Source organism: Perognathus longimembris, chromosome 25, assembly GCF_023159225.1.
Source record: "Perognathus longimembris pacificus isolate PPM17 chromosome 25, ASM2315922v1, whole genome shotgun sequence".
In the NCBI taxonomy this organism is placed as follows: domain Eukaryota; kingdom Metazoa; phylum Chordata; class Mammalia; order Rodentia; family Heteromyidae; genus Perognathus; species Perognathus longimembris.
Window position 1 is genome coordinate 18,022,000 of NC_063185.1, and position 60,948 is coordinate 18,082,947.

General features: G+C 47.3%; 3 protein-coding genes across 3 annotated transcripts; all 3 read right to left on the minus strand.

The window, feature by feature from the left end:
• Positions 1–1,614: 1,614 nt before the first annotated feature.
• On the minus strand, positions 1,615–7,264 carry Timd4 (T cell immunoglobulin and mucin domain containing 4). The gene is made up of 4 exons (XM_048334146.1): positions 7,207–7,264; positions 4,726–5,067; positions 3,323–3,381; positions 1,615–1,746 (listed from the first exon to the last, which is right to left on the minus strand). Exons 1-4 carry the CDS (start codon positions 7,262–7,264, stop codon positions 1,615–1,617), a joined length of 591 nt encoding a protein of 196 aa, XP_048190103.1.
• Positions 7,265–25,604: 18,340 nt separating this feature from the next.
• Havcr1 (hepatitis A virus cellular receptor 1) lies at positions 25,605–39,710 on the minus strand. Its single transcript, XM_048334147.1, has 8 exons — positions 39,700–39,710; positions 39,179–39,230; positions 35,414–35,758; positions 32,435–32,626; positions 31,055–31,195; positions 28,190–28,248; positions 27,190–27,298; positions 25,605–25,612 (listed from the first exon to the last, which is right to left on the minus strand). The coding sequence occupies exons 1-8, from the start codon at positions 39,703–39,705 to the stop codon at positions 25,605–25,607; spliced, it is 912 nt and encodes a 303-aa protein (XP_048190104.1). The 5' UTR covers positions 39,706–39,710.
• An 11,269-nt stretch (positions 39,711–50,979) lies between these two features.
• On the minus strand, positions 50,980–60,662 carry Havcr2 (hepatitis A virus cellular receptor 2). The gene is made up of 7 exons (XM_048334270.1): positions 60,620–60,662; positions 59,123–59,461; positions 58,190–58,255; positions 55,102–55,145; positions 54,047–54,173; positions 53,278–53,314; positions 50,980–51,146 (listed from the first exon to the last, which is right to left on the minus strand). Exons 1-7 carry the CDS (start codon positions 60,660–60,662, stop codon positions 50,993–50,995), a joined length of 810 nt encoding a protein of 269 aa, XP_048190227.1. The 3' UTR covers positions 50,980–50,992.
• Positions 60,663–60,948: the final 286 nt, after the last annotated feature.

Consider the following 60,948-nt stretch of genomic DNA (forward strand, 5'->3'; position numbering starts at 1 on the left):
GCCCCTCCCTCCAGGGCTAACTTCCAGGCCTCCGTGAGGGAGATCTGCACAAGGTTAGTGGATGACTGTTTTCTGAAAAATACATATACAGAAAGACACTAAATTCTCACCTAATCAGAACAAGGGGTAAAAGCAATCTATGCTCTTAGGAGGGTAAAAAAAAATGAACAAATGATCACATCAAGGGTAGGAAGAACTTGGGAAATCAGATACTCTGTGGGTGAACAGATAAATAGTCTCAAGGACAATTTTGTGACTGCTATTTAATTGCACAGTACACACTAGGACTTTCAAGCTAGCATTTCTACTTCTTAATTCCCAGTCTACCTAAAGGAGCCTTTTATATGCTTAAGGAAACCTGTGTACTCAGAGACGTTCATGTAGTGCTATTGAGAATACAGAAATATCCAATAGGTGGTTGATACAACAAGCACCATAATATGGAATATTGTCCAGCAACCTAACAGAGAAATGAAGACCTCTACATGGACTGAAAACAAATGTGGTCCCACACATAATATTAAATGAAGAAAGCCAAATATAAAAGCCACATCTAGTATGATGGCTGAAAGAAGGAAGGGAGGGAGGGAGGGAGGGAGGGAGGAAGGAAGGAAGGAAAATAAACAAGCAGCTGAGCTCAAATGGCTCATACCTGTTATCCTAGCTACTCAGGAAGCTGAGATCTGAGGTTCACAGTTCAAAGCTAGCCAGGGAAAGGAAAGTCCAAGAGATTCTTATTGGAGATAAGATTGTTATCTCTAATTTTTTTTTCCAGTCCTGGGCCTTGGACTCAGGGCCTGAGCACTGTCCCTGGCTTCTTCTTGCTCAAGGCTAGCACTCTGCCACCTGAGCCACAGCGCCCCTTCTGGCCTTTTCTATATATGTGGTGCTGAGGAATCGAACCCAGAGCTTCATGTATACGAGGCAAGCGCTCTTGCCACTAGGCCATCAATCCCAGTCCAAGAATCTCCAATTCTTAACCACCATAAAGCAGGAAGTGGAGATGTGGTTCAAGCGGTAGCGGTCTAGCCCTCATTCAAGCCCCTGTACACACACACACACACACACACACACACACACACCACACCACACACACACAATCACAAACAAAAACAGGTGTTTCTCTGTGTATACCCACACTGAAGGGAATAGGAAAAAAGATCTAACACACCCATCTTCAACTAATAACAGACAGTTGCATTTCAAATATGTTTACGTGCGTCTAACCAAAGTGCATTCGAGTACTTTGTGTGTGCCTGAAAAGAAGTCGACAATCGACGGCAAAACAAATCGGTGGCTTGCCCGCAGCCAGTGTCCCCTTCCCCCCCGGCTCCCGGGACAAGGTGCCCTAGGACCACGGTGGGAACCCAAGTCGCTGAATCCCAAGACCCAGGCCGATGGTTCCCACGGCCAGAGCCCAGCCAGTGAGTGGAGCGCCGCGCCCTTACCTCCCGGCCGCGGGGTCCACGCGTCGGCCCTTCCCCTCTGCAGCGCGGAGGAGGACGCGGACGGGACAGCCCAGCCGCCAGACCCTTTGGAGACACACAGACAAGACGCACAGAGAGCACTCGCTCCTGCGGGCTCTCAGCCTGCCCCGGGGAGGCCAGCAGACCCTCACTCCCCGGCCTGAGAGGCGTGGAAGGAGCCCGCGGGACCCACCTTTAGAGGTGGGCATGGCAGAGTCTTCTGGAAAGGCCTCCGGGCCTCCGGAGGAGTTGGTGGCGGGCGGGAGAGACGTTCCTGACTCTGGAAGAGAAAGAAAGGCGGATGACAAGCGGCTAACATGGCAGCGTTGACGGGTTTGGGGGGGGGGTGTAGTAGAATTGAGGGCTATTTTTTTTTTAATCATCATTGTGCTTTCTAGTTTTCCTCAAGTTTTAGAATCAAGGGAAAGAAACCATGTGTGTTCGAGGATGAGGCTTTTAAAAACCCCTACATACACAATATATTTCGAGTTCAGGGATGTTGGTGACTACCCAGACTGCAATAGGATTTGCCAATGGGATATTGCAAGGCTGTTTGAATTATCCAGGCCTCCTGGAGGCGGCTGAGCAGCTGCAGGAAAACAGGCTCGTGGTTCTTTTCGATGTTCTGACTCTGAATTAAAGGTGAAAGTCTAGTGGAGGGAGGGAAGGTTTTCCACAAGCCCCTCCCCAAAGCAATAGAGCCCACCAACCTAAGAGGAATAAGATTCCGGGCCAAGAAAGATTCAGAAAGGAGCTGGGCGTCAGTGGCTCACGCCTATAGTCCCGGCTACTCAGGAGGCTGAGATCTGAGGATCCCGGTTCAAAGCCAGCCCAGGCAGGAAAGTCTGTGAGACACTCCTCTCCAAGGAACCACCCCACAACCAGAGCCGTGGCTCAACGCGGTAGGGCAGCTAGCCTTGACCACAAAGCTCAGGGACAGCACGTAAGCCCTGAGTTCAAGCCCCATGACTGACCACAGGGGGAAAACAAATCAGAACAAGAAAAGAAAAACAAAACAAACCAAGAAGGACTAAGCGTGGCCATGGTTCAGCACCCAGGGCTATTCCAAGGCAGCTGGAGGCCTGTCCTCAAGTCAGCTCACTGGCCGGGGAGCTGAGCCTAACCCAGAATGACCTTCCCTGTGCTTCAGTAAGCAACTCCTCCCGGACTCCTGCGAGGTCAAGTGGAAAGCCCCAGATGCTGACTCCTCACAACCACCAAGGAAAAGAAACAGGAAAAAGAACGCATCAAACCAACTAAACAAACTCTCTCACACACACACACACACTCACACACACACACACGCACACACACCAGCAGCAGCAGCAGCTACTTCTCCTCGGACACCCCATCGCTCGGAAGCACCCCGTTGTGAAGAAACCCAAGCCACTCCGAGCCACTCAGGAGGCTGAGATCGGAAGACGGCAGTTCAAAGCCAGCCCCAGACGGGAAGGTCCCAGGGGTTGGTTCTCTTATGGCCAATGAACCACCAGCAAAGCCAGAAGTGGCGGCAGCTGTGGCTCAAAGAGAGCTCTGGGGACAGCGCCCAGGCCCTGAGCGCCCAGCCCTGACAGGCTGGCCCAGGCCAGCCCCACCACCGACCCCAGAACCCCAATCCGGCGCTCACCCGCAGGGAGGGTTCCGGGCTCGGTGCTGCGGGCCCATGGGGCCACGGTCCCCACCGTGGGGAGCACGGAGGTGGCCCAGGCCGCGGGCCCGGGCGCGGTGGTGGCCGCGGTTGGAGGCCCCTCCGTGGGGGTCAGGGTGGTGGCCAGGCCTGCAGTGGTGGCGGTGGTGGCGGTGGTGGCGGTGGTGATGGTGGTGATGGTGGTGATGGTGGTGGTGGTGGTGGTGGCGGTGGTGGTGGCGGTGGTGGTCGGGCTGGTGGTTGTCGTTGGCACCTTGGGTTTCAGGGCTGAAACCGAGAGACCAGGTGAGCGGCTTGGAGCAGAGAGCTGGGGAGGAGGAGAGCCAGGCGCCCCGCCTCCACAACCTCTAACGTGGGGTTCCCGGGTTCAGCCGGCACAGTTGAGTCCACCCCGCCCCCCAACCTGGCCAGACTATGACAGAGCCCCCAGGCTTTAATGAAGCACAAAGACACCTTTCTATCCCTCTAATTGCAAGCGCATTTAGAAATGCCCGTATAGCCTATGGTGGCCAGCAAGCGCTCTGCAAACACCTACTTACGCCAGGCAAGCCAAGCTAAAAGCTTCCCCTGGCGTCATGGAGTTCCAACAGACCACACTTCCCTCAGGAGCAACTCCAGCCCTGTGCCTCCTCTCAAAGCTGCTAGGAGGGACTGGTGTGTCGGGTGGACTTACGTCCACTTGCACGCTCACGAGTCCTCTGGTGCAAAGCAGCCACGCCCATGCTCTCTGATAATAGAGCCGAGCGGAGACGTGAGCAAAGAAGAAGGCGGCACCCAGCAGGGCCGGGAAGGTGGCTCAGTGGTAGGGCGCTTGCCTGGCGTGCAGGAAGCCCTGGGTTCGGTTCCCCAGACTCGCAGAAACACAAAGGGCTGGAAGGGGCGCTGTGGCTCAAGTGGTAGAGTGCTGGGCTTGAGCACAAAGAAGCCAGGGACGGTGCTCAGGCCCTGAGTTCAAGCCCCAGGACTGGCCAATAATAATAATAATAATAATAATAATAATAATAATAATATAGCCAGGCCCAGCTTCCTAAGCCCCTCCCTCTGTGAGGAAGAGCGTCCGGTGGTGTTAGGCAGGTGCCGATCGCAGCTCCGCTCATGAGAAGCCCCCCCCCCCTTCAGACCAGCGCCGAAGAGAACTGTGGTTCACATCCTTCACCCAGGGGTGCAGGACCGTACCCCGGGCCAATCTAGTCCTCCAGAATCTCCCCCTTATTCCAACATGGGTAGCAAGAGTTCCTGCTAGGAACAGCAGACAAAGCCTGCAGTCTGCTCGGGGTTGCATTCCAAATGCCGTGCCTGGATGTCCCCGCACCTCGTGCCAAGAAGTCACTTGCTGACCCACAGAAGATTCGATTCGCTTCCTAGAGCCTTCTGTGCCCTCAGTACTTCTAAATCAACCAATAGGGGGTGGGGGGGACATCCATGATCGTTCAAATACAGAATGAGACACACACTGGCACGGGGGTGCACGCCTGCCGTCTCAGCTACTGCGGAGGCAGGAGGAGGAGGACCGAGGTTCAGGGCTAAGCCAGGCAAAAGCACAGACCTCCCCCCCCTCCCAGGTGAGCGGCCCGGCTCCCCTCCCTCCTCCCCCGCCTTCCCGGCGCTCACGTCTGTGGAGCAGCAGGCGGATGTTTCTCTTCACGTCGTTGAACCAGCCGGGCACCTCGATGCGGCAGCAGTACTCGCCGCCGTCCTCGGGCTCGGCGTGGCTGATGGTCAGGGAGACCTGGCCCCGCTCGATGTCCCCCAGGAGCGCGTACTTGGCCGACGACCTGGAGAGCACCCTGGCCCCGTCCGTGTGGAGGAGCTCCTGGGAGCACTTGGACTTGGGGCAGGGGCCTTTCCCCCAGCACATGCTGTTGCGGCTCTGGGACCAGGAGGAGTAGAGGCAGGGCAGGGTGACCGGCTGACCCACCCGGCCCGCCACGAGGCTGACTGCGGCCGCAGGGGCTGCGGGGGGGGGGGGGGGGAGAGAAGGAGACGTGGAAGTCAGGTGCGTGAACGCCTCTCACAGGCTGACTCCAGAGGGCACCCTTCAACACGCCCTTCAGAGTCTGCCTGCCAGAATTCGAATCCATATCCCTTCCTCCCCGCCATGTGGTCCAAGCCAGAGGCGAAGCTGGCTCGAGTCTCTAGATGAACTCTTTTCCGCAACAGGGCCGCTTGGCGGATTACAGCATGCTGATCTCGAATATTAGTCAATAAAGCCTCAAGCGGAAAAAGTCTCCACCCTGTAATCCACTTCTTCTTTGTTTGTTTGTTTTTTTTGGCCAGTCCTGGGGCCTGGACTCAGGGCCTGAGCACTGTCCCTGGCTTCTTTTTGCTCAAGGCTAGCACTCTGCCACTTGAACCACAGTGCCGCTTCTGGACGTTTTCTGTATATGTGGTGCTGGGGAATCGAACCCAGGGCCTCATGTATAGGAGGCAAGCACTCTTGCCACTAGGCCATATCCCCAGCCAATCCACTTCTTCTATGTCATCCAAACCCATCCAAAACCAACACAGCCCAGGCGTGATGGCTCCAGCCTAGAATCTCAGCTTCTTGAGAGGCAGAGATCGGAGGATGGAGGTTTGAGGTCAGCCCAGGCAAAAGAGGGAGGTAGCAGGTTATCTTGGCATCCATGTATAAAAATAAACCAATGAAACATGCTGCGATCCTTTTCGAAGGGGAAGGGTGTAAGGAGTGTTGGGGGAGGGGAGGTGTGGACAGAGGGTATATTGTATGCCTACGTGGTAATGTCACAATGAAACTCCCCTTGTGTACAATTCACGGCTGCTAGTAAAACCAAAAGAACAGTTTGCCAGGTACAACCTCCCCCGAGCAAGGCCGAGGACCCCCAAAGGATGCAGACTGTGTCCTGCCACAAATAATCCACAGGTCACAAATGAATCATGTGGACCCAGATACCCGAATAATTAAACACTTCACTGACACCTCAAGTTCCCAGGCAACATAAAGACCAGTAAGGACAGTAAGAGCCAGACTCTAAGCCAGGCACCGGTGCCTCACGCCTATAATCCTAGCTGATGCTGAGACCTGAAGATTGTGGTTCAAAGCCAGCTTGAGGGGCAAAGTCCGTGAGACTCTTATCTCCAATTAACCCCCAGGAAACCAGAAGTGGTGCTGTGGCTCAAAATAGCCTTGAGCAAAAGAGCTCAGGGTCAGAGTCTAGACCATGAGTTCAAGCCCCATGACTGGCAAAAAGGAAAAAAATGCACGTACCACATCCAAAAAAATTCAAGTATGAAGGGCTAGGGGCAACTCTCAACCTATAGGTTATTTCTTGGTGTGGGGGGGGGTGTCTGCCTATAAGGATTCAGGAAATGAAGCCCCCAGCCTTCCCTAATGGAGCCTGCAGAGAATCAAGGGCCATTAGGCAGTGCCTCGTTTTAGCATCCTAGAGAGTAGATGTCCTCATCCACGACTCTCACACACGGAAAAGAAAGAGCAATTCACACAGACCCCCCAGTGTTGATAGCAGTTACCAGGAAGAGCCCCGACTTTGTGTATACCCCAGAACATCTTCCCTGGCCCACACTGAACACACATGGATCACACAAAACCCGGACACAATATGCAGAAAACGACTATCTCCTCAGCCAGGCACGGCAGCCTGGTATATAATCCCAGCACTTAGGAAGCCGAGGCAGAAGACCTGCCTGGAGACAAAGCCTGGTCCTGTCTCAAACCAACCAACCACCATTCACCTGGAAGCCCCAGCCCCAGCAAAACAAAAGACACCAAAAAAGCAATTACACACTCCTGAAAATAAAAGAATGGAAATTATAATAAGGGTTCTTAGCAGAATAAATTACCCTACCTGCGTGCTATAGAAAACATGCAAGTGGGATTTCTTGCCCCTATTTTTCTGATACCTTGTGCCTATATCTTTTCTGAAACTGTCTTTTCCAATATCAGCACACAGTATTATCCCCACACCCTTAAAAACCCAAGTCGGCCTCTGGATAAGTCCCTGTGTAAAACAGGCAGGGAATACCCTCCACTTGGAGGGGTGGAAGAATGTTCTAGAAACCATTACACTGTCATACTCCCCAACAGGGAGCCCACAGAAAGCGTCAGGCACTTACTCAGAGAAAGCCCCCCGAGTCCCGTCAGCAGCCAGAGGACGAGGGGCGCTGTGGCCATTTTGACAGGAGTCTGTCTGTCTGTCCGTCCAGCGCCCTAGTTTTATACCACACTTTACTGCTGACAGGGTGGGATATTATCATTTCAGTTCCCTTTTCTTCGCCTCTTTATCTTCCTTTTCCCCCATTCTGAGTGGCCGCCCTCAACTTGGGATGGAGGACAAAAATGTGCTGAACCCTCCTTTCTCTAGTGGGGAGGGGGGCCCCCCCAAAACGCGTGTGGTGATACTGTGGGCTGCCACCTCCTTCTCTGTCCACGCCATCACTGTGCCCAGGGTGTCCCACGTGTGCATGAATAAGGGGCAGGGGGCTCCCCGATGTGTACATCTGTAACCCGTGCCAGTCACCCTCGCTCCTGTGTGACAAGACGCGATGGACTGTCATCACGGCGTTCGTCATGGTGGCCAAAGGAACACTGAATGGAGATGGAGCCCCCTTCAGGCTTCTCCCTTCTCCTGACTTCCACCCTTCCACCTGCCCACACGGCGGAAAAGGAAGCCCCAAACACCACCAGCCGGCAGGGCCCGAGGAGAGGATTTCATAGCTCTTTGTAGACCCCACAGTCAAGGAAGCCAATCAGTGCCCACCACCCAGTTGTGTTGTGAGAATTCTTCATCCTTCCCATTTATGGGGTGCCTAATGACATGCCAGGTACTCTGGCTAGCACCAATTTATAAATGTGCGAGTAATCAGATGGGGAGTTGTGTGCAAGTAACTCAAGTGTGGTATTATGTGCGCGAGAGAATTCAACAATGCAATTCCATAGAAAAAATGAACTCACCGTCCAACAAAATAAATACCCAGGAAGCTGGTATGGAGGATGAAGCCAAGGAGAAGGAAGCAGATTCATATCCAATGATACTAGGAACATTGAGGGGAGGGGAATGGGTTGGGAGGGATGGGGGGGCGGGAATGAGGAAGGGGGTAACATCGATCAAGGTGCATCCTACTTATAAACAGGTTTGTTGACTGGTAACTCATTTGTACAACCACTTAGAGATAATACAAAAATATATCATTACAAAAAGAAATCTCTGGAGACCAAAGAAAGTAAAAGCCTGCTGCGTAACAGAATGAAAATGGAGGGCTGGGAATATGGCCTAGCGGCAAGAGCGCCTGCCTCGTATACATGAAGCCCTGGGTTCGATTCTCCAGCACCACATATACAGAAAATGGCCAGAGGTGGCGCTGTGGCTCAAGTGGTAGAGTGCTAGCCTTGAGCAAAAAGAAGCCAGGGACAGTGCTCAGGCCGAGTCCAAGCCCCAGGACTGGCCAAAAAAATAAATAAATAAATTTTTTAAAAAGAATGAAAATAGAATCTAGATTTTCTGAAAAGCGGTACTCTGTAATGACAGATAGATAGTATTAAAATCTCATGCCTTCCTTTTCTTTCACTCACTCATGCATCCATTGACTGTTGCAAGGCTGAAAAAAAATTACAGTCCAGAAACCAAATCCACTCCAATACCGTTTTATGGCAACACCTTCATGTCCATTTTTAGAAGCTACAGTGGTAGGATTAACAAATTATAATACATCCCCCATGGTTCACAAAGCCAAAAATATGTATTATCTGGTCTTAACAGCAATAAGATCGTCCAAACCTTTGGAATTGGTGCTTTGTCCCAGGCTTCTTGCTGAAACTCTTGAGGTTGCTCTTACACCAGTCATTCTCGTTCTCAATAATCTCACAGCCTCGTGCCACCTAGTGGCCAAAAGCAAGTTCACAGGTGCCACCACTCAAGATGAGAGCTGGATACCACGGGAGCCTTGTGAAATCACTCCTAGCCAAGTCTGGAAGAGGGTTTGGCGGGGGGAAAATCATTCGGGATAGAATGAAGACATTAAAAGCTAATAGACGAATGCTATATTTTGCCCCATTAAGCGGGAGAAGAGGATGTAAAGCAGAAAGAAGATGTGGGTGCTGTCAGGAGACGTAGCTACTTCTTGTCTCCTATCTGGATCTCACTTTCCTGATCTGTACAATAATAGGACGGAGTAATCCCTTCACTGGAGTTACGACTGGGAATTAAATGAAGCTCCTTGTGGGGAAGCTCTTTGATGTTGTAGTTAGAGAATTTCGATTTATAAACATGAGAAACGAGGTTGAGAGGAAGTGGGGCTTTTTAGCATTCACCCTCACAGAGGGAGGAGCCATGAGGAGAAAAGGAGAAACGGAGCCTGGGTGGAACCGTGTTCCAGCTGGTTCCAGGAGCCGAGATAAACATTCACTTTCCTCTGTAACCATGAAGAGTTTCCACCTGAAGAATCACAGGAAGTACTGACCTCTTAGAAGCCCATCATGGGCTGGGAATGTGGCTCAGTGGTACAGTGCTTGCCTAGCGTCCATGAAGCCCTGGGTTCGATTCCTCAGTACCACAGGAACAGAAAAGGCTGTGACTCAAGTGGTAAGAGTGGTAGTCTTGAGCAAAAGAAGCTCAGGGACAGTGCCCAGGCCCTGAGTTCAAGCCCCGGGACTGGGGGGTGGGGGGAGGAAGAAAAAGAAAATGAATAAACAAAACTCATCTCTTCCACTCCTGCCAGAACGGGACAGGACTAAGCAAAGGAAAGCAGGAGAGTCGATGTAAGAATGAATAAGAACCAAATTTGGTCCCCTTGCGGGGAGAACCTATTTGGTCCAAACGCAGTGATGTCACTGTGAAAAGGTCACATGATCCTGGGAACCTCAGGTGAGTCTCACTTGGGCAATCCATTTCCGTTTGCCTTCATAGAGCTCATGACCGTATTTTCACCAATATTCCACTTACCATCCAAACATGTCCATGATAGCCCATAATGTTCAGTAGTCACCTGCCTAGCTACTACACGTGACATGTCGCAGTCAGTTGCCGGTGGAAGGAGGTGGGAATTGTGTACCATTCTTTCTTTCCCATTGCAGAGCAACTGGCTCCAGAGAGTGAATCCCCCACCAATATATGTGGAAGACGCCAAGCAGAACCCCATCTCCCACAATGGAAGCAAAAAGCCCCCAAAACTTATACCACTACGTTATGTGTTTGTTTGCAGTGTAACCAAAGCAAGTCCTTGACTGCTAACACCTCAGGCATGTGGAAAGAGGGAGTTCACTTTCTGCGAGCTTTCTGTGGAGTGACTCTGTCTAGAATGGAAAGCTTTGATAACACACACACACACACACACACACACACACACACACACACACACACACACCATGTCTTCCTTTTTGTTCCTCCCTCAGCCTGGAGCTGTGGTTCTCAGGGATAGCTGCACCTTTCCAACAAAAAAAAGGAACTTCTCATTTTATCTCCAGGTAGTATGATTCAGCACTGTGGTGTGGGGCCCGATCTGAATCTCTTCCAAGCTCAAATGGATTCTTAGTTATGAGAACCACTACTCAAGTCTCTCTTCATCTGAATTCACTGGTTTAGCCTTCAATATTCCTACTAGATCTTTCCCCAAAATCTTGCTGAATCCACAGTTCCCATTTAAACTCCGGTAGCAACCTAGACATGTTTTATTCCTAATTGGAACAAGATATGAGAGCATCCTTTCCTGAAGGTAATGTACTGTATCCTCTGGTTTTCAGAGCTAGAAGAAAGGACTTTTAGAGCTGGGAATGTGGCTTAGTGGTAGAGTGCTTTTCTAGCTGTATGAAGCCCCAAGTTCAATTCCTCAGTTACCACATAAAAAGAGCCAGAAGTGGCGCTGTGGCTCAAGTGGTAGAGCGCTAGCCTTGAGCAAAAGAAGCTCAGGGACAGTGCCAAGGCCTGGAGTTCTAGCCCCAGGACTGGCAAAAAAAAAAAAAAAAGGATTTTTAGAGCTAGAAGAAAGGATGTTTTGATCACAAAGAAATGATCAGTAGTGTTTAAGGTACAATATGCTTACCCTGATCTGATCTGTTATGTGATTTATAACTACATCTAAACACCACATGTCTATGTACAATTTTGCATGTCAAGTAAAAACACATAAAATGCAGCAAATGTGGTAGTGTAGAGTTAATTAAGTCATTTAACTATACACATTGCTTTAATTTTCATTTCCATGTATCTGCTATATGTTATGTGGCATTATGGTTATGTACAATTTTTGGAGATGGGGGGGTCTATGGAGCCCAGGCTACCCAACCCTCCTGCTTCAGCCTCCCAAATGCTAGGATGACAGGTGTACAGTACCACATCCCGCTCTGCATACGTATGTTCTTTAACGTCACTGAACACAGAGACTGTACTGGAATCTTCTTGTGGCCTCAGCGCTTTGTGCAGATTCTGATGCCATGCTATCAATCAAAGCATAAACCAATATGGACAGATAGCTAGATAAATACATACGTAGAGCATAATGAAATCTACGAAATACGATTTCCAAAGTGGGGATGAATGGGAATAGGGTGGAGGGGGTGGTTTTGTTTGAAGTACGTCATATGCATGGATGGAAACATTAAAATGAAACGCCCTCATGTGTACATGTGTATATATATATGTGTATACACACACAAATATGCAAGCATATATACAAAGACACTTGTATATTTTTAATATATTACAAATCATATTTGTATGGGACTAGCATATTACAACTATAATACATTTAATATATGAAATATATTTTATAATGTACATCATTTATTGATAAATAAGTTTAAAATACAAATTATAAATATATTTAGTCATTTTTATGTAAGAATGAACTTATTTACAATATAAACTTATTAAGCTTATTTACTTACATAAAATAAAATAAATATACATTAATTTTTTTTAAAAGACTAAGTAAACATGGACCGTTTTAGACAAATCAGCTTCAGGCAAAGGGTGAGACAAACATCCGAGATTGAGAGCTGAGTAAGAAAGCTAGTTGAGTCAGTGATTTGAACACATTGTCCCGAAATGAGAAACAAACAGGCAAGTGGTTGTGGGTGGTCCAGAGGATATTTAAACTTGAGTTCTGGAGGTCAGAAAAATGACACGTTTTGTAACATTAGACAAGACCTAGCTTGAGCCACGCCGCTGGAGTGCCCGCCTGGATTCCTCCCTACTCCGGTGGTTGAGAGCTGAGAAGCGTTCAGAAGCAGCTGGGCAGACAAACCTGAGGTTGAGATCACCAAATAACTGGCAAAAAGCTGGGTGTGGAGGTGTGGATCAAGTGGTAGACCACCCGCCTTGAGCAAAAAAAGCTAAGCAACAGCCTGAGGTTCTGAGTTCAAGCCCTAGTGATGACACGAAAGAGGGAGGGAAGGAGGGAAGGAGGGAGAGAGAGAGACAAAGGAACGTTTTCATCTAAAATATCACCCACCCAAAGGTCACATACCAGCCTGTAGCATGATAGGGAGTTGGTGGAAACTTCTGGAGACAGTAGACCTAGAGGGAAGAAGTTGGGTAATCGGGGTCATGCCCTTGGAGGAGGGGACACTGGGCCCCGGGTCTCTTCCTCCATTCCGCTGTCTATGCGAGTAGCTCGGCTCTGCCACGCGCTCCCCCCGTGATTTTCTGCCTCACCGCGGGCCCAAAGTGGCCAAGCCGAGGGGCCCCGGCCCCCTCCAGCCTGTGCCTCAATGCGCCTTCCTACCCTCGACGTCAGCCGTTCATCTAACCCCTGCTCCAACACCCAGGCGCTTTGTGTCACTCGGCCTGTGTATGTTAAGCATCTGTTCAGCTGGAAAGAGAAAAGGAAGTAAGAGAAGTGAAACTTCCCGAGTTGTACTGCCACAAGGAAGCTTGTCCTTCCAGATCCTTCTCAGCCAACTGGTTACTCAAAGCTGTGCTCAGGCAGGTTGGAGGACATTTTCCCCCAGAATCAGATCAAATGCATTCATCCGAGCTCCTTGCATAAGGCAAGAGTACAAATAAGTCCTTAAATACCAGACTAGCCAATAATAGGAAAACAAGTGTCACGTCCATGATTATGGAGATTCAGGCAGAGTCAGCAAGGATTTGTTAAGCAGTGGCTCACGCCTGTAATCCTAACTGCTCAGGAGGCGGAGATCTGAGCCAGTGGGGGCTGGAAAGTCCCTGAGACTCTCGCTGCCAACGAAGCACCAGAAAACTGGAAGCGGAGCTGTGGCTCACAGTGGTAGAGCGCTAGCCTTGAGCAAAAGAGCTCGGGGACAGCGCCCAGGCCCTGAGTTCAAGCCCTACAACGGACCAAGAGAAAAGGATGTTGTAGGGCTAGGGTATAACCTGAGTAAAAAAGCTAAGGGATAGCATGCCCAGGCCGCGAGTTCAAGACTCAGTACTGACACATGAACACACAAACAGCACATACACACACAGGGGGAAACCATAATGACAGACAACAGGTAAGTGTTTATCTGAGACCAGAGGTGAAGAAGAAACTGGCTTGCAGAGAAACCTTTTATTTTATTCCGTGTAACGGCTACATAAGGAATCTGGGGTGACTGGTTACACAGTTAATCGTCTGCCTTTGCCAGTGTGATTCACTGACATGGGTAAGTCTTCTTGTATATAAATTCAATCCACATAACACTGTTTTTTAAAAACCTAGAGTAGGCCCTAAGAAAATTCCAAAACGACCTGTCAAGGAAAGTAAGTGAAAATATAATGCTCTCCAGAAATGTGAGGATGTATTTATTTTTTCCTCCAGGACATTTCTCAGGTAACAACGAAAAAAAACAAACAAACCTTAAAATAGACTCTACTAGTGTCTATTTTCCCTGGGTGAAAGGAGGGAGGGTGGAAGTTTAAGAAAAAGGAAAAAGGGAATAATTGTTAGTGCTTTCTTTATTTTCTTTCAGGTATGCTTAGCATGTCAGGGGAGAAATCTACACATTCTAGACCGTTTTGAGACTCTCTTCTGCTAAATACTTAGTTGAAAAGAAAAAAACTAAAATATAACCCTTCAGCTTTATTTTATTTTATTTTGTTTTTTGCCAGTCCTGGGCCTTGAACTCAGGGCCTGAGCACTGTCCCTGGCTTCTTCTTGCTCAAGGCTAGCACTCTGCCACTTGAGCCACAGCACCACTTCTGGCCATTTTCTGTATATGTGGTGCTGGGGAATCGAACCCAGGGCTTCATGTATAGGAGGCAAGCACTTTACCACTAGGCCATATTCCCAGCCCCAAACCCTCCAGCTTTAGCCCCCAATCCTGCCACTACTAGTCAATCCCGTCAAGCAAGGCACCTGTGATTTGTACCTGGAATCCCAGTCCCTCAAGCATCTGAGACCTGCGGGTGTAATGTAGTTCAAAGCCAGCCCAGGCAGAAAAGTTCACGAGAATCCATCTCCAGTTAACCAGCCAAACGCAGGACTGGCTTCGCACCTGCTGTGACCAAGGAAGCTAAGCAGGATCTCAATGGTCTAAATTTAAACCTCAGTACCAACACACACACACACACACACACACACACACACACACACACACACACATGCACGCGCACACACACTGCCTGAGGTTGCCCTGCTAGTGAGTGGCAACGCCAAGCCCTGGGCTCACGGTGGAGGACAGATGGATTCGAGACGGGCAGGGGATGTGAGAAGAGGAAGTCCCTTGGAACTAGGAAGTGGTAAAGGTGGAGAGGCCCCACAAGAAGGAGCCCCAAGAAATACCTATGCGCCACAAGCCCAGGCCCCCAGCTGGCCCATCATAGCTGCGCCCCGGTTGACCTCGGTGCCCTCACCCACAGGGGCATGAAGGACGGGGAGCCCCAGGGGACCATCTGGACTGTGCCTTGGTCTCAGGGTGGGAAACTCACGTGCTGGTGGCTTCCTGTGTCTCTGCATGGAAACGGAGGCAGAGCTGTTAGCAAGCCTGGACCCGACATGGCGGCCGTGTCTAATCTGTCTGCCGGCTCTCCTGTGCACAGGGGGGGCCTGGGTCCTTAAGGGGGACCCCTGAGCTCTAGGATCTCTGACCCTCCCCACCACAACCACACCCAGAAGTTTGCAATGCCTTTTATTCATGTGTTGTTTTTCCCAGTCCTGGGGCTTGAACTCAAGGCCTGGGCACCATCCCTGAGCCTCTCAGTGCTCAAGGCTAGCACTCTCCCACTTGAGCCACAGCTTTTTCTGTGTATGTGGTGCTGAGGAATCGAACCCAGGCCTTCATGCATGCTAGGCGAGCGCTCTACCGCTAAGCCACAATCCCAGCCCACGTTGTTTTATCTCTGGAGGCTTTTGAAAGGTAGCCATTTTACCTCTCTTAGCGTTAACTTACAAAGCATCTTGAGTGTAATCAATATTTCTCCAGCCCCCTTTCTCTACTACCTGAGGAGAAAGGACCAGAAGCTAAGATCCCAACTCCCTGTGGAAGTTTGGTTATTACCCTGCTCCACTTCCTAACTCCACCCAGAGATGAAGCTGTTAACCAATTCTGTGTCAATGACTATACTATAACCACACCCTGGATTCTTAGAAGTTTTTCCTTTAATCCTTCTCCTACTGGACATTGTAATGCCTTTATGACTGGTTGCATGCTCTAATGGTATGTCAGGAGTTATTTAGATAAGACTGCTTTCCTGGGTACATTCCCCCCTATGTTTTACTGTTAGAAATAGCATCTTAAGGGTTGGGGATATGGCCTAGTGGCAAGAGAGCTTGCCTCGTATACATGAGGCCCTGGGTTCAATTCCCCAGCACCACATATATAGAAAACGGCCAGAAGGGGCGCTGTGGCTCAAGTGGCAGAGTGCTAGCCTTGAGCAAAAAGAAGCCAGGGACAGTGCTCAGGCCCTGAGTTCAAGGCCCAGGACTGGCCAAAAAAAAAAAAAAAAAAGAAAGAAAGAAAGAAATAGCATCTTAATAATACCATTGAGAAAGGTTTCCCTTCACCTCCCCAAAAATGCTAAAACTGAATCTAATGGGAGGGAAAAATAAAACTGAGAGAAAGCGCGAGAAGGAGTGATATTGTCCAAAAAGAAACGTACTCTTTACCTGACTTATGTAACTGTAACCCCTCTGTGCATCACCTTTACAGCAATTTAAGAAGTGTAACTGAATCTAATGAAGCATTTAGCTCTAGCTTTCAGTGGACAGGAAACGAAACCACCTGAGACGTCCACACTCGTGCAGTTTTACGGAACTTACTAGTGTTTTCAACAGGTCAACCACGAGAAAAGTGGGAGGGTCGCTGTTCTGGAGGAAAAGGAACACAAAGAGCCAGGCTAGCAAGGTGTTGGCTCACACGTGTAATCCCAGTGATTCAGGAAGCTGAGGACTGTGGTTCAACTAAATTCCCTCTACAAGATAGCCAAAGAGAAAGCACGGCTGGGGATGTGGCTCAAGCGGTAGAGCACCAGCTTCAAGTAAGAAAAAGCCAAGCAAGCATGAGGCCCAGAGTTCAAGGGCTAGTATTTTATTTTTAATGAAGGAAAGTTAAGAAAATGGGGTTAACTTAAAACTGGTAGTTTGGGGTAAACGCAGCCCGTTTGGAAAAGGGGCACAGAGTGTGATTCAAACTGGGCGGTGGTAAAGGGGAAAGCACTGCGGCAGGTGCGCGGTTGGTTTGCTGGGCTCTGGGGAGAGGGAGGGCGCACGCAGAGGGTCTGCAGGGCAGCGGAAGGCATCCGTGGGAAGCTATAGGGACAGGTGCCTGCATTTGTCAAAGCCCACAGCAAGAAGAACACCAGAAGAGAAGCCTGATGGGAACTGGGGGCCACCATTATTACAGCAGTGTTGGTTCAGCAGCTGTGAATGGCTAGTGAACACTGCTGACGGGGACACTGATGATGGGGGAGACGTGGTGTGTGTGTGTGTGTGTGTGTGTGTGTGTGTGTGTGTGTGTGTGTGTGTGTGTGTGTGTGTTGGGTGAAGAGAGTAGCCTATATGGAAACTGTATTTTTTACTCTATTTTGCTGGAAGCCTAACGTTCTTTAAAAAAAGAGAAGAAGAAGAAGAAGAAGAAGAAGAAGAAGAAGAAGAAGAAGAAGAAGAAGAAGAAGAAGAAGAAGAAGAAGAAGAAGAAGAAAAAGAAAGTAGGGCTGGGAATGTGGCCTAGTGGTATAGTGCTGGCCTCCCATACATGAAGCCCTGGGTTCGATTCCTCGGCACCACATAGATAGAAAAAGCCAGAAGTGGCGCTGTGGCTCAAGTGGTAGAGTGCTAGCCTTGAGCAAAAAGAAGCCGGGGACAGTGCTCAGGCCCTGAGTTCAAGCCCCAGGACTGGCAAAAAAAAAAAAAAGTCTCACTCAGGCATTAGTGATTCAGGCTTGTAATCCTAGCTCCTTCGGAGGCCTGGAGATCTAAGGATCCCAGTTCAAAGCCAGCCCAAGCATACAAATCTGAGAGACTCCCAACTAACAACTAAAATGCCAGTGGTGGAGATATAGCTCAAGTGGTAGAGCATCCGTCTTGAGCAAAAACACTAAGGCCCTGAGTTCAAGCCCTGGTACTAGCACACACACACACACACACACACACACACACACACACACACACACAACTGTGGATTCATCATGGCGGAAGTATTTCAGGCTTTAGCAGGTGCAGGCTGGCAGATGGAGCCAGCCCCAGCTCTGCCGTCCACAGCACAAAACAGGTCACCGCCGAGTATTTCCTCACAGGCCAGCAGGGACTTTCTTCTTGGCTTGTTTTTCTAGTTTGTGCGGGAAAACACTGAGTGCTTGCAAGGGCCGGGGACAGCGCCGGCTCAGCAAGCCTTGCACCTGCTCCTGAGAAGCTGCGCAAAAGCAGAGCAGCCTTCAGACTTCTGGCTCCCGGGGTGCTGTTGCCATGGAAACTAGACGTGGGCCAGATCTGGGGGGCCCGTGGCCTCCGTGCCCTCTCCCCATGTAGTTGTCCACCTGCCCGGGGCCATTGTGTCTATTTTCCTGGTTTCGTCTGTTCTGCATTATGTTCTTCCAGAGCACTGGCTATAGAGGAGGAGGAAATACACCGTCTCCTCCCATCCTCTCCTCTAGGACAGAGGCTCTTACGCACATGAATGACACCTGTCTGCAAAGGTTCAAATTCAGACTGTCTGGAAACAGCCCCTCCTGGTGACTCTGACAAATAGCCAAGGTTCCAAATTGCTGGTGTTGAAAACCCTGTACGTTTACCATAGATAACACCAGAATTGGGCATGGTGGGGCATGACTATAATCCCAGCAATAGTGGAAGTTAAGACAGGAAGATGGTTATGTTCAAGCCCAGCCTCAGCTAATTATTATAAACCCTTATCTCAAAACAAAGGCCAGTGGCAGAAACTTGTAAAAGGTTGCGGCTCCCCTGCATATTTGTGGTGTTTTCCTGTGTTGATTGGGCTCTGAGGGATTTGGCTTAAGGATTCTGGCGGCTGGGGCAGGTGGATCAAGAGTTTTAAGGCCAGTCAGGGCTCCATACTGAGACCCTGTCTCAAAACCCAAAGTATCATTACAACACCTGGACAGTCCAAAATCCAGTTTTATGGTCCCTTCCTGAGATTTACTCCTGAAACAAGTAGAAATGCAGATCATGTGCTCTGACTTGTAGATAGTCTTTTGCTGAGTCTGAATGTCATTACTGACCTGTAAAGTAAGGAGCAGACGGCCTTCCAGCCTTTAAACAAAAATTCTCAGGTCCTACCTGTCCCACTAAACCAAGCTGTGTTTTAAGAAGCTCTTGACTGTGCCCTTGGCTTGGGACGTCTGTACAACCCTTGCACGTTCATTTTTTCCCTTTGCCACTATTCACTGGCGCTGATTTAGTTTTTTATCAGCCCTTCTAAACAATAACCATGAAATGAGTTTGATGTTCTTTTTTTTTTTGTTTTGTTTTGGTTTTTTTTTTTTTTTTTTTTTGGCCAGTCCTGGGCCTTGAACTCAGGGCCTGAGCACCGTCCCTGGCTTCTTCCCGCTCAAGGCTCTGCCACCTGAGCCACAGCGCCCCTTCTGGCCGTTTTCCATATATGTGGTGCTGGGGAATCGAACCGAGAGCTTCATGTGTAGGAGGCAAGCGCTCTTGCCACTAGGCCATACTCCCAGCCCTGTTTGTTTGTTTTTTTCCTCACAAGCTTATTTACTGATGTCATCGTCGGCTTCGTCTTGAGTAAGTGCTGGTTACTTGTTGTTACTCATTTACTCATCCACCCACCCCGATTTCCAGAACTCTTCACAGAGAATCAGTACCCGGAGTCATGAGGTCTCAGTCCCTTCTAGATCAGTGCTTCAACTACTGTCTCATTTCAATTACTTTCTTTATTGCTTTTTTTCTTTGAATTCCTATGCTAGAATTTTCTTGGAAATTCCTAGAGAGGTTACTTGTTTCGTGTCGAGGTACTGAAAATTTGCATGATTTATAAGATATGAAGCTGCATGTGCCGGTGTTTCAAGTACACATATGCATATATGTGTGTGTATAAATATCTACGTGTGTACATATGTGTGCGTATAGATGTGGGTTCTTTTTTTTGTCATATATATACTGGTGTTTTTAAGTCCCAGGAGCCCAACTTCCAGTACCTTCCTGCCCCAGGGCCTTTGCCTTAGGCACTTTCCTAGAGTAGCTGTTACACGCGACCACCCCTGCACATTCTTTGGTTTCATCTCCTATGTCACCTGTTCCCCAGAGGCCTCTGGGGACAGCAAGGTTGCGTCCGGGTTTTCTACCCCCGCTTAGATGCTAGGTCACATGCTTCTCAGCGGGGGCTGGTGCCACCCTCTCCTCTACTAGAGGGTGTGGATGGTGCAGACGAGGGAGGATGCTAAAGAAAGCACAGGGTGCCGGGCACCTGTGGCTCACCCCTGTAATCCTAGTGACTCGGGAGGCCGAGATCTGAGGATCGGGGTTCAAAGCCAGCCTGGGCAGAAAAAGTCCCCATGAGATTCTGACCTCCAATGAGCCACCAGGAAATTGGAAGTCGAGCTGTGGCTCGAAGCAGTAGAGCACTAGCCTTGAGCAGCTCTAACCAGGACCCAAGGTGACGGTTTGTGGGTTGTTCTGTCCCTAAACAGGGAGCTCCAAGGAACCCACATTCAGGATCTGAGGAACACATGTGGAAATAACCTGACTCCCAATAAACTCAGCCACAACTTGGCTGTGCTGCAAGTCCACATGAAACAAAGGGGGGAGATGAGGAAGGCCCTAGAAGTGGGGGTGCGGTGTCCTGAACCATGAACCCGAGAAAACGAAACATCAGAATTTATTTACGAATATATATGCATATGGAATGGCAGTATGGCACCCCCCCCCATCTGTGTAGCTATCAGTGAAGGACTGATTCTGTGATGCCCTAAATATGAGACAAGTTCCAGAAGGTTCAATAGGCAGTGGGCTCTTCCCCCGCCCCCCCCCCCAACAATTTAGTGTCTATCGTTTAATGTGAGAGATTTCATTGTGTTATTTTCACACATGTATACTTTGATCTCATTCATGCATACTTAGCCCATTCATCTCTCCATTACTCTTCATAGTCCCAATCTTAACTCCAACCACACCACACTGTTCTAAAGCAGATTGTGGGGGACAGAATCGCAACTGTGTCTTCAAAGGATCAAAGTCAATGCAAAATGCCACACCATCTACAAAACTGTTATGTCTATGGGGGAAAAAATACCTGTATTAACTAAACTCCTCCCTTTTCTCCTTTGCCCCCATTCTCTCCGTTATTGACACATTTTTCGTCTACACTATAAGACGATCATGAAATGACCCAAGACCATGTCCAGAGGAAACCTTTTTTTTTTTTAACAAATTTTTATCAGACAGCAAAAGATTCATGAACATAACCAGTTGAATGATCTGCTGAGCATGAATTCCACACCTGCCATTACCACTTGAACTCTGTAGTGTTGTACATTTTCTAAGCCTTCTCACAAGTAATATCCCCTTCGAATTGCCACTCTACAAGGTGATTATATCCCAGTCACTGTGCGCATGTATGTGTTCAAGGAGTTTTGGCAAGGGCCCTTAACAAGCCTCCTAAGTCTCCAGAAAGGCCAGAGCAGGCACCATTAACGCAAACCCCTACCGGGAAGCAGGCAGGAATAAAAGGTAGTTAGGCAGAGAAGGCAGGAAGTGGAGTGCTAGCTGGTATGGCCCCATTTTAGGGGCCCAGAACACTTAGGAACACAGCTCTAGCCTGGCAAGTCTTTTCAGAAGCTCCAGATCTGGGCTTTCGTATGCAAGCACATGTTTCTGAGCACGAGTCAAATTTAAGGAAAAAGAAAGCCCTGTCGTTTGAAGCCAACGTTGCGATCAGGCCGGGTTGGCTATACAACACAGTGTCAGCGTCTCACTTGCCCACAGAAACGTCTCAGAACCCCACTGAAACACATGGGGGACATGGCCTTTGAAAGCAGTTTACACCCCACCTTCTAGACCACTATGATGCCAGTAATTCTGACCCCAGAAACCATTTATTGTCAGAGTTTACTCAAACTGAAACTGAAATGAATACCCCCACCCCTTGGAAATCTATGCTACAAAACAATCGTACCGGTGGTGACTAAAGAGACTCTTACAATAAGCCTTTGTTAAACGCGTTGGAGCAAGCAAAAAAAAAATTGAACTGAATTATGAAAAGTCGATTCAATTGTAAAGCCAGCTTCATCCCTCGGAACGGATCAGAGCCTCACACTTGTGTACAGAAATGCCCAATACACATCCGTGTACCATGGCACAAATGGAGTAGAGGGAGCACACAGGGGTTGATTCACATAGCAAATTATTTTCTTCTACTTGGCTTTCACTTGAAAGCTTTCCTTTTATACACCGTTTCATGCACCGGGGTGGTGTGCAATGCTGGTGTCTGAACACAGTAAATGCTCAGGTCCAATCAGGCTGGACCCAGAACACAATGCATACCGTCTAACACAATGCTGGGTCTGAACTCACTGAACTAAGACATTCTTCCTGATCAAGGCTCAGCCACTCAACACATTGCATTTCCAGAAACACATTGACTCCTTCATGGGGGAGATAAACACCTAAACTCCATGTTGTAAAACCCTGGGGGAAGTCAACAATTAGAATATAAAACAAACAAAAAAGATTCGCCAACTGCTTCCAAGGTATCTCAAATTGAAATTCTTTTCTGACTTTTAAGTTCTATTCCCTTTTTGAGTTTGAGTGGACAAGGTAAGGTATAAATTTCTTTCCTGTATAATCAGTGAGCATTTTCCTTGATGGAGCCAGGAATTGTGGGTTCTAAAGGAAACACAAATTTCTAACATGTGTATGTTCCAGAAAATGAGCTGCATTCAATGGCTAGAAAGATTTGAGTTCGTGTTGGTATAAAACGTGGGACGCGGTTAACAACCACTCTGACTACACGTTTACTACACAATTAACAGTGGCGTGAAGTGTCGCCCACGCAGAAGACGGTCCTGGGGTTTAGACGGCTGACACTGGGTACCTGGTTGCTACTCTGCAGTCGTGAGCACGAGGCCCTCAGAGGACCTGGGGGCCTCAGCACAGGCCGTCGGGATTGTCCTCGATGATATAGACGTTGTCTTCTGCCTGGGTTCCCCGCTCTGCGGCACTTTGCAAGGCTCCAACCGGGCAGGCTTTGAACGCCACCAAACTGCAAAAGGGGACAAGATGTGAGGGAAAGGCGGATGGTTTCTAGCAGGTCAACGGAGCTTGGGTCTGCTCACTTTTGTTCAGGATGTGTGTGTGTGTGTGTGTGTGTGTGTGTGTGTGTGTGTGTGTGTCCCCAGATAGGGTCTTGCATGGAGCCCAGCCTGGCCTCACACTTGTAATCCTCAGCCTCTCCACCCCCCGAGTGCTGGGATTGAATGCATTTTGCCGGGTTTGAGTGGCATTTTCATTTGTGATTTGGCAAGGTTGGATAGACGACTCTAGGAGCTGCAGTCACGCAAGCTATAAAGTGAACGGAGCTTTAGAGCGTGCTGAAAGATATAGGTCTGAGTAGTAAGTGTTACCAAAAGTCTGTTTTGAGACATGAGACGTAGCCAGGTGCTGGTTGTTCATGCCTCTAATCCTAGCTACTCAGGAAGGTGAGATCTGAGGATCAAGGCTCGAAGTCAGGGCAGACCAATCAGAGAGACTACTATCTCCAAGTAACCAACGGAATGCTAGAAGTGGAGACGGGGCTCAAGTTATAGAGTAGCAGCCATGAGGAGAAAGAGCCAAGCAAGAAGAATGCAAGGCTCTGAGTTTAAACCCCAGCGCAGAAGCAGCCACAGCAAAGGGGGGGGGGGGAAGAAGAAGAAAAGCAGACAGCCTAAGAAGCATTTAAAAAAAAATCACAGCTAGACACTGGTGGGTCATGCCTGTCATCATAGCTACTCAGGAAGCTGAGAGCCAAAGGATCATGGTTTGAACCCAGATGGAGCAGAAAAGTGTGTAAGACTCCATCTCCAAAATAACCAGCAAGAGCTAGGCAAGGGGGCGTGGTCAAATAGTAGAGTGCCAGCCAAGCCAGTATGAAGCTCAAGTTCAAACCCTAGTACTGAGGGGAGAAAATCCCAGACTAGTCCCTTTAGGACAAGAGTACAGAGAGAGAAAACCCAACGGAAGCTCTCTGACTTCAACCCAGGCTAGCCAATGACCGTGGAGACGGCGGCTGTGTCCAGCTGATGTGGGAGGGGCGTTAGGGGAGCGCCCAGTACGTCCCGATATTTAGACTGAGGGCTGGATTTTGTGGAAAGCAAGGAGGCACATGTCAGGGAAGAGAACAGACTCATTTTTATCTTGTGTCATATTTCACTGTAGCTGCCGTGTACACAGGGATGTCTCAATTACCCAAAGTTTGTGACCTGAGTATTCACTCCGCTGCAGGTGGTGATATATTTAAAAGCCCATCGCAGAACGGCCCTTGTTCTCTCTCACATGTGGACGCTAGATAATAAATTATACAGGACCTGGGCATTCACACGCAGCGAGACCAAAGGAGGCCACTCTTCAGGAGAGGAACCGAAAAGGGCGATGCCTACGTAGCTCTGATCATCCACAATAATATTGATCGCGATGGAAACAAGGTGGTTTTTCTTTTCTTTTGGTCTTGTGTGTCCATTCATCGGTCTTTAGGCGTGTAAGGAGAGGCACAGAAATGGAGGGACAAAGGACGCACAAATCCAACAGTGCTACTCACTACACACTGCTGACAATGAGCTCTACAGCTCGTGGGTGGAAGGCAAAACAGGAAGAGAGCAAGGGAAGGAGTGGCATTGTTCAAAAAGAAATGTATTCTCTGCCTGACTTGCGTAACTGTAACCCCTCTGTACATCACTTTTACAATGACAATTTTTAAGGTAAAAAGACGTCTCTACGGACCTTAAAACGTGTGGCAACAGCTCAGGTGTCAATAGCTCAAGTCAGTGACATGCATGTGGCAGAAAGAAAATGTCCTCGTGTGTTTCGTAGAGGTGTTTTTAGTCCTTTTGTTGTTGTTTGCCAGTCCTGGGGCTTGAACTCAGAGCCTTGGCACTGTCCCTGAGTCTCTTTGTGCTCAAGGCCAACGCTCTACCACTTGAGCCACAGCTCCAGGATCAACTTTTTCTGAGTATTTTATTGGAGAGAAGAGTCTCACAGACTTTCCCTGGTCTGGCTTCAAACCACGATCCTCAGATCTCAGCCTCCTGAGTAGCCAGGATGACAAGCATGAACTCACTTCTGGCTTTTTGCTGGTTAATTGGAGATAAGGATCACACGAACTTTCCTTCCTGAGCTGACGTTGAACCGTCATCCTCAGATCTCAGCCTCCTGAGAAGCTGGGAAGGCAGACATACTACAAGAGGGTTTCAGAACCCAAGGTGGAGACAGAGAGCAATTAGGATCTACACATCGTTTTGTGCTTACCTGACAGACTTCTTTCTCATGTGGAAATATCCTTGGATGGACAAAGGGCAGGAGGGTTTGGAAAAGAAAACAAAACATGTCAGCCCAAAGATTGATGAGATCATTCAATCAAGTGTGTTATTTCAGGGCTAGAGGTATGGCTCAACTGATAAGAGCACCTGCCTAGCAAGTACAGGGCCCTGAGTTCAAACTACCATCCACTCCCCAAGACATTGTACTACTTTCTTGGGGGGAGGGGCCCTTGATCACTGTCCCTTAGCTTTTCATTAAAGGTTGGCACTCTACCACCTGACCTACAGCTCCTCGTCTGGTTTTTGTTGTTGTTGTTGTTGTTATTCCTTAATTGGAAATCAGAGTTTCATTGACTTTCCTTCCTGGGGCTGGCTTTGAACATCAATCCTTGGATCTCAGCCTCCTGAGTAGCTAGGATTACAGGTTTGAGCCACTGGCACCCAGCAAAGTGAGCTATTTTTATTTTTCCTTGACTCCATCTCTGGAAGTTTAATATGATTTCTTCCGGCATTCCTGTTGATGGGGTCTGTAGACCCCTAATAAACTTCATTGTTCAGTAAATCATGTTTTCAATAACGGTTTGGTACACGACTTGCTCTGATATAATTGTTCAATTATCATTCTTCATTTTCAAAATGAAAGATGTCCATGTTTTTTCAGTGGGCTGCAAGAGACGGGTATAAACTGAAGGGCTAAATCAGGCATAACACGCTGGACTTAAGGGTCGCCCGTGTCAAAAAGCTTTTTATACTTGAGCGTTTAACTTCTGTACACAAGAGGGAAACAAATGTTGAGCTAATAAGGGGGTCCACGGGAGGCATTTTTACCCAATTTCTAAATAATCATTTGACTAACCAAGTTCTAAATAATTAGAGAGAGATGAAATTCCCCAGCTGTTTTCTTCCCAGACAATTAAGTAGGCTAGGAACAGGCCTACTATTTATACACAGTGTCTTGCAGTCCGTGATTGAGGCTCTCTCGTAGGGAGATGACAGTGAGAAATACAACACGCTCACATGTCCGTGTATATATGCACACGTGTGCGTGCATGCACACACACGCACACAGTAAAGGGACACGCAGCATCCTAGACTTTTCTAGTCTTAGTCAAGCAGCATGTCCCCTCCCCTTGTTTCGTCTGCTTCTTCTGCTCAATAACTGCTCTAGAACTTTCACCAGTATCACTTACAAGGGCATGGAACAGAGCTTCAAGATGGAAGAGCCTGCCGCTTCCGAAATGCAATGGCTTGCTGCCTTGCCGACCCCCACCCCATCCAACTATTTCTTTTTTTTTTTTTTTGGTCAGTCCTGGGCCTTGGACTCAGGGCCTGCGCACTGTCCCTGGCTTCCTTTTTGCTCAAGGCTAGCACTCTGCCACTTGAGCCACAGCGCCACCTCTGGCCGTTTTCTGTCTATGTGGTGCTGGGGAATCGAACCCAGGGCCTCATGTATACGAGGCAAGCACTCTTGCCACTAGGCCATATCCCCAGCCCCAACTATTTCTTTTATGGGAAAATTCAGTGTACATTTTTCTCTTCAAGGGGGAGGAACAACAACTGGAAAATAAAGAACAAATTCTAGTAAGAAACAAAGCTGTCAAGCCAAAACTCTACTGTACTACTATACTGTAAGAATGTCATGTATCAGCTCCATCAGACTTTTACAGATTTGTAGTCAAAGGATCTCCCCACACACACACACCATCTCTCTATCTCCAGCCCATCTTTGCAGGCTGTTTTTTAGATAAGGTTTTGCCTTCTGCACGGGAATCATGACTCTCCTATTTTATGTAACTCTCCTCTTTTATGTTTGCTGGGATGAGAAGCATCTAGGTTCTTCCACTGAGATGGAATCCCAGGAGCATTTCCACCCAGGCTGGCTTGGGACTATGATTTTCCTTGCTCTCAGCCTCCTGAGTAGCTATGATTACAGGCGTGAGCTATTGTGCCCTGCTACAAAGGATTATTAAGATTAGCAGTGTAAGTACACAGCAGTGTATGTGCTTCCAATGGCCAGAGGAAAAAAAAAACAGAACAACCACTCTCTGTGCTGTGAAGGTTCCAGCACATCTCCTGGGATGGGAGCGCTCCACCAATGTGTGCCACCGAGCCGAGGACTTGAGAGCACAAGGAAGGGCCAGGGAAATCAGAATCACAAGCTAGACTAGGGCTCCGGAAACCCAGGCAGTTTGTGTTTAGAGCCCTGTTCTGAAACCTGAGGAACAAGCTGGAAATGACTCACTTTTCATCACCAGGGCGGTCAGAAGGAGCAACAGCAAGGAAGAAATCACAATTCCAGTCACGAGTCCGCTCATGGTGGTTATCCACTGCCTTTGTGCTGGCAACGGCTGCTAAAAGGCAACAGCAAGCTGAGAGAGCATCTTGTGAGGGCGACAATCAGAAAACGTCTCCTGGAGCACCTTGCTCCAGGACACGTCTCCTTCATCAGCCCTGGGGAAGGGGGTAAGACCGGTTGAGCTGAGATTGGAATGATAGCGTGAAATTGGAAATTCAAAGTTTAAGGAAAGATCTTCTACTTTTCTTGAGGTAGCATTAACATGAGTGTCTTGCCTTTGTCAAAATTCAAATTATATGTTCAAAGTGAGTTTGTACATAATGTAGGTGAATTGTTTTAAAAGACGACTGGCTGCTTCTTGAACCATACTGTCTTATGATATTAATATACAGCTTTTATTCCTCTTTAAGTTGACATGATCTATTATAGGACTGTGCTCAATTACTAAATTTGTTTTTTTTTGTTTGTTTGTCTTTTAGGAGAGGTCTGGGTCTTGAACTCAGGGCCTGAGCACTATCCCTGAGCTTTTTCGCTCAAGGATAGCACTCTACCACTTGAACCACAGCTCTACTTGTAGCTTTTTGGTATTTTGTTAGCAGTAAGAATACCATGGGCTTTCCCACCTGGACTGGCTTCAAATTGTGATCCTCAGATCTCAGCCTCCTGAGTAGCTAGGATTACAAGCATGAGCCATCAATGCCTAGATAGGATGCGTTGTGTTTGTGAGATTGTGTGTGTGTATCTGTGTGTACTTTTGCAAGGTATCATTTAATGAGCATCTCTAACAAATCGGCATACCTAAATGAACTTTTCAAAGCAAAACATTCTAAGAGTAAAATTTTTAGGGTAAGAAGAAAAATGTCTATGGGCTAATCTTAAAATACAGCTTGCTTCCAGAAGAGCCTACAAGTGAATCAAGCTGGTAAAATAGGAGACAAATACTTACAGTTTGATTATTATACCAAAGGCTTCCATCTGAAGACTGGGTCATGGTGTCATTCCCATCTGCTCAACAAGAAGGATAATTCACTTGAATCACAGAAAACATACTGAATTTTACTGCAGACACTAAATATATTTACATTGCCTTCTGGTAATGAATGAAAAGCTGAATAATAACAAGTTTAAATACTCTACACATTTCAAGAGTCATGCCAAGTGATTTAGAATTTTATTAAGTTATCCTATGAATTGTATTTCTTAATATTTTGTTATATATTCTTTGAAATCAGACTTTTTTCCTTAAGGAAAAAAAATGCATGTAAACACATAGTTAGACCAAAGTTCGCTTATGAACAGGTTAATAAAAAACCCAGAGCTAGCCAGGCACAGGTGGCTCATGCCTGTGATCCTAGCTACTCAGAAGGATGAGATCTGAGGATCACAGTTCAAAGCCAGCCCAGCAGGAAAGCCTATGAGAATCTTGTCTCCAGCTAACCAGCAAAAAGCCACAAGTGGAGCTGTGACTCAGCGGTAGAGTGCTAGCCTTGAACAAAAGGAGCTTAGGGGCAGCACTCAGGCCAGAGTTCAAGGTCCAAGAAAACAAAACCAAATCCCATAGCTACCTGCATACTCAAAAACCAGAACCTCCCAATCTGGAATAGACTTTACACTGGTTTTACATTCAGAATGCAAGTGAAACCTACATGATATGCAAATCAGGTAGAACTTCCTTCTCATGATTTACCTAGACACTGACCTAGAAGCACATTAGAAAATGCTTGCAATATGAGCCAGAAGACCACTGTATCTTATACTACGTAAGGATTCAGATCTTGTGTAGCATAAATGTTCATCTTAAAGTTTAATGTAATATATAACATACAAGCATCCAAAGTTTTATTCAGCACATCATATTTATCTTAAAATTTTGAACATCTGAATTATCTTTTTATTTGAACATTCAAGTTTTTCAAGTGTTTTTGCAACTCTGATTTTGCGATGGAATATATTTTTTTGTCCTCTCTAGGCATCTATAGGTCAAATGCACAATTCTCTTAATTCTCTTTCTACTGAGTACCATATACAAGCACTTTACATCCTAACAACAGCTTCTTTTCTTGCTTTCTTTTTCTTTTTTTGTCAATTGTGGGGCTTGAACTCGGGGCGAAGGCACTATCTCTGAGCTCTTTTGCTCAAGGCTAGCAGCTACTCTACCACTTGAGCCACAGCGCCACTTCCTGTTTTTCTGGTGGTTCATCGGAGATAAGAGTCTCCCAGGGACTTGTCTGTCAGGGCTGGCTTCAAACGGCGATCCTCAAATCTCAGCCTCCTGAGTAGCTAGGATGACAGGCGTGAGCCACCAGCACCCGCTCGATCAGCTTCTTAATTCCACCTTGTAAGTAAAGAAACTAGACATCCCAAACCTAAGACAGTAAAGTTCCCTCACTTTGGGGACATGGGTTCTGCCCATAGGCTGGACCTGGGGAAAAACTTAACACTCGAAGCCCCTGATACTTCAATAAAAAACTGTGTCCCACTAAAAATTAATATCTTTCTCTCCCAAGAGAAAACTCGAGGTATTTCTTACTAATCAACTTCTCCTGTTTTTCACAGAAGAAGAGGACATTTTTAATTCAACGCTCACCACCTTCGTTAGCAACGTGACCCTGATCTCAAGGGCCCCTGCATAAATAAATACCCAGGTCGGTATGAATATGCATATGAATGCCTATGCAGGCATATAAATCTATATGCATATTCATTTCTAGAGTAACCTTGAACTAGGCACACTGTCAGTGTGTGTGGTTTCATTTTTTTTTTTCCTATAACTAAATTACATAATGCCTGTAAAGCACCTAGCCCTGTGTTGGGAAAACATTAGCTCTATTGTTATTACTATTAATGGTGGAGGGAGAAAAGGAATACTGTGGAACGCACATCCCAGAGCTCCTCCGCTGGGGGTAACCTGGTCGCAGGTTCAGGGCTAGTCTCCGGTGGCTGCCAATGGAGCACAACGCCAGACGCTCCCCAGTCTACCCATCTGTCACAGGTAGGCAGCCGCCATCCGACAGCTCAGACCCCTTCCAGACGCTGGTGCACAGCTGTCACCCACTGAAGGCAGACAGCAGCTCAGCGAGGACTTGGCCTGCCAGCCTCAGTGCCGCAGCCAACGTGGCAGCCGCCAGGAACAAACCGGGGACTGACTCGGCTGCTCCCGTGCCTGTTCCACTCCAGGAAGCTCTCCCCCGAGCAGGTTTCGGCGACATGACATTTCTTTGGGAGGAGGATCTCTCCCTCCTGTCTCTCAGGACGGCAGGAGGCTGTTCCTGCGGCTAGCCCCTCGTGCGTCTCTCTGTTTCCATGTTGGCGTGGCGCCTGGGAACGGTGCGCACTAAGGATGCCATTTTCAACACCATTATCTAATAATCCCCACGGAACAGGTCCCTGTGGGCCTCTCGCCGCAGGCCGACTGTAAGTTAACCAGCTGTCGGGAATGCCTGGCAGAGGAGAGGCAGGGAGCGAGCCACAGATGGCCACCCCGGGGAGCATGATCCACACACGGCGGGGGGGGGGGGGGGGGGGCGGGTCCCACGCGTGCTCAGGGCACAGGCACCAGGACATGTGGTTCGGAGGACCGTGCCCTAGTGACTGTCCATCTCCCGGCAGCCTGTCACTCAAAACCACTCCACGGAGGGGGATTCACCCGGTTCACAGACAGACAGACAGACGCAGAGAGGGAACACAGCGTGTCCGTGTCCATCGAGGACTCGGGTGGCCACACGTTCTCCAGGTTGCGCGCTCTCCACAACGTCGGGGGGTTGCGATCCGAATCCCCCCCCCCCCACATCGGCAAAGGGCACGGAGTTACCTGGAGAGCAAGAGGGGGACAGCGGGGAGCTGGTGGCCTGGGGCTTCGTTCCCGGCAGTTTGGTAGGTTGGGTTCCTGCTGCCGAGGTCGGAGTAGGCGAAGTCGCTTCTTGAGTGGCAACGATGGGAGAAGCGGATGCCACTGCGCCCCATAGAAACAGCAGACAAGACTTCAGTCGCAAGTACTGACTTCCCCAATACTTCAGGGAGGTTTCCCCTGGAGGGGTGGCCCCTACCAACCCAAAGGGTTCCTCCAGAGGGGTGCCCCCACCCCCCCCCTCCAGCCCTTTCGGTTCCTCTTAGGAAGTGGTCAGCCTTCAGTAGCGTGAGGTGCTAGGTAATCTTATCAATATGCTGACTTATTTCACAGTGCTTAATTAGCCTTTATTTGCTGATCTATACTGATCGTACAAAGGGGAGTTCGTTGTGATATTTCTTTTCTTTTTCTTTCTTTCTTTCTTTTTTTTTTTTTGGTTGGTCCTGGGGCTTGAACTTTGGACTTCTTGGGCGCTGTCCCTGAGCTCTTCAGCTCAAGGCTAGCGCTCTACCACTTGAGCCACAGCACCACTTCCAGTTTTCTGGTGGTTCATTGGAGAGAAGAGTCTCAAGGACTTTCCTGCCCAGGCTGGCTTTGAACCTCGATCCTCAGATCTCACCCTCCTCAGTAGCTAGGATGACAGTCATGAGCCACTGGGAATATGTGCATCATTTATTTTCATCATTCGCATACCCCTTATTAGTTTTGCTTTCATTTTTCGTCTGTCGACCAGTTGAGCAATGCTCCCAGTCCTTTTGTGGACTTCAACCTGGACTTCGACCACGCTTCTATTCTCCGAATCTCTGTCCCCTAAGTAGCTGGTATTACAGAAAGTGTGACCCTCCCACTGTCTTAGTTTTGCTAGGTCCCTGAACTCTGTTTAAATTCACAGTCTATAGCAACACGTCTCCTGTAGGATGACTAGTTCTACTTTACTTAAGACATGTCATATTTCACTTTGGGGAAGAGAGCCTGTCAGTCTCCATTAGCTATCACGTTATCCTGAATCTTGTTCTCTGCATCCCTTTTTTTTTTTTTTTTTCCACCATAAACCCACTCTTGGCTGGGATATTTTCTCCCCGTCACCCTCTGGTGACCTAGACCCAGAGTCCAGCTCTTTCTGGCTAATAAAAAAATCCCTATAGGGAATCTGATTGGTGCTGGATGACCTCACTCTTCAAATGTGTCTACCTGACCAACACATGAGGGGGAGAAAGGTGCAGACTTTGTGAGGCACACATTAAGAACCCTCTTCTAGAACATACTTCTACCCTTCGGTGCCCTGCGTGGGCCACAGCCTCTTACTAGAAAGCCTCGGGGCTCCAAAAAACACATTTGTTTTACCTGCTTTGTGGGTCTGTGCGTGTGTTGTTGTTGGAATCACAGCCGTGATAGAGATGCCGGTCTGTGCGTGTGGTGGTGTTGTTGTTGACGGAGTCATAGTGGTTGTAGAGACACTGGTCTGTGCGTGTGTTGTTGTTGGAATCACAGTGGTGATAGAGACACTGGGTGATGTTGCAACAGTTGTGGACGGAGCTAGAAATCAACAGGAAAGCAAAGATCAGTCCAGCAACAAGAACCCCAGCACCCCAACCAGAAGCAGTCCTCCTCCAGGGGGCATTTCCTGCCCCGAACGCCTCACCTTCTGCCATTGGACAGCTGGAATCGGATGGGGAAGGAAGCAGATGAATGGACTATCTAGGAGGTGAGGGCAGGCTTCGCGTTTGCATTGAAGGATCTTTTTTTTTTTTTAAAGATCAGTCATTGAGTATGGGATTCGCATCACTTCACAAGCACCTCTGTGAGATAGGGAAGCTGCCCTCTTGGTGATAGGAACAGTAGCAGAAGGGCTGGGGGTATGGCCTAGTGGCAAGAGTGTTTGTCTCCTATACATGAGGCCCTGGGTTCGATTCCCCAGCACCATATATACAGAAAACGGCCAGAAGGGGCGCTGTGGCTCAAGTGGCAGAGTGCTAGCCTTGAGTAAAAAGAAGCCAGGGACAGTGCTCAGGCCCTGAGTCCAAGCCCCAGAACTGGCCAAAAAAAAAAAAGAAGAAGAACAGTACAGACTGAGTTGCGCAGTAGTTCTTACGTCTGGCATGTTCACCCGTGTTTCCTGGAGACAGTCCCGAGGGCCCTGCATTTTAACAGGGTGCAGCTCCTGCCCATTACCCCGTGCTAGCGAGAGAGCCCAGGCACAAAGGATTTCCATGTTCGCTGACAAGGTGGACAAGCTCTTTTGATGTTTCTTCTCACTGAGAAGATGCAAGTACCCTTGATCTGAAATGCTTGGGACCCGAAGGGGCTCCAATTGGAATACAGTTTTCATTTGGGCATATGAGCACGCAGATAACAGATATACCTTGTGAATGGGGGCTCAAAATATAATATGCATTTAGGTTTTGTGTACGTCCACTTAATATACATCGTCTAAAAGTCAGCTTATAGAAAGGTAAGTTCAATAACAGTTTTAGCAAAGGTCGACAGTGTAGAATTTCTCACTTGTAGCAGTCATGCCAATGGGGATTAATTAGGCTTCCCCAATCTGTAATGAACTGACAGAATAGTGCTTCTCCAAGCTACACAAACACCCAAGATCAAAGCAAGCCAGAGCAGAGTGCCTGGTACTGAAGCAACCAACACAGGAATGAACTAAGCACAAATGAACAGCTGCTGACACCAGCCATACATTCTTTCCTACAAAGCATCTATCTTCATATCTACCAGTTAAAGAGTCTAAAGCATGATTTAAAAAACTCTCATTAGGGCTGGGAATATGGCCTAGTGGCAACAGTGCTTGCCTCATATACTTGAAGCCCTGGGTTCGATTCCCCAGCACCACATATATAGAAAATGGCCAGAGGTGGCACTGTGGCTCAAGTGGCGGAGTGCTAGCCTTGAGCAAAAAGAAGCCAGGGACAGTGCTCAGGCCCTGAGTCCAATGCCTCATATACTTGAAGCCCTGGGTTCGATTCCCCAGCACCACATATGTAGAAAATGGCCAGAGGTGGCACTGTGGCTCAAGTGGCAGAGTGCTAGCCTTGAGCAGGAAGAAGCCAGGGACAGTGCCCAGCCCCTGAGTCCAAGCCCAGGACTGGCAAAAAAAAAAAAAAATCTCATTAATTTCAGGATATATCATTAAAAAATCCAACCAGCTCAATAAATAATTTCGTAGCTCCAAGAGGACTGTAGTGATAACCCTAGTAGGTCTTCCCCCAAAGCTGCTTCTTCACTGCTTCCTGGAGCACACAGTAACCGCAGCCTCCTTTGCTGTCCTCCCCAACACCAGCTCCCAGACTCACTGACCACATCAAGAAGGGAAACGTAATTTTTCCAAACGTCTGGGTTTCATGAACTTCCTAAAAACAGCAGGGAAACCATGTTGGAAGGCAAAAGCTTCTATATGAGATGCAGTTTTCATTTGTAGAAGATTAAAGTTTGTGAGATGGAGTGAGATCTCTTTCAAAACTCTGAGGCAGGACAGAGAAGAAAACTACATGCACGGATATGCTAAGCAAGATCAAGTTCAGCCTGGGCATTGGTGGCTCATGCCTGCAATTGTAGCTACTCAGAAGGCTGAGATCTAAGGATCACAGTTCAAAACCAGCCCAGGCAGGGAAGTCCATAAGACTCTTATCCCCAATTAACCACCAGAAAACTGGAAGTGGTGCTATGGCTCAAAGTGGTAGAGCACTAACTAGCCTTGGGCAAAAAGAGCTTAGGAACATGAACAACTCGCTCCCAGGACCCGAGTTCAAGCCCAGAACCAACCAAAAAGAAAAAAGTTCAGATCCAGGAAAACTGGGAAAACTAGGTGTATGCGTCTTACAGCCGTACTTTGCATTACCTGCCATTATGGTTTTAAAATGTTAAGAGTGGACAGTTCAGCATTCTTCACCGGAGTGCAGAATGCCAGGACTGTATAAAGCCCTGCTAAACTATTTGTTCTGGCTCCACTAAGGCAACCCTAAGCAGGAGTGGAAACTCACTAACTAAATCTAAGCCTGGTACTGAGGAATCGAACCCAGGGCTTCACGCATGCGAGGCAAGCACACATCCCAGCCCAAATGATGGTAATTCTTGAAGCATGATCACAGAGATGTTTGTTTCTAGCCCCTGGCCTTGAATCAAGGTTGACCTTACAACTTCATCTATATGAATACAAGTTCTGCTCCTTAAAAGCAAGTATTTATTGAAAAATAAGACTGGGGGGGGGAAGCAAACCCTTCCTACTTCCACATTACAGGAAAAGAGAACATCACCACCAAAGAGAAAAGTCCGTTAACTCGGACGGGACAGCGGAAGGAGAGAAGAGAAGATTACCTGGCTGAACGTTGAGGGACAGGGTGATTTTCTGATCATTGAACCAGCCCGGAATCTCCACACGGCAACAGTACAGGCCACTGTCGGCCTGCGTGACACCCTCTATGGTCAAAGACACGTTCCCTTGCGCGATCTGCCCCATCAGCTTGTAACGCGGCTGCCGCTGGTAGGTGACGCTGTGCCCGTTGGTCCAGATAAGGGGATCTGTGCACTGGGACCTAGGACAAGTGCCTCGGCCCCAGCACGTGGTGGTCACTCCCCTGCCACCTGTCACCGAGTATGTGCAGGGCAGGGTCACCGCCCGATCTGCCACCCCGTTCACTTGGACGTAAGGGGCTGCGCCGTCTGGACCAAAGGAGGAGAGACAGACGAAGAAGCCGCATTAGTTTGCTAAAAGGCCGTGTTTACCACGCTGGGTATTGTTATTTAACCTCTGCAGAGGCTTCATACCTGGCATTTAACATTTTTAGTACTATGAACATTTTTTCAAGCACATTATCAGCATGACTACTTAGTGAATATGCATTTAGGAGTAATTTGCGAGGCTATAATGTCCGTGCTGTTTTTCTTGACTCCTTTCTTTTCTTCCTTTCTTTTCCTCCCTCCTTCCTTCCTTTCTTCCTTCTTTCCTTTCTGCTTGAGACAGGATATCTCACTATGAAGCCTAAGGTTGGCTTTCTGAAGAAAAAAAAAATACTCAATGTTATGTCAAAAAAATATATCAGGGCTGGGAATATGGCCTAGTGGCAAGAGTGCTTGCCTCCTACACATGAAGCTCTCGGTTCGATTCCCCAGCACCACATATACAGAAAATGGCCAGAAGTGGCGCTGTGGCTCAAGTGGCAGAGTGCTAGCCTTGAGCAAGAAGAAGCCAGGGACAGTGCTCAGGCCCTGAGTCCAAGCCCCGGGACTAGCCAAAAAAAAAAAAGGAAGAAAGAAATGTACTCGCTACCTGACTTATTAAACTGTAATCCCTCTGTACATCACCTTTATAACAATAAAAAAAATTTTAAAAACTGAAAAATATATATATATACTTTCTCCTCTAAGCCCGCCTCCAGATTACTTTTGAAAATGTAGGATGTGTTACTCAAATACTTGCCCCATCTCATCGAATGCCTTGAATCAAAATAGTTTAAGTCTTTTTTTTTTTTTTTGCCAGTCCTGGGGCTTGAACTCTGGGCCTGGGCACTGTCCCTGAGCTACCACTTGAGCCACAGCACTTCCAACATTTCTGATGAGTTTATTGAAGTCTCACAGACTTCCTTTGATGCCCCAGCTGGCTTCAAACTGCAATCCTCAGATCCAGTAGCTAGGATTACAGGCGTGAGCCACCAGCGGCGGTGCCGCCATCTCACTGAGCTCTTTTGCTCCAACATACATTCCACCACTTGAGCCACACCTCCACTTTGAGAGAAGCCCCTCCTTTATCTCTTCTCAGTCAAGACCATTCGAAATGATTACTTCCAGGGGGGAGGAGTGAATCTCTGGCGTGAGATGGACTGGAAATAGCTGTTCTTTTGAACCTTGGAAACTTGCTGAATGATGCAACCTAACACCTGGCTAAGGCGTTGCTGAAATGACAGGACATTCACACACACACACACACACACACACACACACACACACACCTTATCTCATTCGTAAACACTGGCCAGAGGTTCCTTTGCAGGATACTTTGTTTACAAGGAAGGAAATGGGGCTTCCCATTCCTTGCCCTCTGATGAAAACCCTGACTTTTCTGCCTTTGTGGGCGCTCCATGAAACAGACGGATTTGTAATTGTTGGTGGGATCATACGCGAAGGGTTATGGGGCATGAGGGAGGCTTCAGAGTAGACCATGATGTTCATTAACAGTAGGGGATCTTTCCTGACCCCAAAGCAGCAGGTCTCAAAAGAGAAAGCCATTTCTCACCCAGGCCTGCTAGTGAAAGTGTTGAAAGGATTGGCTTAACCATGTAGCCACCCTTCAGTGCTGACCTGGCCCCTTGCCTAAGTGTAGGTTTTCACCAGGCAAGGTAAGGGAACAGCCACACCTTGTCTTAATGATTCTTGCCCAAAGTCTGTCCCAACTAACAAGAACCCAAGCCAGAATAATCATTAACAAGTTTAAAAAACTGATGCAGAGTCATCTTAGCCTGATTTCCTGTCAAGTGCTAGACAAACTTTCCATCACCTAGCCCAATTGCTTTTCTACTGGCTTAAAACTTGTGCGGGGAGTTGCTCCTGTTTGTTCCATGTGTGAGCTGAACCTTCCCCCAAACAACAGGCAGGGAATAGTCTGAGCGTTTGTGACAGACCGAGTCTTAGGGCTTGTGACAAGGACTCAGGAGCCATGGAACCCAAGTGAATCGGAGTAGGATGTTTTCTCTTTGTCTGTCCAGAGATCACAGGGGACTTTGGGCCTTTGTCACAATCTAGCCATAGAAAGTGTGTGTGGAATGGAATTGTTGAGTTAGAGAAGATTCAGCAATCGGAGAGAAGATCAGAGAGCCCCATTTCTTGTGAACAAGTAATGCATGCTCAGTTGAAAAGGGGTGGAAAAGGCAGGATTTGTTGGCAGTCACACAGGGTATAGAAGAAAACACACTTTATAGGGGAGGGGAAAAATGGGAGCAAAACAAGAGAAGAAGTAACATTGTTCAAAAAGAAATGTACTCATTCTGGCTTATGTAACTGTAACCCCTCTGTACATCACCTTTACAATAATAATAATAATAAATAATAGAAAACACACACAAAAAAATATTTTAAGTCACCCAATTTGGATATGAATCTAAAATTGCTCTAAACAGTAAAGTCTGTTAAAAAAAAAAAACAACAAAAAACTAAAGCCAATATCACTTTTAAAATATTTTAAGACAGGGCTGGGGATATGGCCTAGTGGCAAGAGTGTTTGTCTCGTATACATGAGGCCCTGGGTTCAATTCCCCATCACCACATATATAGAAAATGGCCCGAAGTGGCACTGTGGCTCAAGTGGTAGAGTGCTAGCCTTGAGTGGGAAGAAGCCAGGGACAGTGCTCAGGCCCTGAGTCCAAGCCCCAGGACTGGCCAAAAAAATATATATATATGTATATGTATATATATATATATTTTTTTTAAGCCAGGTAACTTTTTTCTTCTTTTTCTTTTGATACTGGGGATTGAACTTGGGGCTTTGAACAAACAAGTCAAGGGCTGTACCATGGAGCCACCCTCGCTGCCCAAAATGAAGTCAGTAAAAGGCACAAAGGAAGGAGATGATGGGAAAACCTTCTCTCCTACCTCTCCCCTGACTTCCTCTCCTCAGCTTACCTCACCCTATCCCACAGGAAGCAATTACTCTTTTTTTTTTTTTGGTAGGTTGTGGGGCTTGAACTCAGGGCCTGGGTACTGTCCCTAAGCTCTTTCACTCAAGGCTAACGCTCTGCCGCTTTGAGTCATAGCTCCACTTCTGGTTTTCTGGTGGTTCGTGGGAGGTAAGTGTCTCACGGACTTTCCTCACCAGGCTAGTTTTGAACTGCCGTCCTCAGATTTCAGTCACCTGAGTAGCTAGGCTGATAGGTGTCTGCTACCTATAGTGCCTGGCTCACAGTTCCTGTTTTTTACACATGCATGCACTGGTCCCTGATCTACAGCACTGACGTAGCCTTCCTGGCAGTTCAGTAGATTTCATCCTGGTTCTGCTCACTAGTTAGCCCACAATCTTTCCAACAAAGCCCAAGGAATATCCGTGTTTCCCTCCCATCTCCAGCCCCTAGGACCCCTCCCAAACTCACTTACCTGTCAGAAACAGGATGAGGCTTAGAATCACTACTTGACTGTGCATTGTGATCTGAAAGGAAAGAAGACACATTGATTGGCGTTGCCCCCCCGCCCCCATCAGATGTCCTCTGGTGGACAACGGGGCTGCGCCTGCTCAGTAACCACCGTGGTTGTCCCTACCCTCAACTGTTCTCTTACCAGGTTCACCACTGGCCAGATGCACGGAGCAAGAAGGAAGCACTGTGTCTAAGCACTCGTGACTCTGAGTCCAAAAGGAGGTCAAGAGGAGACTTCAGGAAGCATGGGGATCAGACCCGAGCCCTGCCATTCGCAAAGCTGGGGAACTCTGAGGGTTACAGGCCCCTCCAGGCCTTCATCTCTTCATTTGAAAGGTAACACTGGAATGACTCGTTTTACCTCTCATAAAGGGACTGGTAAAACGAGTGGAAGAACGTGGAAAATGACCCTAAATAGGCATTCACACCATCAGCTAAGCTTTTCAGAATCCCTTATAAAACAGATGGCCATCTACTACTCACCAGCATTGAGTCCTCACCGGAGGGATGCTCCACGCCCTTTTCCTAGGAGAGGAAGTGTGCCTAGGTCCCAACTTTTCCTCGTTTTTAAATTTTGCTCTTAATCATTAATCCATACAAATATGAGTAAGCCAGCCCAGTACTTCATTAACTCCTCTGGCCTCAAGATTCAGTAACTTCATGGGGGGGGGGGGGGCAGAGTAGGAGAGGGGGCAAAGTTGTCCACTTCCGGCCCCGCAGCCCATGACGGGCTACATGGAGATGGAGGGCTCGGTGTGTCCATTGCCCCCAAGAGGACTCTAGCCGCCATCTGCTATCCTGAGTCTTCAGAGCCTTTGTATTCGGAAGAGACCAGAAACCTAATGCAACAAACTGGTGCCCCACCACCACCACCACCACCGACCCCCAAGATTCTATTTGGCCTGCAATGGTGTCTTAGCTAACCGTGTTTGTTTTTTTCTTTACAATTCATTAGAGAGGCCATGTAAAACTCAGCTTAATTTTTTGTGTGCAATTAAATTGGATACCCTACACGGCCCATCCCACTCTCCTGAGTTCTGCAGCCCGGCCCGGCCCCACGGGTGGGAGTTGGGGGCTTCCGTGGCCATCCAGGCCTTGGCTAGAAGCAAGGCTTTGCCTGCCTCCGATTGCTCTTCACCTTCTTGAACCCAAGCTCGGTCTTGTCATTGGGCCTCGTCACACTGGTGAGCTGACGAGCCACCGGCTGGCTTTCTCCTCTCCCACAAAACGGAGGGGCTGGAGCGTGATCTGTAACAGCCCTTCCGAGGGTCAGCGCCCCACCTCCTCTGCCTCTTGAGTTCAACTGGGCAGGAAGACGAGGTCTACTGTGAAGTGTGCACATTTCCGGTTACTTGTTACCCTTCCATTCTCTGCCTTTCTATACTGCAAAGAAACACGTGATCCCACCACATTTTCCCACCTGCATGGTACCTAGAAGGTCAAACGTTTGCAATGCATTAATCTTCATAGATCTCTGGCTCCCACCAACCCTAAAACTAAAAACAGTATCTCCCATGGCCTGCCATAGCCCACTGACCTCCTAATGTCTCCTTAGTAAACACATTCCTTTACAACTTCCTTTCGTTGTATGAATATCAAGCTTTGTGTCTTCCACAAAGGAGCCCAGTAAACAGGGGCACTTGAACCCAGGACCTAGACCTTGATCACTACTACTGCTTGGCTCAGAATCAGTTATCTCTCCTTCCCTTTGTGCTAACAAAAAGTGAGAGAACCAATTTTGAATGGCTTATACCTTAGTCATCATAAGTCATGCTTTATTTTTTGAAAAGCAAAAGTGTTTTATAACTAGTTTGATTATACCCTAAGACTGCACCAGATCCCAGTAGGTCAATGATAAGGACTTTTGAACATCTTAATTCAGTTCTAACATTTATTACCTAATACACTGGGGCTAACAGGACATGACTCAGTATTCCAAAGAGGTAAGAAAATCCAGAATTGGGCAATTGGACGGAGACACAGAGAAGTGAGCAACTAACTAATAAAGCGGAGCAGAGGGACTTAAGTGGTAAATATATAATCACATGATATCACCTCCCCTTACAACCCTCTCCTGCCTCTCTCGGGTACTTGGCATGGAGTGCTGGCTAGAGGAAAGAACACTGGATTAATTCCATTTTTAGCATTCCCTGCAGATTAACAGTGATTCACAGAAAGGGAGCTCAGGAGTAGGCAGCTGATACAATAAAAAGTAATGTGATACTCATACCCTGACATCATAAAGACAGATAGGAAAATTACAAGGTGTCCGTGTTTATCCCAGAAGGCAAATAAAGATACAATACTAAAAATGTACTCATTTAGTATACATTTCTTGACTATCTATATTAGATTTAAATCTGTCCATTCAGGTTTCATAATGAACCAAACAAAGACCTCTGTATGCAGCTGATATATACCTAGAAAACAATACATGTAAGTTTGGAGAAAGGGTATTATTTATTAGTGTACTGTAAGGTGCTATAAATATAAAGAAGGATGCTATAAATATAAAAAAGAAGAAAGCCAAAGGCTAAGAGAGGTGAAATAGTTTGCCTACCGTCCACAGACTGTAGAATAGCAGACAGACTATCTTCACCATGCATGAATGAACAAGCTAGCAGAGGGAAAAAGAAAAACCAAAAAAAGGAATCACAGAGCCAGAGGAAAGATGTGGGAGAAGAGAGCTGGCGAGAGCAAAGGTGCGATTTTCCCTAAGGTAATCAGGCTTAAATTGCGTTCCTACTTCCCCCATGGAGGTGATACATAAGCAAAGCAAAAAAAAAAAAAAAAAGAAGAACAGTTTGCTGAGCCAAAAAGAGCTTTCTAGAAAGAAGGAAGTGGGCGGCCAAGTTCCTCAGGCAGGAGGGTGTCTGGAGCTTTGACGGAGCAATGCAGGGGACCTTGGGGAAGGCAGACAGGTCCGGCTGAGAAGCCATTTCTGGAAGGCTCTCCTTGTCTCCTGGAGCCCTTTGTTCCTTCCTCCAGGGAGAAAGCAGTCAGGGCAGGGGTGCAGGGGAGCCCCACTCCCTTGGAAGACTGCTGACCCGCTGGGGGGCCAGGGCAGGAACTGCGAATGGAAGAGCTAGCAGGAAGGAGTCCCCGCTGCAGCTCTGGGGACCTGATTTCCTGTGGGATGTGGACTGCAGAGCCGCCTCGGGTGACGCTGAGGAATCTGCACCTGTGCCAGGAAGAGGAGGCCCGGCCGCCAAGCCCGGGACAGCTGCCCAGGCCGCAGGTTCGGGAGGAAACACTGCTCTGGGTGGGGGACAGGCTGTAAGGACTTTTTAGGCCCGAGAAGCCCCTGATGGCACTGAGGATGGAACTCTGGCCTAAAAGCCACGCTGGTGGCCACTGATTAATATATTTGCAGTCGGCACGGTGGTGCACACCTGTAATCCTGGCAAGGATCCAGGCCAGCCTGGGTTACACACTGAGACTTCATGTCAATGCTCTCCTAACACCAATTAAAAGGAGCTTAAGGGCTGGGAAGGTGGCTTCATGGTGGAGTGCTTCCCTTGTATGCATGAAGCCCTGGGTTCGATTCCTCAGCACCACCTACACAGAAAAGGACCAAAGTGGTGCTGTGGCTCAAATGGTAAAGTGCGAGCTTTGAGCAAAAGAAGCTCGGGGACAGTTCAAGCCCCAGGAATGGGGGGGGGGGAGTATCTTAAAGCCATAAGCTTGAATAAAATACTCAGGAAAGACTGTGCCTATGTATCCAGGGGACCTCCTGAGGCCCCCTTTCCATGGAAGCGAAACTTCATAGAATGAAACCAAACTTCAGGGGCAAATGGGAGAGGTACAAGCAGCCCAGAGAGCTAAGAAGAGCCAGTGAAGATTAAAATGGGCCTGCAAACCAAAGAAAGCCAATGCAAAGCCATTGGCAGGTCCTGAATGGGTCACTGGGGCTTGTCCACAGGACTGAACAACCTAGACAGTCTCAGTGACGTTCAGAGAGTGAATCAAAGTCCATGGCTTTACAATGCTATACTTGGACACTTTGGTTACACAGTAATAGATAACATCAGATACGTGAATTAGTATCTGATTGCAAGTGTCTTTAGAGTCTTTGTCTTGCCCTTTGGTTTCCTGGACATTGTGTTTTGGAGAGATTTTTGAGAGAGATAGACAGACAGACAGACAGATAGCTAGATATTGTACCCAGGTTTTTAACTGTGGCATTTCCATATATGCACACAATATACCTTGATCCAGCTCACCCTCTCCAATGCCCTCCTTCCTCTTCCTTGCCCTTTTTTTTTTAAGAGTTTCAACAGATTTCATACACATGTATAAAGTATTTTGACCATAGGTACTCTCCTATAACTCCCCAAATGAGACCTTCATCAAGCCTCAATTATATGTTGGACTTAAGTTAAATATACTTTCATAGCAATTCATTTTTAGCAAGAAAAAACTTTGTTTCCTATAGTAATAGCTTGTTTATTTAGCTCACTATATAGCCCAGGCTAGCCCTGAAGTCATAGCCTTCCGGCCTCTATCTTTTGAGTGCTAGATTAAAGGCTGTGCCACCATGTCTGGCTTTTAGTATTTTCATGAATAAATGTTTATAATGCATATAAATGCATATAAGAAAATCAGTAGGTAGTTGGAAACAGGGTTGTAAGCTGAAGCGTATAGTAGAGTCAAAATTACCTGGTATAATCTTTAGTCCCTTTAAATGGCCACTTCCGGTCCAACTTATCTGATGAGCACTTTAACTTTTAGATAGAACTCTTCAGATGCATCTTAAGCTTGACCCGCCCTCTTGGTGACAACCCCAAAGCTAGGAATGTGATAAAGCACGCCCTCAATCCAGACTCCTCCTACCTGATGACCCACCTTTGTATTTTGCTAAACCTTTTCTAGAGACTTCCTTTCTGTGAGCATCCAAGTCCATGTGACTTTCCATGGCAGAACATGTCACTCAGGGTCACTCTTACGTGGTTTAGAATAAACGATTTTCTTATTCCCATAAGAACAGAACTGGAATTTTTATGGCAGTGAATGTGATAACCGCAAAGAGCAGGTTGGAGAGCAGAGCACAGCAGAAGACTTTAGGTTTTCTTCATGAGGAAAAGAACACAAGAGAACACTGGTGAGATTGGGAAACCATTGAGAAGAGAAAGCCTTGCTGAGCGAGGGAGAGAGAGACTCCAGGACCCAGCTGGAGGGTTCGGTTTCAAATGCACCCAAGGGTTCACAGCGATGCATGCGGGAACTCTGGGCAGAAACCGTAAATTCACAAATAAGGATGGGGAAGAGCCCCGAGAGACCTGGCAGAGCTTTGGGGGCGCGGCCCTGAGGCAGCCTCTGGGCGTCCAGGGAGTGTGGGGTGTTAGGAGGTGATTCTCCAGCTCTTCACCCAGCAACCGGCTGAGGGAGGAGCAGGGGAAGGAAGACAAAGGAGCAGATTGCTATTTTTTCATCTTCTCCATGAATTTCTCCACCCTGAAAGCACTGAACAGCTTCTCGGCGCCTAAAAAGCCAAGTCCAACCTCAAAGTTCACCTTCCATCCATCCAGCTAAGCCAGACCCTGTGAGTACTCACCGTGGCCATCTCAAGCAGCTTCTAACGCACACGTTCAAGAATCAGCAGCCAGGGGAAAACGACGCCTCCTTTCCTGAACACCACACCATGAGTTCTTTCCTCCCTCACCTATTTTGACTTCACCAATAACAAGAATCAATGGATCCATTCAGTTACTGCTGTCACTGCATCTCCACATTACTATGTAATTGTATATAATCCCTACAGGCTCTGGTGAGAATAAACACGGCTAACCTCAAAACACACCGTCTCCTACAGGTGTATTGCTCCCTCTACTCTACTTGCCGCCAAAAGAAAAAACAAAAACACTTAAACAGCTCAGTGATCTAAGTCTACTGTTCCATTAAAACAACTCTGGTCCAAAGAAACCAAATAACTGATGTCAATTTCCCACAATTCCTACTGGCAGTCATCATTAATATAACACATAATGATTAACATTTCACATGACATGGAGAAAGTCCAGCAGCCATGTGCTTTCTCCCTTTGATGTACATGAGCAGCGTGTACTTACTGGGAGCTGGCTTCTAGCTTCTCCGGAAGATTCTTCCTTTCTTCTCCTCTGCCAGTAACTGCTTCTTCCAATGGTATTTGGAGATAAAGACAACTTTCTCCTACAATCCCATTACTTATCTCCTGGTCACACCTTTGACAGTAGAACTCTGGGAAGCATGTTTGAAAAAATCCTGTCTCTCCAGTTAGCCAATCTTTGTGCTAAAATTTTATCTACTTAAGATGTAAACAGACTCCAGGGCAATAGTAGTGAGCTAAAACAGCACTTTGTTTCTGCCTGGCTATTTTCAAACATCTTCATTTTGTGTCAGGCCACGGGGGCCTAGAAAACCATACTGACTTTTGAGCTAGAGGGCGCTCTTGTCAACCTTAAACACCCAGGACAACCCCCTCAATTTGCAAATGAATACGCGTACAGCCCCCCCAAAAAAGTCCCTGGAGACAGAGACAGAATCAAAGCCCAGGCTTTTCCCTCCATAGCCCTCCTTCCACCATTCAATGAGCATTTGTTATGAGTACTATTTTTGGTGTTTTGACACAGGACCTGGCTATGTAGCCCAGGCTGGTCTTGAACTCTCAATCCTCCAGTCGAAGCCTCCTGAGTGCTCCTGAGTGCATTAAGAGCATGCTCCAGTCCGGCACTGGCGGCTCACGCCTGTTATCCTCCTACTCAGGAGGCTGAGATCTGAGGATCATGGTTCTAAACCAGCCCAGGCAGAAGAGTCCCCATGAGACTCTTATCTCCAATTAGCAACTCAAAAGCCATAAGTGGCCCTGTGGCTCAAAGTGGTAAAGCAGTAGCCTTTAGCAAGAGTTCAGGGACAACACCAGGACCCTGAGTTCAAGCCCCATGACTGACAAAAAAAGAGCACTACGCCCAACCAACATGTTAATGAATTTCTATTGAACAACCCATGAGAATAATTCAATATTCTAAGAAAAGAAAACTAACTTATAGTCTATCCTAAGAAGTTTAGCAAGATTATGTGTTCTCCTTAATACTTTCCAGATAAAGTCTAGTTTTTCCTTCAGACGATATAAACGTCTGCTTTTTAATACTTCACAACTAAGTGAAGAGTTATCCCAAAAAGGAAATTATAATGTGTACCCATTAGTGTGTTTAAGAGAAGAAGAGAAAGACATACACAGAGAGAGAGAGAGAGAGAGAGAGAGAGAGAGAGAGAGATGAATGCAGAGCTGTGTCATCTGATAAAGCAACTCCCAACCACAGGTAGCTATCTAGCCAGTGTTGAAATATGTTATGAATGTAGAATATGCATGGAATCCTAAGACTTACAATGAGAAAACAGAATATAAACTCTAGTGAGTTTAGTATCTATCGCACGTTGAAATGACAATACTTGAGATAAATCAAATGAACTAAAATATACTGTTGCCTGGGAATTGTGGCTTAGCGGTACAGTGCTTGCCTAGCACACATGAGGCCCTGGGTTCGATTCCCCAGCACCACATATACAGAAAACAGCCAGAAGTGGCGCTGTGGCTCAAGTGGTAGAGTGCTAGTCTTGAGCAAAAGGAAGCTCAGGAACAGTGCTCAGGCCCTGAGTTCAAGCCCTAGGCCTGGCAAAAATAAATAAAATAGGGGCTGGGGATATAGCCTAGTGGCAAGAGTGCCTGCCTCGGATACACGAGGCCCTAGGTTCGATTCCCCAGCACCACATATACAGAAAATGGCCAGAAGCGGCGCTGTGGCTCAAGTGGCAGAGTGCTAGCCTTGAGTGGGAAGAAGCCAGGGACAGTACTCAGGCCCTGAGTCCAAGGCCCAGGACTGGCCAAAAAATAAATAAATAAATAAATAAATAAATAAATAAAATATACTCTTGAACAAGTCACCTGTTTCTTTGAAATACCTCTTCTAAGCAACCCCACACTCCCTATGTGATCCCCGTCGTATTTCTAGGAGCCGATGCTGACAGAATTCACAGGGCTGTTCTCTCTGGAAAAGGAATGTCATGGCTGAGCAGAAGGGGATAAGGCCTGAATTTACAAGAGAACCATCACCAAGTCTGTCAGGGCGGCCAGTGAAGTACAGGACCTAGAACTCTGAAAGCAGCACGGTTGACGCGTACTCCCTCAGCCCTCAAAACCCCAGCCCTCCTCAGACTTGAGCACCGCTGAACACAATGTGTGGCTATCCACATCCTGCTGAGACATAGCAAAAATGACAGGAGACCTGAGAAAAGACTGTTCTCAGCCATCTCTGGGCACCAGAAGGTTCCAGATTTTCTCAATAAACTCTAAGGCTGTGTGTGTGTGTATGTGTATATTATATATGTGTATATACATATATTAATAGATAGATCACCTTAGGGTGTTGGCATGAGGACCATTTGAACTTCTAAAAGAATTTGGGGATAGTGGAAATATTTTATATCTTGCCTGTGGTAGCATTTACATAGATGTATATGTTTGTCAGATTGTACGCATCTTTATTGTACCAAGTTGTACTTTTTTTAAGCAGTGAGGTGCTTCTATAAATATATCCTGTTATGGTATATTTCTGTGAAAAAAGGTAAAGCAATTTTTGTTCACATCAATTGACTTGATTATCCAAATAATTAAGAGTAGTTGGGTTGCTTATGATGTCTGCCTTGGGAATTCCAAACCTAGAAGTGATGGGCAGATAAAACCTGGTAAGACTTCACTTGGGTCCACATAAAATGATCAGGAACCCCCTTTTTCCCCCCAGAACCTTTGTGGGGTCTTCTACTGATAGCTCTACAAGAAAAATCCTACAGCACTTCTAAGGGAAAACTACATATTCAGTCTCACCACACTAATTTAATTCTTTAAATTACCACTGGCCATCTCCTGGCCCCTTTGTAGTAACCGCCTCCCCCAAAACACACACACACACACTTCCATTCTCCTTCTTCTTCCCCTTCCTTCGCTTCCTCATTCATCATCTTCTGCTTTCTGTCTCCTTTTTCTTCTTTTCTGTGTCATCTTCTTCCTCCAGCTACACAATGTAGAGTTAGTACTAAGCTTTCAGTCCTCACTCAATACCACCTCCTGCTGACCTGTACCTTCAACCCATCCATGTCTAAGGAGGAGAGCAGACCAGAAACACTGCCAACGTGCTTAAATTTATTTTTTTTTAGTACAAAAGGAAAATAAAAAAACGTAATTGCAAATGCAGTGGAAATGCATAAGAAAATGTGCAAGCCTTTTTCAACCTTTCGTCTTCATGGTATCACCATATTTTGAGACATAGCTCCACTTCCAGTTTTCTGGTGGCTAATGGAGGTAAGTCTCTTGGACTTTCCTGCCATCACTGGCTTTGAACCATAATCCTCAGATCTCAGCTTCCTGAGTAGCTAGGATATAGGCATGAGCCAGGGCCCAACATCAATTTTAATAGCTATAGAACTGTTTTCTACTTTTAGCTACAGAATTCTCCTCTGACAATGATGCTTCATGACGGCCTTTCTTGTTTCTTTGAAACTAGAATAGTAGTTGGCACCAAGTGGTTGTAAATAAATGTCCAATGAGTGAATGAACATAAATTTTCCTGTAAAATCTACCAGGCATTCCATGGGGCTAAGGATGTGTCTATTCAGTCCCCTTCTGTGGTTTCAGCATCAAATAAAACTTATTTGCTGAATAAGCAAAAAGAAAGAGGGGCGGGGGAGAAGAAAAGAATTAGGGAGAAATGAGGAAGGGAGAGGAGAAAGACGAAGGGAGAAAGGAAACTCAAATAAAACAACAAACATTAAACTTCCTAACTTCTTTTTCACTGTACCAGGTAGCCATTCCATATTGATGTACAGTCTCTTACAAATACCCCTTCAGTATTCCTCTTTGTATACAGAGCCTAGTTTAAAGCGTTTTATAGGATAAGAATCTCTTTGGGAGGAGACCACTGATCAGGCCCAAACTCCTACTGAAATTTTATGATCATACAATATACGTGATTCAGCCTGCCCGAGGGCTACCATCTACAATTAATTTTGCAAAATGGTTTTCCTTTATCTACAGAAAGCCAGTGCCCTCCCAAACTATACAGACGTTGCTCCGACATTGCAATTCATTCCTCAAGGCTGCCAGAAAGACCCCGGCGGGCTTCCTGTATGTAACCTGTGGCCAGCTAGTCCCAAGGGCTTGAAATGGGAGGTGACAAGGGAAAAACAAAGGCAGACATGGTGAAGACCAGGCATGGGAGCTTCTGAATATTCCTGAGTTCTCTGAGAACTGAAGTTAGACTGGAGCACTGTCTGAGCACAGTAGGGAAGAAGCCTACCCAGCCAACTCCCTTTCTGCGTAATGTTCTCATCAGACCCAGACAGCCCCGGCCCTGGGGAGCAGCAATGAGCGAGACAAGCCTGGTCTCCAGCGTCTCAGAACTGAAACTCAGGGACTTCCTTCCAGGGACCGACAGCAGACAACAGAGGCTGCTGGAGGACTCTGCCTCTCCACCACTGCAATTTGTATCCCTCTCACTGGCTCCTCTTCTGTCAACACACAGATCCAGCTTTCATGAATGGAGAAGTTGGCCACAGAGATTTCACTGAGTGCTCAAGCAAAGTTGTCATCTTTTGGAAAGCCTGGAACTGCTAAGCTAGGCTCCGCTATACCACACACACACACACACACACACACACACACACACACACACACACACACACACACACACACACACACACTGCCAGGTTCTTTGCTGCTTACTTTCAAATTAGGGTCTTGCCAACTTTTTTTGCCCAGGTTGGTCTCAAACCACGATGCTCCACAGCTCAACCTCCCAAATAGCAAAGATTGCAGATGGGAGCCACTAGCACCCAGGTACGGAAATCTTTCTAACTAGGGTGCCTACTGTGAAGAGACAACATTCAGAGACACGTGAACATGGAGACGGAGAAGGAACCTTCATGATCACACGGTCCTGCTCCAGTCATTTCTTAACCTTTCAAGGATCAAAGATCTTTAAAACCATGGGCTCCTTTAGACCTCCTCTACCAAAATCACATTCACATAGCTCAGCCCACAATTTGCCCTCCATTTTCGGGAGATGCACAGACACATCATGAGCCTTCGTTGCCTGAAAATCCAGAGTCAAGAAACACTAATCTCTATTAAAGCTTTATTGAAGAAGTGGGATGGCTCAAGTGGTAAAGCAGTAGCCCTAAGCAAGAGTATCAGGCCTTGAGTTCAAGCCCCAGTAACAGCGCGCGCGCGTGCGCGCACACACACACACAGACACACACACACACACACACTCACACGCTTCTAAAAGCTTACTTGAGCGCCACTGTACAGAAGTGACCACCTAAACTGGGTAGCCCAGTTGATGGAATTATGCCTAAGTTCAGCATAGGGCACTGTTGAAAGCTGACGATCTTCAGAAAATAGAAGCATCCTTCTGGACGGCTATGGGTAGAAACTCGTCAGCTGATATATCCCATACCAAAGAAAACTCAAGGTCAAAATGAAGGGGCGCAACCGGTGGTGTTATAAGGAGGCAACCCAGGGGGCTGGTAATAGGGCCTAGTGGCAAGAGTGCTTGCCTCGTGTACATGAGGCCCTAGGTTCGATTCCCCAGCACCACATATATAGAAAACGGCCAGAAGGGGCGCTGTGGCTCAGGTGGCAGAGTGCTAGTCTTGAGCAAAAAGAAGCCAGGGACAGTGCTCAGGCCCTGAGTCCAAGCCCCAGGACTGGCCAAAAAAAAAAAAGGAGGCAACCCAGAGGCGGTCAGGATCGCCGCCCATTGCTGACATAGCAGTAATACGGATCCTCCATTTCATAGGCGTTCTCCTCAATGGTGTAGATGTTTTCCTCCGAGCGCATCCTCTCTGCTGCTGCATTTGTCAACCCTGAGGGAGGGAGGTTGGCCAGGGTGATCAGACTGTGAAAACATAATGTTATAGCTGACTTAAGCATTTCCCAAATAACACCCAAGGCTTTGCTCAAAAGGCAACACCCAAGGGAAGCTCTACAAAAAGAAAGGAGTATGGGATACTCATAGACCCGCCAGATTTGAGTTTGAACTCTGTTACTTACCAGCCTTAGGGCTTGGGGAAATTGCTTTTTAATTTGTATTTATTTATTTATTTGTTTTGCCAGTCTTGAGCCTTGGACTCAGGGCCTGAGCACTGTCCCTGGCTTCTTCTTGCTCAAGGCTAGCACTCTGCCACTTGAGCCACAGCACCACTTCTAGCCTTTATTATATATGTGGTACTGAGGAATCGAACCCAGGGCTTCATGTATACGAGGCAAGCACTCTTGCCACTAGGCCATATTCCCAACCACTTTTTAGTTTTTATTCAAGAAATATTTATTATGATGCACACTGCTTCGTGTAGCTGGAGACACAGCAGTAAACCAAACACAAAAATCATACAGGTTGTAGGGCTGAGGAGGTGGTTCAGTGGTAGAGTGCTTGCCTAGCATGCATGAAGCCCTGGGTTCAATTCCTCAATACCACATAAATAGAAAAAAGATGAAAGTGGTGCTGTGGCTCAAGTGGTAGAGTGCTAGTCCTGAACAAATAAGCAGCTCAGAGACAGTGCCCGGGGCCCTGAGTTCAAGCCCCAGGGCTAGCAAAAAAAAAAAAAATCATATGGATTGTTTATTAATAAACTTTGTGGTTAGTCTTTATAAAAACAAATAGTAACAGCCCAACCTTACAAAGCTGCAATAAGGAGTTCTTAGTCACAGAGGCATTGATACTTGTTATGGACAGTCCCAGGCACTGAGCTGGAGAGACAGCTGTCCACATGAAGGACAAGTTGCCAGTTTTCTATGGAGCTTAACATGGAGAGAAGAAACTTATTATCTCTGCCCATAACATTCGCCACATATTTTTGCAAATTATAATCGGTGTCTGTCCATGTGACCTCTGAATGTTATATTTCCAAGTGCCAGCTCTCAGGAGGAAGAGTGACACTAATCATTGAATATTTTATCAGACTTCATATGACTTTTTTACTGCACATTGTTTATCTTTATAATATACCATGTTTTACTTAGTGTAAAATGCTTAGTGGTTTACATAATACTCAATGATGCTCCTTTATTTTTGAAACGCATTGAGCTCTCTTCATGTACTAAAATGTCACTAAAAGTGCAAAGTCTAATCACAGGATTATGCAGTCTGTGCTTATTGGAAATGATATGTCTGAATATACACAGGAGGAGTGGAGATTAAGACAGGGCTGTGCATGAGACTAATTCTCAGACCCGATTATACCTTCTAATCACATGGGAAACTTTTAGAATCAAAGTTTGCCTAGGCCTCATCCCCCCCCCCCACAATTCCATCCCTGATTCAGTTGCTGTGATACTGATCGTGTATCAAGTGCCAAAGTGACCCTGATACGAAACCAGAGCTGAGAAATGCCTGAGCCAGGCAAGAAAAGCCTGAAGAGTTGGGCCCAGGTTTTCCTGTTCCCTGTGTCACCCCAGAGTTCAGCGCAAACCCTGCAGCAAGAGGTGCTTGGCACAGTGAGGGTTCATCACTGAAAAAAAGAAGTCCATTAATAGAGAGATACGTACGTATTTCTTAATATTCAAAAGACAAATTCTGTACCTTAACTTTGGAACTCAAAAGTCAGAGAGTGAAAAATACTGCGTGTAGCGGGGCTGGGAATATGGCCTAGTGGCAAGAGCGCTTGCCTCCTACACACGAAGCTCTCGGTTCGATTCCCCAGCACCACATATATGGAAAACGGCCAGAAGGGGCGCTGTGGCTCAGGTGGCAGAGTGCTAGCCTTGAGCGGGAAGAAGCCAGGCACAGTGCTCAGGCCCTGAGTCCAAGGCCCAGGACTGACAAAAAAAAAAAATAATAACATATATATAATATATTATATATATATATATATACTGCGTGTAGCACCTTCGTTTCATAATTAGCCCTAGAGCACAGAGGAAGCTGACGCTCAGATCCAAAGCTCCAGGTCAGCACTTCCTAGAACAAAGAGAAAGCTACACTAGAGTGGGACCTCGAGCTCTCCCCCTCCTCTCCTTCTTATTCCTACCTTAAACTCTGCAAATTCCTTTTCCTATGAGAATACCCTAGGGAGAAGGAGAAGAAAAAGTTAATATGTGCTTTTTATAAATGAGATAAAAGGCATTTGCACACACACAAAGACAATCTGACTTGTGCTTTAATACCACTCTGGGTAGAAAGCAGATTAGAAGGAGAATTAAAGAAATAGGACAAATAGAGATGCCGGTGCGTTGAACTAAGGTGATATCCAAGAGTAATATAGAACTATGAAGGGACCGTGACTTACTCTTTCTGTTTTGTTTTGTTTTTTTGGCCAGTCCTGGGCCTTGGACTCAGGGTCTGAGCACTGTCCCTGGCTTCCTTTTGCTCAAGGCTAGCACTCTGCCACTTGAGCCACAGCGCCACATCTGGCTGTTTTCTGTATATGTGGCGCTGGGGAAGCGAACCCAGGGCCTCATGTATACGAGGCAAGCTCTCTTGCCACTAGGCTATATCCCCAGCCCAGTGGCTTACTCTTTCTAAGCCTACTTTCCTCTGTTGTTAAATGAGATAATATGGCCCATCAGTTCCAGTGGTGAGGAGAAGGTAAAGTAGAACTTCTAGTACAGAGCCTGCCTGACCCAGGAAGCACTGAACATACGAGCTATTTTTACCGTTAGGGTTTGGAAGGATGAATGGCTATTTAGTCTCATCACCTTTAAGAATGATTATAAAGTTACATTTTATCAAGGCCTGTTTGGTCCCAACATTAATATTTCTTATCTGAAGGAGAGAGAAGGCAGTGTTCAAGGACTTACATGTGAGAATTAAAGCAACAAGCAACAGTGCAAGAGCCAGCCCCGCAGGGACTCCTACTCCAACATAGATGCCCATTCTGGTGGTTGCTTCAGAGTCTTGGTGGTTTCTGGCCAGGGGGTGTATTTGCTAGGGAAACACAAACAGAAATCAAGCTGCAAACATCTGGACATGTGCTGGGTACTGGGCCAGTCACAGGACTGGCAAATCAGACCGTCCCTTCCACCACCTGCTGGGCTCCAGGAGCCGCGAACCCACGCCAGACCAGCCTCCCTCCAGACAAGTCTTAGACACCAAGGCAATGGGTGAGCTTCATCTCTAAAGACAATGAACAAACAGAACAATCCCTTCTGTGCTGTAGGGACAGGAGGAGCTCTTTGTCCCCACCCCACCCCCACCCCCGTGGGTGGGGTTTCGTGTGATTCCACACACATTGCTCCTGGCGAGGCTGGAGTCCCATCTGCCAGCTCTACATTTTACAAGCTGTGGGGTTCTGGGTGCTGGTGGCTCCGGCCTGTCATCCTAGCTACTCAGGAGACTGAGATCTGAGGATCATTGCTTGAAGCCAGCGGGGCAGAAAAGTCCCCACAAGACTCTCACCTCCAATAAACTACTCAAAAAACCTAGAAGTGGTGCTCAAGAGGTAGGGCACTAGCCTTGAGCACAAAGAGGCTCAGGGCCAGCACCGAGGCTCTGAGTCCAAACCCTAGGGCCGGCAAATAAATAAATAAATCCACGCCATTAAGTGATGTTTGCAAACTATCACGTAAGGCCAGCATATTAAATAATCAGGGAAACATATTCTACTATGAAGAAACTCTAAACCTTCTACAGTGGTCAGATATGAAATTTGGGAAGAGGGGAAAAAATGCTGCTGTTCTTTCTTTACTGTAAGCCAGGCCCTTCCACCCTCCCAGTAGGCCTGATTGCTTAGAATTATCGTCATCTTTGTTTGGGCTGAGGAAGCCGAAGCTAAGGGAGGGTTTTTTCCCCCAAGGACAGGGTGGGCACAAAGCAATTTGAAGGCGAATCCAAACACACAGAGAAAATGACTTACTGTTTGATTTTTATCATGGAGAGTCGCCAAAGTCTGAGTCTCTGCTACACGTACATAAGCAAAACACACAAACGAAGGGAAACAGCCAAGAGTTAATTTTTTTTTTTTCCTTCAGAGTTAAAGATGTCTGTAGCTCTATTTAAAATTCATCCTTAGCAGAGCATCTCCCTCACTGTGACTTACTGAAAATCAGCCCTTGACACAAGAGTTTGGAAGAAAACAAAAATAAAAACAAGAAAATAAAGAGAATTTATTCTTCTCCATATTTTTCACAATAATTCCTGGGGAGCCCAACAAAGTTTACTAAATGCTTCCAAATCAATTTGAGGATGGCTACATTTTTCATCCACCACTCATGTCTTACAAGGTGGAGATTTCTGCTGGAAGAGCTGTGTTGAATACTAGTGTAGTTTGTTTTGGGCCACTGATCCTTACTGTGTTCTACCATCATCCAGCAACACTGATAATACTTAGTTATTATGTCCTAATTAGCCTTCAAAAATGACAAAAAAATATCATTTTCTCAGCAGTGTTTCACATTTACTTTATCAGGAGAGTAATTTTAATAGGTTGCCTTCAAGTGAAAATAATAATTCCAGGTACAATGTATTAGGAACCAGGCATTGTCCAAGCTCTTTTGTAGGACTTGAACTCAGTACCTAACGGTTTTTCTCATTGGCTAAGGCTCTGCCAATTCAGCCACATCTCCAGTGCCCAAACGCTTTTAATTATGCATCTCATTCAAAGCAACTATCCTAGTGCAGGAATTTGTTCTTTCAGCAAAGGAAGAAACTGAGAGCTAGGGAAATGACTTACGCCAGGTCACTCGGCTTAGTGAATCATGGAAATGGCTTTCCAGTCTAGGTGCACATGGCTTTAAGCAAGCTGTCCTAAGCTCACTGCCTTCACCTCAATACTGGCACCAAAGAAGAGGGGCACAGTGCTCAGCGGTACCAACTGTCTCTCCTTCGGCTCACTTGTTTATCTTGTCAATGAATGTGTACAACAGCAGGTGCAGGGGACCAATGGGATTGGCACAGGTGCCAGTCTTGTGTCCACTGCATTCGGAAAGCAAACAGAGCTAGATCCGTAATCTTAGGCTGAGATGTGAGGACCTAGGTACTGTCTCTGAACTTTTTCACTAAAAGCTAACACTCTACCACTTTGAGCCACTTCGAGTTTTGTGGTGGCTCATTGGAGCTAAGAGTCTCATGTACTTTCCTGCCTGCGCTGGCTTCAAACCACGATCCTCAGATCTCGGCTTCCTAAGGAGCTAGGATGACCGGCATCCGCCACTTAGAGCCCCACTTGTTTTTACTTTTTGTTGTCATTTTGCTGTATTATATTTTATTTCATTTTTTGGGTTGTTGTTGTTTTAGTTTTTTGTGTTGTTTGTTTTTTTTTGCCAGTCCTAGGGCTTGAACTCAGGGCCTGAGCACTGTCCCTGGCTTCTTTTTGCTCAAGGCTAGCATTGTACCACTTGAGCTATAGCGCCACCTCCGGCTTTGTCTGTTTATGTGGTGCTGAGGAATCAAACCCAGGGCTTCATGAATGCTAGGCAAGCACTCTTGCCACTAAGCCACATTCCCAGGCTGTATATTATATATATATATTTATTTATTTATTTATTTATTTATTTTTGGCCAGTCCTGGGGCTTGGACTCAGGGCCTGAGCACTGTCCCTGGCTTCTTTTTGCTCAAGGCTAGCACTCTGCCACTTGAGCCACAGCGCCACTTCTGGCCATTTTCTATATATGTGGTGCTGGGGAATTGAACCCTGGGCTTCATGTATACGAGGCAAGCACTCTTGCCACTAGGCCATATCCCCAGACCCCCTGTGTTATATTTTAGAAACAAACTCATACTACCTCTGTCAAGACCTTCCCACCTCTGCCACCTAACCGGCAGGTAGCAGCATCCTAATCTGGGTTGTCCTGAAACCATGATTCTCCTGTCTGCATCCCAAATTGCTAGATTATAGGCATATACCTATAGGCTCAATGGGCTTACCTATTTTTAATCTCACTTTACCAAAAAAATAAAAAAAGAGCTCCAGAGACTTTAAAAGAGATGAGGACTCTGCCAATAAATAACCTAAGATTAGCCTGCTGAGCCAGCATGAACCACGGTCTGTGTGTGTCTGTGTCTGTGTGCGCAAGCACGCGGGCGAAAATAGCAGGTCTTGAACTTAGGGTCTCATGCTCCCTCAGCTTGCTTGCTCACAGCTAGTACTCTACCACTTGAGGCACACCTCTGGGCCAGCTTTTTCCTGGTTAGTGATTGAAGATGGAGGTGCACTGGCTTTGAACCTGGATCCTCCAGGTCTCAGCCTCTAGAGTAGCCAGGATTACAGGCCTAGGTCACCAGCGCTCAGTTGAGATCTGCTTTTTGGGGCCCTTTTCATGAATTACATGAAGAATTTAGCTATGCTTCTAAGGCCTAAATCTGAGGAAGCCAATGGGCTATACGGCAGTTAGCACGGATGCCCAAATCACCGAATCCAACCGCAGCCTGCAGGCCGAGTCACACCAATTCACAGCACACGTCACCAGCCAGAAGGTAAATCAGAAAATAATGAGGACACCGCCAGAAGTGTTTCACTAGATTAAGTTTACTTGGTATTGCCGTAAAATAGAAGAGTGGTTTCTTATTAAAGCGTTTTATAGGTAAGATTTAAGAAAAAAAGATGAAAGGGCTGTGTCTTTAAATCATTCACGGCAACCGTAGCTACTTTTCTTTCCTTATTTGGCAAAATACAGAAGCAGTGTCGCGTTTTGGGGGGGAGAGGGGAGCACTTTGCTTGGTCAGGAGCACACTCCTTGGGCTGAAGGGGAAGCTGAGGGCCAGGGAAGTGAAAGGCCTGGGCTTGGGTCACATGACTGGCTTGGGACTACCACAGAGGCCTAACCCGGGGCGCCTTTGTCCCTGCTCAGGTGTCTCCATCACCTCCCTCCCCTCCAACACTACTGCAGGGGCAAGAGAACATCCATGGCTCCGCATTGCAAACTGCGGCTCCGGCTTTCGCTCCTAATCACAATGCCCTCGATGCCGATGCCAGCTACAGGGTTCTCCTGAGCCCCCGTCTTACCTGAGCCATGTTCCTCCGTGACAGGGACCCGTGGAAGGACTTCCGTGGGAGCAGGAATGACCCTGGCTAATGTCAGAAACCAGGATTAAGCATGAGGCATTTCTGAGAGCAAGAGGGCTTATTTCAGGGAATCAAAGGGGGCAGGAAAGATCATGGAAGACAATAAGTGAAGAGAAACACAGCCTTAGCATCCAAAGCCACGGGGCACTGTCTGTCATCGTGTGTGTATGTGTCACACACTTCAAATGCTTGACAGAGGTGGTGGTGTTACAGCATAGCTAATAGCAGAAGTCACATGTGGCCCTACTAAGCTCTTTGCGTGAAACCTTAGCTCGTACAATCTTTCCACGGGCCTGCATGGTGGGTGTTCTAGTTTACAGAAGAGAACACAGAGTTGAAATAGCTTGCCCCCTGTGAAACGATAATCGTTAAGAGACAGAGGTGGATTGGAACTCTGTCCCACCCATCCACAAAGTATGCGTTCTACGAATCTTAAAGTACGTGAGACCATGTGCCCCTCCCCCAACTCCCATACACACAGGCTCAGCGACTGGGGATCCTGACTGTCCCCAGGGTAGACTTGGAGGAACAGAACGCTGAGACTGCCTTCAGAGACACCCATCTCTCTGTTTGCGGCTGGGGGCCGAGCATCGTGGCTAACAACGCTTCAGGTGACCCCCGGATTAGTCAGGCTCCCCACCATGGTTCCTGGTCGTTCTTTCCATTCTGTACATCCGGTCCATGCGTTTCAAAACACGCCACGGGTGTTAGACATCACTGGGCATCACAAAGAGGGCCTGTGAAACTTGAGGTCTTTGGGGCCTCACCCTAGGGCTGTTATTAAAGAAGTCAGAGGCCATGACCGTCTGTGTACTTAGGATGAATCACCAGTGAGGCTTAGGCACAAGGCAGGCAGGCAAAGGGGTTACTCACCTGGCTGGATGACCAACTCCAGATTGAATTTTTCGTCATTCATCGGGCCTGGGATTTGTACCCGGCAGCAGTAAATGCCACTGTCGGCTAGCGTCACATTGAGTATGGTCAGGGACACGTCTCCTCTGTGAACGGCTCCCTTTAGCTGGTATCTGCTGGATTTCTGGTAGCTCACGCTCCTTTCATCCGTGGTGAGGACCTGATAGGTACAGGAGAACGTAGGGCAGGGCCCCCTGCCCCAGCACACGGGCACAGGCTTGCCTGCAGTGGCGAGAGCGTAGCTGCAGGGTAGATGGGCATTCTGACCCGCCTCGGCTGTGTGTGTTGCTTCCACTGACCCTGGAGAGACACAGAGGAAGGCCCTAAGTAACACGGTCCCATTTCAGAAAGCCGAAAATAGCACTCTGCAGAAAAAAAAAAAAAAAAAGAGGAAAGTACTGTTGTCTTGTCTGGAGATGATTCCCCATGCCAGTGAGTCTCAAACTTCAGAGGCGTCAGAATCAGCAGGAAACCTTAAAATACCCACTGGGTGCTGGGTGTCATCTGCTTGTAAGCTCAGTGCTCTGGAGGCTTAGGCAGAAGGATACAGAGTACAAGCCAGCCTGTGCTATAGAACCCTGCCTCAAAAACAAACAAACAGGAAAACACAGAACAAGCCGCTGATTGCAGGGCTTCGCCACTAGACCGTGCTCTGAAGTTGGGTGTCTGGGAAGTTCTGTTTCTACCCTTGACCCTCACTCTCAGAGCCACGACCCTAGGAGAGAATTGCAGATGACCAGTTCTGCCCGTTCTGCATTCAGGGGAGGACAAGACTAATGGAAACTGACGCTGGCCAGGATGATGGACCACCTATCGAAACTAGTCATCTGTTCAATCAAGGCCAAATATCCTCTCTCCTCCCTCTTCCCTCTTTCCGCCTCGCCTCTTTGTCAAGCACCGGGGACACAGATAAAATAAGAAGTTTGTACATTTGAAACCACTCACAGGTTGTTTTGAGGTTTTAAAATGACCTCCTTGGTAACATGTACCCAAGTATAGAAGATATACGTGTGACTGATATATATGTAACATATATATATACATGTAATATATATTTACACACATAACTATACGTAAAGTATTCAAACAGTACCAGAGGTGGTAGGAAAAGCCTGACTCCCTTTCTCACTTTCCCATTTCCCAGCTCCCATTCCTGGAGCCGACACCTTAAGAAACACGTCCTGTTCCCTGACAACGCGCACAAACAGAACCCCGCTAACACGACTCCGCTGCTGCGTGTTCAACAGGATCACAGACAGCGTGACAGCACCCTGCACCGGGGCTGCTCCTGCGGCCCCTCAGCCTCCAATCACAGGCGGGTCACATTTCCTCACCGGCTCCTCCACAGCCGGACACGCAGGTTGCTTCCACACTTGCGTTCTTCCACCACAGCGCATGCTCGCATCTCTCCTGACCTGGGGAAAGTGCCCTTCTCCCACTGTCCATGCCCACACTTACTTGTAAGCAGCAGCAGCAGCAGCAGCCCACAGTCAGCCAACATGGGCTCTCCAGAGGAAGCAAGTCAAAGGACGGCTCTGTTCCAGTGGGGTTCTAACGCCCCCGGGACTTCCTCCAACAGTCTTGTACTGTCACCCTCGAGAATGTCAGCAGCGCCCACAACAGGGCGTCCTAACACTGCCAAGGCTACAGTCACACTGAAGGAAACCCCAGTCCTGTCACACCTCGCCACCCCACATCCTCCAAATATTCTGATATTTGCCTTGTCAGAGCAACAAAGAGGAAGTCATCGTTCAGAGGTATAAACGTGCTGGCCACGGAAAATACAT

Bases quoted from the DNA above. Each gene is read 5' to 3' on its own strand.
- Timd4 (XM_048334146.1), bottom strand. From the start codon at position 7,264: ATGGCCACAGCGCCCCTCGTCCTCTGGCTGCTGACGGGACTCGGGGGG. The intron at 5,068-7,206 runs GTAAGTGCCTGA...CCCCCCCCGCAG, and splicing joins ACTCGGGGGGCTTTCTCTGA to CCCCTGCGGCCGCAGTCAGC. The intron at 1,747-3,322 runs GCCACCACCACC...TTTCTCTTCCAG, and splicing joins CCACCACCGCCACCACCACC to AGTCAGGAACGTCTCTCCCG.
- Havcr1 (XM_048334147.1), bottom strand. The intron at 35,759-39,178 runs GTAAGTGAGTTT...CCTTTGGTCCAG, and splicing joins CCTCATCCTGTTTCTGACAG to ACGGCGCAGCCCCTTACGTC. The intron at 32,627-35,413 runs GTAATCTTCTCT...GTTGATTTCTAG, and splicing joins GTCCCTCAACGTTCAGCCAG to CTCCGTCCACAACTGTTGCA.
- Havcr2 (XM_048334270.1), bottom strand. From the start codon at position 60,662: ATGTTGGCTGACTGTGGGCTGCTGCTGCTGCTGCTGCTTACAA. The intron at 58,256-59,122 runs GTGAGTAACCCC...TTCTGACATTAG, and splicing joins GGAGTTGGTCATCCAGCCAG to CCAGGGTCATTCCTGCTCCC. The intron at 55,146-58,189 runs GTAAGACGGGGG...ATGTACGTGTAG, and splicing joins CACGGAGGAACATGGCTCAG to CAGAGACTCAGACTTTGGCG.